Below are 72,089 nucleotides of genomic sequence, written 5' to 3' on the forward strand. Positions count from 1 at the left end.
TGAGTGGCCTAGAAAGGGGTGGTTCCTGGATTTACTGCACATGTTGTTACAACCATTTGAGACCCATGTGAACCACATTTATTCAGATTTCAAGGATTTAGAATAGTATATTGTGGAATTTGATAGCATGGTTTCAGAAATCAGTCATTATGTAGACTTGAGTCTACTATGTTTGTGTATAGACACATTGAAAGAGGTAAAGAAAGGCCCTGCAATGGCTGCTTAAAAGCTTTCTGCAATTTCTGATAAAAACAGTTCCCTGCTTGATGTCTTCATGTTGCGTTTTGGAGCTTCTTCTGTGGTGGGCCATAAGCCTGGCCAAAAGGGTATGGTTTGTATGGGGAGAAGAGTGGGATCATGTATGTTATGAATCCCAGCAGATTTTGGCTCCGTATTTCACATAAATGTGAGGCAGATGTGTGTTTTTAGTCATAGTATGAGGTTTCCAGGGCAATATGGGAAAGAACAAGGTAGTGGTATCCATGCAAGTCGCACAACCCTGGATTCTATTGGCTACCTAGTGTTCAACAATGTCTAGCTTTGGCACGTGTCCCTGGGAAGAGGTGATGTGTCCATGTTGTGTTTTGGGGCCTTTCCTATTGCGAGCAATAGATCTTGCCGCACAAGTGAGGTACTGTTTTTATTGTGAGACGTTTAGAGATATGGAATATGAGAGCATTTGATACCAGTTGGTTTTGTCTTCATTGTTGACTTCCAAATCTATGCCAGTATGAAAGAGACATTTTGTAAAATGTCCCCTGAGTCGCATCGTAGTATGGGTAACCCCAAATTTAGAGTTGTAAAAATACCCTGTGTTAGACCTGGCATTCTTGGCGTGATTTTCCCTATCTTTTTGCCTGTGTGCTAGACTTCTTTTTTGCTGGTTTTTGGTACTCTGTGCATTTACCACTGCTGACCAGTGCCAAAGTGCAGGTGCTCCCTGTGTAAATTATGTTCATGATTGGTTCCCCCGATTGGCATATTTGATTTACTAGTTAGTCCCTAATAAAGTGCACTAGAGGTGCCCAGCCCATGTAAATCAAATGCTACTGGTGGGCCCGCAGCACTGATTGTGCTACCCACATTAGTAGCCCTTTAAACATGTCTCAGACGTGTCACTGCAGTGTCTGTGTGTGCAGGTTTGCACTGCCAATTTTACCTGCAAGTGTACCCACTTGCCAGGCCCAAACCTTCCCTTTTACTTACATGTTAGTCACCCCTAAGGTAGGCCCTAGGTAGCCCAATGGGCAGGTTGCAGTGTATTTAAGAGGTAGGACATGTACTAGTATGTTTGACATGTCCTGATCGTGAAATACTGCCAAATTCGTTTTTCACTATTGCAAGGCTTATCTCTCCCATAGAATAACATGGGGATTTCCTTAAAATATCTTTTAAGTGTAATTTCCTATTGGGAGAAGATATAGATGTGGAGGTTGGGGTCTCTGAACTTACACTTTAAACTTCACACTTGTATAGCGCACTACTCACCCAGGCATCCAAGCGCTGTCAGGGCCATTGTGGAGATTAAGCAAGCTATTGCCGGGAGTTACAGAGTGGGACCCATTAATTAGATTAGGCACCAAGGCGAGAATTATCTGGTCCAAGGGAATTGAGCCCAAGACCCGCCGAGGCAGGAATTGAACCCTGGTCCTGGGCCAGATCTCTGCATCAGGGTCTGCCGCTCTAACCATTGTGCCACACTTCTCCACACTTTAAAAATGCATCTTTTGGTAAAGTTGTTTTTTTAGATCGTCTGTTTGAAAATGCCACTTTTAGAAACTGGGCATTTTCTTGCTTATCCATTCTGTGCCTCTTCCTGCCTGTGGAATCCAGGTCTGGGTCAGACTGGCAGTTGAGCTGTATGTGAATTTTCTCTAGACAGTGACACAAAGGGAGCTGAGGTGTATCCTGCATATCCTGATGGGTCTTCCGTGGCTAGAGTGGGAAGGAGTAACTGACACCTGCACCTGAAAGGGCTGTGCCTGTCCTTACACAGTGTAGTCTCCAACTCCCTAGAGTGTGTCTGGAGCCAGGCCTGGGCAAGGCAGTATCTTGTGAACAACAGAGATTTTCCTTTGAAGTTTGTCTTCTTCAAAGGCAGAAATGGGTATAAGTAGTGGGCCCAAAACCCCAGCCTTAGAACACTTGTGGATCAAGAGGAACCTCTGCCAAGGAGAAGAGCTGGAGGAGGAGTGCTTTGCTATTTGTGCTTTGCTGGGTTGGCCTGCAGTTGCTGCTTCTGCCTTAAAGAGGACAAAGACTGGACTTTGCTGTGTATCCTGCTAGTGAAGTTTCTCCAAGGGATTGGGCAGAGATTGCCTCCTGTTAATAAGTCTCAGGGACATTAAAGACTTCACCTACCAGCCTTTGGGTTAGTTTGCTGTGGACCTTAACTTGCCAGGTGGTACCTATCCCAGTTTCTGGGCCCTTGGGAGTGAAAGCTGGCCTAAAAACAAGAAGAACCAGGTGCACTGACTTCATGACTCCACCTGCACCCAAAGTTGTGGTCCTAGCTGGAGTGCAATGAGCGCGACTGACACTGCAGGCCCGATGACATCCTGCGACTCCGTGAGTCCCATATCACGGATGTCCGTGACACCTGACTCCGCCGTGGCGCCTGTAGCCCTGTGGCATGACTGCGACCCCTAGAAGGTTGCCCAACACGTCTTGACCCACTGGATTCATCGACCCAGCCAGATCATCAGGAACAGACACCTCGCACCAATGTGGCATCACCTCCCCTGCTCTGCAGTAAGGAACCAACGCTGCCCTGGATCCAGCTACTCCTCACTGCCCGACTCTGTGCACTGGCTTGTTTCCTCGTTACCAAAAGTACTGTACCTGGGGGTCCACGCGACTTTGTGACCGGCGCCACCCTCTTCGTGAGTGGCCTTGAATTGCGATAGCCCAAGATTGTGATAGCACAAGTTGGAGCTATTGTGTTTCTTAGCGCTTATATTGAAATTTAGTCTTAGAAAATTAATGTCTTTGCTTGTGTATGTTGGATTTTTGTCATTCTGGTCTTGTTTTCCTCAGATAATTTTTCTAAACTAGTGATGAGTGTTTTTGTATTGTTTTCACTGTGTTACTGTGTGTTTGTACAAATACTTTGTGCATTGCCTCTGAGATAAGCCTGACTGCTTGTGTCAAGCTACCAAGGGGGTTAGCAGTTGTTATCATAGGTGTGTACCGCGCTTACCCGGACTACAGTGAGGGTCCATGCTTGAACAGAGTGCCAGTATTCCTAAACTCAGAATATTGTGCATGTTTCAAAATAGTGTGCTCCACATTTCTGTCAGTATATTTTATCACATGAATTGCAGCATGGTCAGTACAGAATGAAAAATCCTTATCAGTTTTTGGCTTTTGTATTGTTTTTTTTTTTTTTTAAGAAGTGTCTAAAGGCAGTCTTCAATTGTAAATGTTAACCTCTCTTCAGGAGCTCAACCTGGCACTTTCAAAAATATGGATCCCCTTTTGATCTTAATCACAAAGCTGTATTGCAGAATTGGTCTTTGAAAGGAGCCTTTTGTAGGGGTTTAGGTTGTTTGCCTCTTATGTTCGCATTCCTGAGCTCTTCTGGCTCTGAAAACTTGGCCAAGTACAAAAATTTTTGTGCTTGACTATTAGCAAGGGTGTCTGTCTAAGGAAAGTAATGTGCATGTCCAACGAAACAGATGCCCAGCCTTGTCATCTTTCCGAGGAAATAAATACTTTAATTACACAACTGCACATAATAGTATACCTTTGCATCTATCCTGCTCTCCATCTGCAGTGCCCAACTCCCACCCTCACCATGTTCTGGGATCCCGCTCTAAGAGCTTCCGAGATATGTATGATTTTAAGGCTTGGGTGCAGAACAATCACCCATAATGTGTATATGTGCTTTGTCCTGAGCCTTTTCCTCCTCCAAGGGATGAGCAAGGCCTCTCCGTGCCATCCTGTACTACTATAGCACTTGTGAGAGCAGTGGCACACTGGCAGCCTTCAGTGAAGTATGCTTGACAACCTTCACTTTGTGGCCATCAGGTGGTTCGCCATGTCCTGTGTTACCTAAAGATGGGCTGTCCTGAGATGAAGTGGTTGCTGCTAGACCATTGGTAGGTGCAGTCCCACGGGGAAGCCTTTCAATAGCAAATGTTACCTTCACCTGAGCCTACTGGCCTGCAGATATAGCCCTGGGCTGGGCCTTCAGCACTCCAGAATATGCAGCCCTGCATGGGCTGTAGATAGAAACTCTATCACAGCCAACATAGGGCCTTTTGCACACGTTATCATTGAATTGTGGTTGTTGCCAGAAACTGACAGGAGAGTCTTGGTGAAGGGTTGCTGTGGCACCAGAAATCTCGCAGACTACTCTTGATTAGTCTGCTTTTTCTGGGTGCCTCACAGCCACTGAGGATGTACTGGACCCTGATCCTTCATGGACAGTTTCTTCCTGCAGGGCCAGGCAGGCTTTAGGTAATTTAGGATAGGTGCACAGCCCCTCTGGCAAGTGGTCGAGCTCTCTGGTGATGTCCCCTTTTCTCAGAGTGGCTGGCTGTCAGTCAGACACCACCCCTAGTTGCAGAGCAGCTTTATGAGCACTATCCAGCGCTCTCCCTTCCTTTGTAATAGATGTTGTGCAATTCGAACAAAGGGGGAGTTGGGAATCACAATTTAATGTACAGCTGGAATACTGGCTATGCGAAAGCACTGTCTAAAACTGTAGGACATTGTGTGGATGTTCTGATAGACTTTTAGCTGCAGATTCCTAACCTTTGAATTATTTCCAGGTTCCAGACTGAATCTGGAAATATTCAAGCAGTACCCCTGCATGCCGGTAGGTGGCATTGTTCGGCTCTGCGTTTGCATTGTCTGCGGAAGAAGTGAACGCCAGATGTGCTGATCCATAAACAACTACCCAAGTAACTTTTTTACTTGCTTTTTTTTTTTTTTTTTTTTTTTACATTTTATCAACTTTTTGAGAAAATCCTCTTCTTCAGGTGTAACAGGGCTGTCTCACAAGAAACCTGTTGGTTTCAAACCATGTTGCACATGTCACAGACATATGTCTTGACAGACCCCCACTTGGCCTGTTTGTGGTCGCTTGAGGAGGGCCATGACTTGAAGGCCTGTGTGGATTGCCGCTCCATCCACCCAAAGTTGCAGAGGGAGCGCTCAAATTCCTCTCTGCCTGATGTTGGATGTCCCTGCAACAATCAAGATTCCTGTCACGTGGAAGGGCCTGGCCCGCTCGTGAAGCCACACCCGATGGTTGTCATCCCGGTCACAGTCATCGTTGGGCAAGTTGTACAGCAAAAAGATTGAAAAAGTTGAAGAGGTCTTCGACTTCTCTGCATCCGTCAAAATCTTTGAATGAGACGAGTGTGTCAGCACTTCAGGCCCTGTGCCTCCGCAGAACCACAACCAGGGCCGGCTCCGTGCTTCTATGATTGAGCCAGAGCTGCTCCCAGCCAACTACGTGAGTACTATGAGGCCATGCACCTCATTTTGTTTAGCAGTCTGACCCCTCTGGAGTGCCTTTGAGCCCCATGGGTTAGGGAAGGGCTCAGAGGATGAAAGGGAGGGATATGATGACTGGTGAATGATGCCACCCATTGGATGGTAAATAGGACATCTGTTATGAGAACCTGGCAGATGCCATTATGTTAGACTCCTCATCGGACACTGACTTGGTCACCCCTCATATTTTGGTTACGGAGGAGGGGCCTTTCTTCGCTATGGTGGTGCGCAGGCCAACTAAGGTCTTGAACCTTCAGCAGTACTCAGTGGCAGTGAAGACTAACATCTTGATGGAGGTGCTTCAATTGGGGACAGCGCCCGCCAACCCCTTGCTCCCCTTTTATGAGGCCCTCACCCACATCCTCCTCTGGGCCTAGTACAAGCTCTGCTCAGGGGTTCCTATGCACATATAACTGTGGCTGACATCCACATGTGTACTATAGAAACTTCAAAGACCTGTGTCATGGTACTATTGGCTTTGGAGTTACCACTGCTGTGACAGACTGCTTTTACGGGGAAGAGAGAGCAGAAGAGTGGGTACTTCAAAAGAAGCAGACCCACCAACATAAAACTTCAAAGACTTGGACACCAAATGACGTTTAGTGTCTGGAAATGAACTATAAGAAGGGAGGTTTGAAACCCCAAAAAGTGGCATCTGGCAAGCAGCCAGACTGACTGTGTGAGGTGGGAAAGCTCTGAAAGACCTCTGCCTGTGACCAGGACTGGAATCAAGGTCTGCTATTCTCCCTTCTGGGTGAGGGGATGTTATCCAGGGTTTCGAAGACCACCTTTTCTGGACTTAAACCAAAAATAGGAAAGCTAAGACTTAAGGCACTGCACCACCAGTAAAAACCCTTACATAAGTCACATCAACTCAGGAACACAATAATGTGGACCAGCACTAATGGGGACCACATCCCCTAACGGACCCTGTGCTTGGAGGTGCTGACATTCGACCAGAAAGGGGAGGTGCCAATACCCTCTAACGCTCTCTTAAGTGCTGCCACACTTCGCAATGTGCGGGAACATGATATTTTGGGCCTGCACAACTGGGGATTACAGCCACCAAAGGACCCTGTGCTTGGAGGTACCGACATTTGACCAGGAAGGGGGAGGCACCATTAATCCCTAAAGTGCTTTTAAGCACTGTCACACTTCCCGCTGCATGGGAGGTGCCGTGGCAGAGCCTGGGCCAAGAGGATGTATTATGCTCAACTAAACCTAAACAACCAGGCATAACGTCAGACTTGATCAACCCACGGTCCAGTGTGAGAAAAACTCAGAACCTGAAGTGTCTGCTTTTAACAACACTTATGGGATACCTCCCACTACACGGTTGGTCAATGCAGATAAACTATCTCCTGGAACTAGGCGAGGTGATAGTCAATCAATCCAATGGCTAATGGAGAGTGTATAAATAGGTTTTCAGCCGTGCCCCCACAAGAAGACCTCACCCCTACTAGTGACCCACTCCTAAGTGTCCAAAGCCTATACACAAATCAACCCTTAGCCGCTGTCTCTATTGAGGCGAAGCTGCTGTCACTAAAGGTGGAGATATGTGAGCTAAGAAAAGCATCACCTTCTTTACACAGACCCTGACAGAACATTTAGCTAAATTAGCTATACTGTTGGGTAATCTGAATGATGAGTGGAAGTTAGGATCAGCTAGAAGCACTAAAATTGCGAAATCCCATCTAAATCTGCCTCGTATCACGAACCCTTTAGCAAGAACTTCTAACAATGCTCTTCCTCTCCCCCCCTCCATTACTCCAGCCGGTCACTTCTAACACTGATTGGGTAGACAACCCTCACCATATAACAATCTCTCCCTGTCTGGAAGGAGAATATAGGAGCAAGAGTAAGAACGCACAGCAAAGACATGTATTAAGATGCACAATGGGCTAGGGTCCCCCGCTGGCCAACTCATTGAGAAAAGATGATTGGGTTTCAGCCACAAAGGATAAGCGAGGAAATCCAGTGGCTCCATTTACAAAATGGGAGAAGGGTTCGTTCAAGTTTGGGTGAAGAAATCTTCCTGACTAATGTCCCTATACTGGGCCCATGGTCTCATGAAACCAAAGAAGCTTTAGTTAATAAGACATCCACTGGTTGCGCAAAGAATGCAATTGCAGATCGATAATTGGGCACGACATTGTAGCAGCCAGACAGTGCACTGGTAAGTCCGATAGTCCTGATCATTTTGGCATGTTTTATCAATAGTAAAATTAATGATGGCTTGATCGCTCAGGAACAGAGAGCCCCCCTACTCAACACAAAGATATGCATTACGTTAAAAGCACCGTTGTATGCTCCTCTTGAAACTGGTAAGGTTTTAGCACCATCACAAAAATTGGGACGCAAGCAGGGGGTGGGAAGCTCAGCCATTTCGGTTACATCACACATTGTTTGACTCCCCCAAAATTCTACCCAAGCTGGCACTAGTACTAGTGGCACGTCTGACACAGTATTTGACCTGGGAAGGAAGACTGGGCAGGATGACTGGGCAGGATGACCTTTGGTCAATGACTTCCTTGAGGAAAGGCCTCAAAATGGCTATAAATGTTCAAGCGAATTGTTCGATGTTCTCTCACTTTATTCCTCGGTTACTCGTCCACCTCAGGTTCCTTTAGCTGCGGATGCCGGGTATGGTGCGGTATCCAAATTAATCTCATGTAGCAGGATTACAAGCTAAACAAATTGATCTTGAGTGGGCAGAATTTTTTGATACTCACCAAATAACTTTACTCCAGGAAACATGGGCCATTGAACCACTGTACAGGCCCAGATGTTTATTTTTTTTTGCTAGTGCCATCGCAGCTAGATAGGGTAGAACCTCTGGAGGCCTACTGATTTGACTTACAAACACAAATAATTTAACCCCTTCGCTGCCAGGCCTTTTCCCCCTCCTGTGCCAAGCCTTTTTTTGGCTATTTGGGGCAGTTCGCGCTTAGGCCCTCATAACTTTTTGTTCACATAAGCTACCCTCGCCAAATTTGCGTCCTTTTTTTCCAACATCCTAGGGATTCTAGAGGTACCCAGACTGTAGGTTCCCCTGAAGGAGACCAAGAAATTAGCCAAAATACAGGGAACATTTTGTTTTTTTCAAAAAAATTGAAAAAAAGGGCTGAAGAAGGCAGCTTGTGGTTTTTCCCCTGAAAATGGCATCAACAAAGGGTTTGCGGTGGCAAGATCACCATCTTCCCAGCTTTCAGGAACAGGCAGACTTGAATTGGAAAACCCCATTTTTCAATACAATTTTGACATTTTACTGGGACATACCCCATTTTTACTATTTTTTGTGCTTTCAGCCTCCTTCCAGTTAGTGACCAAAATGGGTGAGAAACCAATGCTGGATCCCAGAAAGCTAAACAATTCTGAATTCAGCAAGGGGTCATTTGTGTAGATTCTACAAGTGTTTCCTACAGAAAATAACAGCTGAAATAAACAAATATAGAAATTGAGGTGAAAAAAACTGCCATTTTTCTCCCCGTTTTACTCTGAAACTTTTTCCTGTGATGTCAGATTTTTTAAAGCAATATACCGTTACGTCAGCTGGACTCGTCTGGTTGCGGGTATATATAGGGCTTGTAGGTTCATCAAGAACTCTAGGTACCCACAGCCAATAAATGAGCTGCACCTTGCAGTGGGTTTTTATTCCATACTGGGTATACAGCAATTCATTTGCTGAAATATAAAGAGTGAAAAATAGGTATCAAGAAAACCTTTATATTTTCGAAATGGCGACAAGATAAGGTGTTGAGAAGCAGTGGTTATTTGAACATCTCTGAATTCCGGGTGCCCATACTAGCATGTGAATTACAGGGCATTTCTCAACTAGACGTCTTTTTTACACACTGCCTTACATTTGGAAGGAGAAAATGTAGAGAAAGACAAGGGGCAATAACACTTGTTTTGCTATTTTGTGTCCCCCCAAGTCTCCCGATAAAAATGGTACCTCACTTGTGTGGGTAGGCCTAGCGCCCAAGAAAGGAAATGGCCCAAAACACAACGTGGACACATCACATTTTTTCACAGAAAACAGGTGTTTTTTACAAAGTGCCTACCTGTGGATTTTGGCCTCTAGCTCAGCCGGCACCTGGTGAAACCTAGCAAACCAGCACATTTTTTAAAACTAGACACCTAGGGGAATCCAAGATGGGGTGACTTGTGGGGCTCTCACCAGGTTCTATTACCCAGAATCCTTTGCAAACCTCAAAATGTGACCAAATAAACACCTTTTCCTCATTTCAGTGACACAAAGTTCTGGAATCTGAGAGGAGCCACAATTTTCCTTCCACCCACCGTTCCCCCAAGTCTTCTGATAAAAATGGTACCTCACTTGTGTGGGTAGGCCTAGTGCCCACGAAAGGAAATGGCCCAAAACACAACGTGGACACATCACATTTTTTCACAGAAAACAGAGGTGTTTTTTACAAAGTGCCTACCTGTGGATTTTGGCCTCTAGCTCAGCTGGCACCTGGGGAAATCTAGCAGACCAGCACATTTTTGAAAACTAGACACCCAGGGGAATCCAAGATGGGGTGACTTGTGGGGCTCTGACCAGGTTCAGTTACCCAGAATCCTTTGCAAACCTCAAAATTTGGCCAAAAACCACTTTTTCCTCTCATTTCGGTGACAGAAAGTTCTGGAATCAGAGAGGAGGCACAAATTTCCTTCCACCCAGCGTTCCCCTAAGTCTCCCGATAAAAATGGTACCTCACTTGTGTGGGTAAGCCTAGCGCCCACGAAAGGAAATGGCTCAAAACACAACGTGGACACATCAACATTTTCAAATACAAAACGACCTGTTTTTGCAGGGGGGTACCTGCGTTTTTGGTTCTGGGCTCAGCAGCCTTATAGAAGGAAACCTATCAAACCCAGACATTTCTGAAAACTAGACACCCGAGGGAGTCCAGTGAGGTGTGACTTGCGTGGATCCCCCAATGTTTTCTTTTTTTTATAAAGATTTGAATTTTAATTTTGAAGAAAAACAAAAGGAAAAAACACAACGATAATACATTGTAACAATAATTGAAATATACAGATATCAATACCATAGCACCCTCTTCACGATGTAACATCTGCCACTTCCGTCTTACTCGTCCTGTGGGTCCCGGGGTCCTAATAGGCCCCGTGGCCTCCATATAGACTGGAGTAAGTTTTGGTTTTTTAGAGTTTTTGAGTTTTGGCCCCGCCATTATAGTACTAGAGTAAAGTGGTGACCCTTATTAATGCCACGTCTGAGGGATATCGGCCTGCTCTCCACCTCGTGTGGCCTTAGGTCGGCCCCTCTCACACCCAGAGCGAGGGTTGTCGTTGTTATTGCCCCATAGTCCCTGGGTTACTTTTGTTTTGGGGGAGCCGCATGGAATTTCTGCTATCCTAGGTTAATCAATCGGCCAGCAGACACACCCAACTCCCCCATACTCTATTATATTTTTCAGGGCAACCTCTCGCTTCGTATACCATTTTTTCACATCCTGCACACCAATCCACTCCTCGTCTCCATTTGTTAAGGGACGGCGCTTTTACGGCCTTCCATTCCGACATAATGTCTCTTTTTGCCACTAAGCAGGCCACTCCCAGGAATGTACGACTCGATCTGTTTAGCCCTGTCTCGCCCATTGCCCCCAGTAAAAGTGGTGTCAGGGATATCTCCACTGTTGACTGCAGTACTTCGGAGACCTCCCCCGTAACTGACCTCCAATATGACTCAATAACCGGGCAGGCCCAGACCATGTGGAAGAAGTCTGCCCCCGTTTGAGAGCACCGGGGGCACTCGTCCGTGGGCCGTAGACCCGCCCGGTTGAGTCTCTTAGGGGTAAGGTAGGCTGCGTGTAGGTAGAGGGTCTGTAGCAACTGAAACCGTGTGGATATGGCCAATGTTAGGGGAGCCATTAGAGCCTCTCTCCAGTCTAAGTCCTCCATGGGGCCAACCAAGCCCTCCCATTTCCGGCGAGGTTCCTCAAGGGGAGGGGATGTGTTGGTGAGGATGGAGCGGTATATTTGAGAAATTCCCCCTTTGTTTAGGTGCCCCATCATAATTTTCGCTTCTAGCGGACTATATTCTGGGATGTTGTCCCCAGGCCGTACGTGTACCAGTAGAGCATGCCTGAGCTGTAGATATTTGTGAAACTGGGTGTTATTTAAAGAGTATGTTTTCTGAAGCTCCTCAAAGGGCCGAATGTGTGTGTCGTCCCAGATGTCACCAAGCATAGTTATCCCAATAATGTCCCACTTCCGAAAGCCCTCCAGCGTGGAGACTTCCTTTAGCCATTTCCCCTGTCAGAGAGGTGTCTGAGTTAGACAAGACCACCACCCCGTGGCCCTCTGTGCTGCTCTCCATCCCGTAAAAACCAGTCTGGTCACCTCCGGGATGGACTGCGGGATCACACCGCCATACAGGGCATTGAAAACCCCGTTGTAGCCCATCTCCTGAAGTTCCAGTCTGTACGCGGGGTCAGTCCATCCTCCCGATAGCCAGTCGTTGATCACCACTAGGCGCATGGCTAGGTAGTAAAAATGAATGTTAGACATTCCCAGTCCCCCTTCGTAGATGTGTCTTTGACATGTGACAAGGGCTAGCTTGGGGCGGGAACCGTGCCACAGAAATTGGTGTGTCATAGTCTCGACTTCGTTAAACCATTTCCGGGGGATGAGGTGTGGAAAGTTTTGCAGTTGGTATAGGAATCTGGGGAGCACCATCATTTTGTATAGGGCTATTCTCCCCAGTGTGTTGAGTGGTAGATTCCGCCAGCGTTGAAGGTCTTTTTTGGAGTTCTTAAGGAGCGGTGTAATATTTAGTTCCCACGCAAGCTCGGGGAGTAGAGTTATGTGAACCCCCAGATATTTAAAACTATTGCGGTGGATTGGGATGTTTTTCTGCCAGCTTACACAGTCTCTCGAGGGATGTAGTGGGATCAATAGGGATTTGCTAGAGTTCAGGGTAAGCCCCGAGGCTTGTGAGAAGAGCTCCAGAAGCTCTAGGACTCGCGGGCCACTCATTGCCGGGTTAGAGAGGTAAAGGAGGAGGTCGTCAGCATACAGTGCTACCCGGTCCTCCGGCCCCACGGACCATACCCAGCCTGTTATTAGTGGGTCTTCTCTCAGCAGCTTTGCCAGTGGCTCAGTTGCCAGGGCAAAGAGTAACGGCGATAGCGGGCATCCCTGTCGGGTCCCGCGTCGGATGGGGAATGGATTGGATGTCACCCCGTTTACCTGAATACGAGCTGTCGGATTGGAGTAGAGCAGTTTTACTAGGCTTCTGAATTTGGTTCCGAATCCGCTCTTCCTTAGAACTTGCTCTAGGTACGACCAATCCACAGTATCAAAGGCTTTTTCAAAGTCTATTAGAAGGAGGGCAAGAGAGGACCCGGTCAAGGTGCCACGGCGAGCCAGAGCATTATGCAGTCTCCTAATGCAGTGTCTGGTGCTACGTGAGGGCATGAAGCCACATTGGTCTGGGTGTACCAGCGAGGGAAGCACTACCTTCAGCCTGGCAGCAAGTAATGTTGAGAGCACTTTAATCTCAAAGTTCAACAGGGAGATGGGTCTATAGGCTGAGCGGTCACGCAATGGCGGGCGGGACTTCGGAATCACCACTATTGTGGCTTGATCTATTCCGGTGGGGAAGCGGCCTATCTTCATTGCTTCGTTAAACATATTGAGCAGATGGGGGCTTAGAATGTCCCCACATCTGCCGTAGAGCTCAGATGGGAAGCCGTCCGGTCCAGGTGTTTTGCCTGATGGTAGTGCGGATATGGCCGTTGTTATTTCGGCCAGGGTTATGGTTTCCTCCAGGGTCTCCCTGGTCGCCTGTGAGATTTTAGGAAGGATTATGTCATCCAGAAGGGGGGATTCCCTTTCAATTCGTAGGCGGGGGCGCACAGCGTATAGCTGAGCGTAGTATGATGCAAAACTCGTAGCAATTTCACTGGGGGTCTGCGCGATTGAGCCTGTTTCGTCCGCAACCTCCAGGATAACTCTGTCGGCTAGGGGGTTCGAGGCCAACCAATGCAGGAGTTTGCCATTTTCATCACCCCATCCATACACACGAGCCGCCGACGCTCTCCATGTGTGCTTTGCAGCCTCAAACACTAACTGTCTTATTTCCTCTCTAATCACTGTCAGATGCCTCAAAGCTGATGCTGATGCCGCGGGAGTCTCAGACTGCTCCAGGGCCAGGGCTTTGGCTTCGAGGGTTGTCACCTGTAAGTCTTGTGCCCGTTCACGGGCGCGCACACGGTACCTGGCATAGCCTCTGAGTGTGGCTTTACATGCCGCCCAGAGTGTGCCCGGGGATTGTACGGATCCCAGATATCAAGAGTGAAATCATTATTTTGTAGGTACCATGCGTTCATGCGCCACATGGGACGTTGATTTGGGGCTATGTCTCCTACCCGGATACGCACCGGGGAATGGTCCGAGACTCCTCTGGGTAATATCTCAGTGCCAGTGACTCTAGGGATGTCTAAGGCGGGCATGAGCACAAGGTCAATTCTTGCTTGGGAGTTATGGGCCGCTGAGGTGTGTGTGTGTATTGCCGCGTTCTGGGGTGCCATGTCCTCCATACCTCACACAGGCCTAAGCTTGCTGTCCAACCATTTAATTTGGTTGCTCTCCCAACTCGGTGGGTGAAATAGGTCCGGATACATCTATTTTAGGGTCTAGGACCGAGTTAAAGTCACCTCCAATAAGGGTGAGTCCCTGCGGGAGGCCTATAATCATCCGGCGGAGAGTTAGTAAGAAGGTATCAAAGCCAGCTGGGGGAGCATACACGCGTACGAAATTAATCGGCGACCCGTGTAGTATGCCGGTCACCGTAACAAATCTACCCTGTGGGTCTGACTGTGTGGCTGTAACCACTATGGGCAGTGAGCGATGAAACAAGATGGCCACCCCCCTGGAGCCCCTCGAGAAGCCCGCGTGGAAAGCTTTGTCAAAGCCTCCCCGTGCTAGGATAGGGCAGTTGGTTCCAGGTAGGTGGGTCTCCTGCAGGAGGACCACTGAGGGGGCGTACCTGCGCAGGGTGTTAAACACTGCGGTTCTTTTAATTTTATCTAGGAGACCGTTGAAATTCCATGAGAGAATCTGTGTCAGTGCGGGGCTGTATGTGCCATGATTGCGTTACGGTAACTCGGGGACCTGACCGGGGGCTCAGAGACAGGCCTATTGATTGGAAGGGATCTGTACGGCAGGTGTAGGTATTGCTATGGTAACTTGCCACAAACACTTCACTAAGCCCTAACGTGAGCTTTAAACTCCCCAACTTCCCCCCACCCCATACTTCTACCTCTGAAGCATCTGTCACCCTAATGCCCAACGGGGGCAGCACAGCTGTGTAGACTGCCATCGAGTGGAATGGTGGACCCCTCCTGTGTGTCGGATCAGTTGCAGTTAATTAACGAAAAAAACCCTACCCATAGTAAAGTCTTTGGGTTGCTCGGGTGGTGCCGTCGTGGGTGCGCCCCTGCACCAGTCACATGAAATGCCATTTGGTTCCGCCGGTGCAGTCCAGTGTACAGGAGCTCAGTACATGTAGGACCAGTGTCAACCAAGTTCGGGGGACTGGCTCAAACGGTCTACTCCTCGCTCTTCTTTCGAGGTCCGGTCTCCGGAGTGAGCCACCGGCACCTCCCCCGACGGGGGTACCAGGACCGAATGGGCGTCCTCGTCTGTTTGGGCATTGGAGTGCCTCGGCCTTCCCCTCCTGGATCTGGTGCGTTTTCGACCTCTCCGCATGGTTGCTTGTGTGCCTGGGTGTGATTCCCGGGGTCCCCCAGACGGATCGGCTGGACCCTTTCGGTTTCCGATACCTTCCTCCGTCAGCTAATCCCACGCCTCATTGGGTGATTAAAAGAAGTGCGCCTTGCCAGCAAGGATTACCTTCAGGCGCGCTGGGAAGAGGAGATTTTTATGAAAGTTGCATCAGTTTCTGTTTCATCTGTTCATACGATCGGCGCTTGGTTTGGACTTCTCGAGTGTAGTCTGGGAAAACCAATATTTTCTGATTGTCCCAAAGGAGGTCAGGGGAGTGCCTGGCTTCTCTGAGGATCGCATCATGGTCTTTAAAATTGAAGAAGCGCGCTATCATGGGTCTTCGGGGGCCGCCGGAGGGGGGCGGCGCGGGGCCAGGGCTCTATGCTCTCGTTCTTTCGCGAACCATGGTGAAAGAGAGTTCTCCGGCATCCAGGATTTAATCCAGTTCTCTAGGAATTCGGTAGCTTTGCCATCTTCTGCTCCCTCAGGGACACCAACGAATCGTAGGTTGTTGCGTCTGGAGTGGTTCTCCGCGTCTTCTGCCCTGCGGTGGAGTTCGCCGGTCCGTGTTTGTAGCTGAGCCACCTTGGCTCTGAGGTCGGTCAAGTCGTCCTCTGTCTGCGAAACACGGTTCTCCACCTCCGTAATACGGCCCACTGCATTTCTGAGATCCTGTCTTACGAGGCCCATCTCTTCTCTCACCTCTCCAATCTTTGTTTCCACTGCCCGTTGCGAGGTTTGAATTGCAAGAAGGATAGTAATGACCCCGTCTGCGGCCTGTTCTTTAGGCAGAGCGTCGCATCCGGTTTGGGGGACCGTTGGCGTGGTAAATTGGTCAATCCTCTGCTGGGATGGCTGCGCCTGTCTGGAGCCTCTGTCTTTACCCATGTTGTCCGATGGGTCAAGTAAGTGCAGATATGGTCTATTGGGAACAGTGCATATCCATGACAAGGGTCCTGCGTCTCTTGTCCGGGTGGGCCTGATTCAGGGTATTCACCCCGGGTTGGGGGCTCCAGTCAGGGGGCGATCAGAGGTTATGCAACGCCCAGAGGTGAGGGAACTAGGTCCTTCACCAGATCCGTAGGGGAGGGGGGGCCCTTCCCCTTCACGATAAGCCCCAGGATTAGGTCAGTAGAGAAAGGGACTCGCCCCTCGACAGGTCCGGGGCATGGAAGCGTCCGGTCGTCGGGTTCCTCTGGGGCGGTGGTCCTCCATCGGGCGAACTGACTGTTGCCCTGGCGTCCCCCGGCGTGCCCGTGGCATTCGCTGCCCCCCGGCGAGGATCACCGGAGCTCCGAGGCCTATCTCCTCTGGGGGCCTGCGTCTCCGCGGTCCCCGGCCGAAGGGGGGGTACTTTGGCTCCTACTGTGTTCCCCACAGAGTTGTTGTGCCAGTTATTGGGCCGATTTCCCCCTCCGGGCACAGAATTTGGGATTTCAGTATGGTGGTCCACGTGGGCCAGGGCCCTCGTCGCTCCTCCTCGTCACCCCTGCCTTGCTCCTCCGTTCACGCTCCCCGCGCCGGAGCAGGCGTGGTTTCGGCGCTCCCCAGCCCCAGGGCGCAGCCGGTGGATGGTCCTCCGAAGTGGGGGTCCGCCCCCGGTCCGCGGTTAAGGCCCGGCAGGACCCCGGGGCCCGGACCCCAGGCCCAATCGCCCACTATGTGGCAGCGCGTAGTGCTGTCTCCCGGGGCTTCAGAGGGCGCAGATTTCCAGCGCGCGACTCTCTGTGCCTCCTACCTTCTGGGGTCGCGCTGCCTCCTGTTGGCGAACAGAAAGTCGGGCTCCCGGTGTCCAGTCCTGCAGGTCACGGGGCCTCAATCAATTTTGGAGCCCGTCAGCTCCGGAGCCGTCCACTCTGCCCGCTGACTTCTCGTGCGGTCGTCTGCCAGGCTTCCTCCCGGGCACAGCAGAAGGATGCGGCACTTCCGGGTGTGGCCCTGGCCAGTCCCCGCCGGTCGGGATTGATTCGCTGCTTGCTTGCTCGACGGCACTGGCCACAGGGCGGTCCCCGCCTCGGGCGCGGTCCGTTCCTCGGGTCGGCGCCACCCCTCGACGGCTACAGGCACCTCCAAGCTCCGGATTTCGAGCTACAGGCGTCAGAGGGCACCGAGGCACCCCGAGTCCTGGTTGGGACAGAAGCAGGATCGTATGCGGTAGTGGATTTCGACGGATGACGGTGGGGTCCGGAGCACTCTTAGAGTGCGACCGCCATCTTGACGCCCGTGGCCACGCCCACTCACCCCCCAATGTTTTCTTACCCAGAATCCTCAGAAAACCTAAAATTTAGCTAAAACAAATCAAATTTTTCCCACATTTCTATGTGGGATCACCGCACTGGGACACATTTCATACCACCCAATGTTCCCCTCAGTCTCCCGGTAAAAATGATACCTCATTTGTGTAGGTGGGCCAAGTGCTTGTGAAAGGGAAGAGCCAAAAACATGTCGATATTGAGGGGGACACAGGGGGTCCAAAAGGGCAGTTTGCATTTTTAGGCTGACAAGTGCAGCAGAATTTTTATCGGTATAGATGAGACAATGCTGGGTGGTAGGAATTTTGTGGATTCCTGCAGATTCCGGAAGGTTCCATCACAAAAACGTGGGAAAAATGTGTGATTTCCACCAAAGTTGGAGGTTTGCAGGGGATTGTGGGTACAAAAATGGTGCGGGTGCATGTGAAACACACCACCCTGGAATCACCCAGATGTTTAGTTTTCAGTTGTGTCTAGGTCTTGTGGATTTTTCTACATTGCAGCGTCCCAAAGTCCATAAAGTGCAGCCCTCACCATTCCAAGTGGCACGATTTTGAGAGTAAGCCAAGTTCTCATGGCCCAAATATAAAACTAAAACCCAAAATAATCAAATGTCTTCTTGCTTGCTGTGGGATAAGACGTTTTTGAGTGCGGGGAAGAACTGAAAGACTGTGACCCCCTTCAGTTGAGGTGGGGGCGTAACCAGGGGTATACTGGTTTTCAATTCCCTGGCATCTAGTAGACTTTCTGCCCCCCCCGGGTGTGGATCAGGGGTAATTGCCCCATCTGCCCACTAGTGGGCAGAACAACTTTGGCCCATTTATTTGGGGTGGGGGTATGGCCATACCCCCACCCTCTTATTTTTTGGGGAAAAAAACTTCCCTGGCCTCTGGTGGGCTTTCTGCCCCCCCTTGGGGCAGATGGGCCTTCCAAAAATAGGCCCATCTGCCCCCAATGGGGACAGATATGGCCAACAGTAATGTGCTCCCATGGGGAGTGACCCTTAACCAAGGGGCTGCCTCCCTAAAGAAAACACATGCATACACACACACCAATCCCTGGTGCCTAAGTGGTTTCTGCCCCAATGGGGGCAGATTGGCCTAACAAAAATTGGCCGAGGGGGGCAGAAATGGTCTAAATACAATTTGCCCCCAGGGGAGCGACCCTTGCCTAATGGGTCGCTCCCCATCTCTAAAAAAAACAAACAAACAAAACAAAAACACAAAAATAATTAGCCCTGCCATCTAGAGGTTTCTGCCTCCCCTGGGGGCAGATCGGTCTGATAACAATAGGCCGATCTGCCCCCAAATGGCCTCAAATAAATTTGCCCCACTGCTACCCCCCACCCCCCTTGGGAGTGACCCTTGCCTACGGGCCGCTCCCCTTGCGTGACATTGGCGCAAAAAAAGAGATCCCCGGGGTCTAGTTGTTTCAGATTGACCTAAAATCGGCCGATCTGCCCCCAAGGGGGGCAGAAATGGTCTAAATACAATTTGCCCCCCAGGGGAGCGACCCTTGCCTAAGGGGTCGCTCCCCTTGCGTGAAATTCACGAAGGAAGAAAAAAAACTCCCTGGTGTCTAGTGGTTTCTGTCCCCCTTGGGGGCAGATTGGCCTCATAAAAATAGGCCAATTTGCCCCCAAATGGGGCAGAAATGGCCTAAATATCATTTCCTCCCTAGGGGAGCAACCCTTGCCTAAGGGGTCGCTCCCCACCTCTAAAAAAAAAAAAGATCCCTGGTGCCTTGAAGTTTCTGCCCCCGGGGGGGCAGAAAAGGCCTTTAAAAAAAATGCCCTCCCTGGGAGCGACCCTTGCCCAAGGGGTCGCTCCCTCATGCCAATTTCCTAATAAAAAGTAAATCCCTCATGTCTAGTGGGCGTTTTAGCAGCCGGATTGCTCGCAATCCGGCTGCTAAAACGCTCAGAAAGACTTCAAAGGGAAGGAAATGAATTTCCTTCCCTTTGAAGCCTCTCCGGCCTCCTCCACGTGATCGGAAGAGAAATGCTTTGCATTTCTCTTCTGATCGCGATGGAAGCTGAGGTTCCAGCGCGATGGGAGGAGGCCTTGTGATTGTCAGCGCGCGATCGCGCGCTGACGTCACAGGGGTGGTGTCGGGGTCTCGTCCAACGCACCCAACCGGTTAAAGGTGAAAGTCTTAGCTACAGGATCTAAAGACATCCAAGGGATCCCTTTGACATTTCAAAGACCAGCTTCTGTAAAGCACATAGTTGTGTTTAACACCTATGTACGGTCAGTTCAGGACAGTGTAGAATCCTCGACCATGCACGGCCTTCAAACTTTACTAGAGAACAGTGTTCAACATTCCTGGCCCATTATTATAGCTGATGACTATAATACCAATTTTGAACCCTTGGAACCTCTTTCTGCCCCTATGCCAGATGAGGGTAAGGAATGGGAGATTACTACTCTTGCCAGTACACCAGCCAAGAAATGGCCAGAAGAAGCAAGTCGAATACTTGCCCTTTGCCTAGATGACAGCTTAAGACCTATAAACGGACACTCTATAGCTGACTATCAACCCCACCCTACCTTTAAAACAGTCTTGCATACTGGCCGTGTAGACTATGTCCTGTTCGATTTGAGGCTGTGGTGTTATATGGTTGACATGGAAGTTGGCACTCCTGCTGATATTGACCATAATCCCCTTGTTGCTGATTTCAGCATAGTCTTATTTTTCAAGCTCTGTGAGCAAGCCACTGATATTTTTTCCAATGCCGTTAGCGCTTACAGACAACTGCAGAAACATAAAGTGGGTGAACATTAATAATGACACATGTTGAGTAAGATGTTCCAAACACTAGTGGATCATGTTTATGATTTGTTTAGTTAAATTTTAGTTAGGTTTAGTTTTAAAAACACTGAATTATTTGAAGCTCTTAAACAGTACTTTAGGAAACAAGACAAAATAAAACACAGGCTAACGCTACGCGGTCCACTTGGTTCACCAAAAAATGCAGGGCTGCAAAAGGGAGCTTAATTATGGCTATCAAGGAGGGTTCAAAACCAGGCATATTGCAAATTAGGAAGTCTTACAAGGCAATATTGACCAAATCTAAGGGGCACTGGGAGGAGGAACAGAGGGCTACATTACTAGAGGTACTCTGGAAACGAGATCACAGAGCTTTTTGGAAAATTATCGCTGCTGACAACTGTGCTCCAACTGCTTCGTGTATTTTTGTCCCTGTTGATCAGTGGATTGACCACTTCGAGGCACTATACAGGGACATTCCCAGTATAAAACTTGGCTCCCAGGAGCATGCTAGGATGGTTTATCCCCTGACGACTCCTGATCTATTGAGTGAATTCTCAGTTGTATTTACCCTAGAGGAAACCAGGGTGGCTCTATCACATATGAAATGAAAAAGCCTCTGGTCCTGCCAGCATAGCAGTGGATTGATTTCATTCTGAACCAGACACCTGGATCTCCTATTTGAATACTGTAAGTGATCCCATAGCAAGCAGGGACGAGATTCCAGAGCCATTGAAGGGTGCCATTATTGTCCCTGTCAACAAGAAGGATCCAAAAGACACTCCTGCAAATTATAGGCCAATCAGTCTTAATTACAATACCCAGAATCTTTTTTCTCTAGGCACCTTTTGCTTCGCTAAAGTATTGGATGAAAAGACATCAGGTCTTCGGGCAGGCTTCCGTGAGAGAATTGGCATGACTGACCAGACCTTCTGCTTCATGATCATCTGCTGGAAGTATATGAACATAAAAAAACTAATGTATGTAGCCTTCATGGATATTGTTTAAAATGGGGTCTCTGGCAGTTAGTTTGCATTCTGTCCAAGCAGGAACCCTCACTCTAGTTAGGGCACTGGAGATACACACTTAGATAACCCCTGCTCACCCTCTTGGTAGCTTGACAAAAGCAGTCAGGCTTATCGCAAAGGCAATGTGTAAAGTATTTGTACCAAAACACACCACACTAGTTTAGCAAAATAGCCAATATTCATCTAGTTATTAATTTTTAAAATAAAACGTCTTACTCTATAGTAAGCAATGGAAACTTAGTAGTTACACAGAGTATCTTGTTTGCGGTAAAAATAGGGCAGCACAGGTGATTGTGTGTCAGAAAAGTCAGTGATGCATCGATTCCTTACTAGCAAGTGAGGCCATGTGTCATTTCTTCTCCGGACGGGTACGCAGTGTCGTTTTTCTCTCCCGCAAAAGAGCGGTGCATCGATTTCCGGATGGGGCACATCAGATCCACGCAGCTATACGATGATTATGACGCCCAGCGACAATGCGTGTGAAATAAGGCTGCATGGTGATGGAAAAACCACGCTGCAGGGCGTTGTCATTTTTACAGCCGCGTTGCAGGTGGTATATTGAAATTTTCCCTCATGGAATCCTGTGCGTGGATTTCAGCCTTTTTCTACCAGCTTCACCTTTCAAGGGACTAAATAGGGCACCACTTGGCAGGGCAGGAGTCTCAGCAGAGAGTCAAAGTGCTGGCAACCGAAGTCTTTGATGGCCCTAAGACTTCAAAACCAGAGGAAAGCTCAGTCCAAGCCCTTGGATATTCTTCACAAGCAGGAATATACCAGAAAGACCAGTCTTTGTCCTCTTTCAGGCAGAAGTGGCAACTGCAGGCCAACCCAGCAAAGCACAGTAACAGGCAATGGGGCAGTACTCCTCTTCCAGCTCTTTGGCTCTTCTCCTTGGCAGAGGTTCCTCTTGGTTCCAAAAGTAATGTGAAAATCTGGGATTTTGGATCCACTACTTATACCCCTTCCTGCCTTTGAAGTAGGCAAACTTCTCAGGAAAGTCTCTGTTGTTCACAAAATCCTGCCTTGCTCAGGCCTGGCTCCAGAGTCACTCCAGAGGGCTAGAGACTGCATTGTGTGCGGGCAGGCACAGCCCATTCAGGTGTAAGTGACCACTCCTCCCTCCATTCCAGCCCAGATAGCCCATCAGGATTTGCAGCCTAAACCCCAGCTACCTTTGTGTCCACTGTCTAGTGGAGATTCACGAACAGCCCAACTGTCAGTCTGGCCCAGACAGGGAATGCACAAGCAGTCAGAGTCACAAAATGGTTTAAGCAGGAAAATGCCCACTTTCTAAAAGTGGTATTTTCAATCTGACAATTTAAAAAACAACTTTACCAAAAGATGTCTTTTTAAATTGTGAGTTCAGAGACCCCAGACTCAGATCTCTATCTGCTCCCAAAGGGAAACTGCACTTAAAAGTTATTTAAAGGCAGCCCCCCTGTTAACATATGAAAGAAATAGGCCTTGCAACAGTGAAAAACGAATTTGGCAGTATTTCACTGTTATAACATGTAAAACCCTTCAGTACATGTCCCACCCTTAACATACACTGCTCCCTGCTCATGGGGCTACCTAGGGCCTACTTCAGGGGTGCCTTACCTGTACAGAAAGGGAAGGTTTGGGCCTGACAAGTGGGTACACTTGCCAGGTCAAATTGGCAGTTTAAAACTGCACACACAGACAACTGCAGTGGCAGGTCTGAGCCACGTTTCACAGGTCTACAACCAGTGTTGCAGGCCCACTTGTAGCATTTGATTTACAGGCCCAAGGCACCTCTAATGCACTTTACTAGGGTCTTGCTAGTAAATCAAATATGCCAATCATGGAAAAGCCAATTACACATACAGTTTACATACAGTTTACACAGGGAGAACTTGCACTTTAGTACTGGTCAGCAGTGGTAAAGTGCCCAGAGTAACAAAACCAGCACACAGTCAAAACATGGGAAGCAGAGGCAAAAAAGACAGGGGAGACCACATCAAGGATGCCAGGTCTAACCAATATGATGGCTGCATTTGATCTGGTACTGAGAAATACTCACTGGAAGGTATTGGCCCAAATGAGAATCCCGCATGACCGTTTCCATCTTCTTTTAGGCTAGACACAGATACATATGCCCAGGTCAGAAGGAATGACAAGGGTGACTTGTCTCCCAGGATTCTCATCCAGCGTGGAGTGAGGCAGGGGTGTGTACTGGCTTCCACTTGTTCTCTCTGTTTATGAACGGCGTGGTTGAAGCACTGAATAAGTGCCAGCCTGATGCCCCCTAAATAGCTGGTACCTGTATTCTTGTTATGCCTTTTGTCGATTATACTTTGATGCTCTCTTGTACACCTATGGGCCTACAGCAAAGGGTTTTAGTAGGAGCTTGGGGTCTAGATATCAGCGCTGGGAAATCTAAGTACATGACTATTAACCCCCATCACACCTTTAGGAGTAAAATGACAGTGGAGGGTGCGCCTAAAGATCAAGTCAGGAGATCCGAGTACTTGGAAGTTAAGCTTACAATTAAACTCTCCTGAAACCTATACCTGCAAAAAAGCAATTCTATACTAATACATAGGTCAATTGCCATAGTGAGGAAGCACAAAACTTTGACGCATAGCGCAGTGTTCCCTGCCCTTGGGGTGGCCACATATGGTGGTTTATATGGGCAGAAACCTGGAATTCGAGTGATAACTTCACAGTTGTCACAGAAAATTTCTTAGATCTATCCTGAACGGCCCAGCAAGCACACCACTTATGCCCCCTAAAATGGGAGATGAACTTCAAAACCTTGAATTACTGGGTCAGATTTTGGACAACCTGGAAGCTGGCCCACATTAGAGCTTCCCTACAGGAATTAATAATGCTAGACAAGCGCTGTACCACACTCTTGTTACAAAACTGGTAAAACCTTGTGCATTGAGCTAAAGCTTGAGGGTTTGTGGCAAGAGTCCAGTAAGATGAGGAGTAATTCAGCTCTGTAGGTCAATGGAATTTACTGGGAACACGCTGCCCAGAAGGTATGGCCGGACGTGAGTCCATGGATAGAATTACACCCCCATGGCAAAGTCCTTGAATATTCGTTTCAGAGTTGGTGTTTTACCCCTCAGGGCTTTTATCTCGAAGTGGGGTAAAGAGGGAGAAGAGACAGGGGGCTGCCTTTTTCTGTCCTAACACAGCAGAAATACTTCCTGCTATTGTGTCACAAATACAGAGCCCAGAGGTCCAGGTGGATTCTCCCATTATGTTGCAATTTAGGAGTAAGGCACTGTATGTTGGCCTTGCACATACTCAGATCTGACACATCAGAGGAAGTTGTTTTTGCTCTTTTAAGATTCTCACAGTGGGCATGGTCTCTTAGAGCAACGGTGGTACAGGCCTGCATTAGAGGCGCTATAATGGTATAATTGCTCTCCCTTAGGTTTGTCAAGAGTTTGCGTTTCCCGTCTTCAATTTGACCAACTTATGAGATGGGCACTAATTTTCCCTTCACTGTAAATAATTCCATTTTGTGAAGAAGATTAAGTGCGTGGAGTTACAAGTAATCCTGCCCTGGGCTGGTTAGATGCTGCATAGTCAGCAGTATGTCATTTTTGTAGACCTACTATCTTTATGCTTGGGCCTGGTGCTACCAGGAATGATGTTTTTTATCTGTTTAAAAGGAGTGTATTTAATACTTATGCATGAAGCAACTTTCTTGTTACTTTGCAGGGGCTGTTGCCAGCTTAATTTGTTAGAAATTGTGCCTACAATTGCATAACAACTTTTTCTTTGTGTATGCTTTTATTATTGCACCTCTGTAATTGCCAAAGAGTATTGCCCATTGAGATTTGGCGATTTCTTCTACGAAAAGTTATATAATGTATGCCATCATCTTCTTGCCTTCTATTTGCACCACTTAAAGATCATTGCCCAGCAATATTTAATTGTGTACATTTATTTACTGGTATGCCCTAGTCCATTACGTAAATAGGTATTGTTTCTGCTGCTAAGTAACTTGGAACAAATGTGTGTTGCAAAAAATTTATCGTTCCTAAAGGTAAAGATAATTTCTCACTGTCACTTGGTTTTATATTTTGTATTTTCTCTTTTTTTCAATCAAACAGTACTTCTTATATCAAGTTTTAGATTTGTCATGGAGTTCCATCTGTCTGATATTGCATTGACTTCCATGAGCTGCTTTGAACCTATGTATACTGCCATCATTTATCTACTGCACTTTCTAAATAGTATTGTCATGAGTTTTGGAATCATTTTTATATCCTATTTTAATTGCCTTACATGAGTTTTATGAGATTATTTTAAATGTGATGTATTGTACCTTTTACGGTTATTTGAACCCGAAATAAAGGATATTGGTAAAGACCCATCAATTCATACTCCACCTTCCTGGGTTAGCTGTCCAGCAGCCCAGATTTGAAACCATACAATTAAACAGAGAGGCAGCAGCAATATATGTCCAATTTTGTGTCCTGTTGATTTTACAGAAGCCTAAACATTAGTGTTTCAAGATGCTTTCATCCAAAGTCATTTAAAAAATACTTTATTAATTTGTTCATTCTTATTAAGAAGACACACCACAAACAGCCAACGTGTTTTGCTCATATGAGAGCTTCTTTGGGGCTGTAATGTAACAAATAATAAAACCTTAACATTTATTATTAAAAACAGCAAATATATATTAATCTATCACTACAATGCCACATACAACAATTTGACATGAAAAATGTTGGCAGAAAGAATAGAGGTAATCCAGTAAAGTCAGAATACATTGCAAAGATGTCTTAAACAAAGAAACATACAAGATTCTATAGTTGCAGAGCAATCTTAATAGATTCAAAACAGGGAGGAAACACACAATAATACTGCAATTCAAATCATTGAAGGTCAGTGAGTGGTTTGAGGAAACAGCTGCTGCACCAATTGGGTTCTTTCATGTGTGCAGGAAAGAGTTGGTGACTCATGTATGCCAGGAGAGGACCACCGTGAATTGAGACGTATGCTGAGCTGTGTCGATCAAGCCGGAGTCCCTGTGTAGTGCTGAGTCGAAGTCCCCATATGTCAGAGGGTTGCACTGTGAAAAAAAAACTGCTGTAAGGCTAGGGCTGTAGCCTTGTGTGGTAGCAGGTAGCAACTACAGATGCCAGGATGCTACTGGGAAAGACTGCCATGCAGTAAGGGCTGTAGCCTTATGTGGTAGTGGTCAGTGACCACTTCCCCGCCCCGTATACCAGGAGGAACCACTGTGAAGGATTTCACCATGCCCATCGGGCAGGAGCCTATGTGTTGTGAGATTCGGTGACCATGTGTGCTGGAAAAGGGGTCACTGGGAGTATCAAGAACTGCAACCTGATCTGGTACCTCTCACTGGAGAACTGAGGATGTTTTGGGAACACCTGCCCACTATCACCCAGGTAAAGGACCCAAGACACAACATCACAGCCACCTTCCCCCTAGAGAAGAACCAGACACTTACCTAGCAAAATAGCTGCAGAGAGCCTCCAGTCACTTGGGGAGCACAAGTGCAAGAGAGAAACTGCATCTGTTGAGTGTTACTGCCTGAGCAGCATGTGGCTGAATTACCTGAACTCGGCTACAGTCACTGTGTGCACCCGCGGATGGGGACGCACTCAAGAACTCCAGATGCTTCATGCATGCCAGTGTAGGTGAGACTGGTTTAAGGCCTATCTGCTCCGGGGGAACGTGTTGCTAAGGTAGCGCAGGGGCACTGGAACACTATTGACTAATAAATTAAAGTCAAAGTGGACTCTTCAGACTCTTAGTGGGGCATAACCTAGATGTTACCAGTAGTGAATTCGGAATAACCTCTATCACATACGCGGGGAGGGAGTGGGACAGGGCTTTGCCACTGAAACACTAGAGTTCCGATCTCAAGGGGTGGGGTTACTGTACAATTGTGTATGTCATATCTCTCCCTTGTGCTGGTAAAATACTTATCTTTTTTCATAAGTGAGTATGGACTTGGACAATGCTTTCTTCCTGCTGTGTGCATTTTGACTTGTGAGCCTATGATCACTCAAGTGTATCTACACCTCCACCCCAAGGGAGTGTTGGACAGTTCAGACCGCGCTAACTCTGAGAGTCAAGTGCTGAAGGGGTACTTGGCCCAGTTACCCGTAAACCATAGTAAGTTGGGTCCCAGGACATCCACATTTGGGCCCATTAGCCTTTTAGCTCCCCCTTGCCCTCTGAAAAGAGTTCTGACATTTATTAAATTCAACAGATCATCCAAAACATTTCTGATGCACACTTCTAATGACAGATTCCTCACCTTGCAATACTGCCCAGGCTGGATCTGGAAATGTTTCTTCAGTAGTTTATCCATGCATTAGTAGGTGATGCAATGCATCTCTGCATTGGATCTATACTGCCACAAAAGTGATGGAGCAGAGATGCTTATAAGTGCCACCCTTGCACACTGTCACCCCTTTTGAAATGTGAGTCTGGCAGGCATCACATTGGCCAGCAGGCCATCAGTCCTCCCATTCCTTACCCCCTGCTGCAACGGTGATTGGACCATTTTAGTTTACCGGAGGGGTGGATATCCATCCGGTGTGGGGCAGATCCATCATTTCCTCCAGTGGTGGCGATTCAACACGTCTGACAGATGGGCCTTACAAATCATTTAACATGGCTATGCCTGGCCTTTTCTTTTTAACCGCCAAATATTTCCCCTGCATTACAGCGAATTTCAAAAGAGCACCTGTCCGTTCTGCAAGAGATGTGGTAGTTACTCCATTGTGACACCAAGGGTACTATCAAGAGGGTACCTGACTCAGGAAGTGCAGATGGTTGTTAATCTCAGTATTTTCTTGTGCCGAAGGAGGACGGACGAGTCAGGTCTGTTTTGGACCTTCAACTTCTGATTTCGTTTCTGCAGCAGGACAATCTCAGGATGCTCACATTGGCCGAGCTCCTGTCTGCCCTGGTCCTGAGCAATTGACTGGTGTCCCTGGACTTACAGGCTAGGTATTTTCATGCGCGTCTTGCAGTCTGACAGTTGTTACCTGCAGTTAAAGGTAGTCCAGGAGCATTTTCAGTTATACATGCTTCCCTTTGGCCTCACTAGCTCCCTCTGGGTGTTCACGAAATTGATGGCTGTGGCCATAGCTCATCTTTGACGGTCAGGAGGTCCTATGTTCCTGTACCTCCACGACTGGCTGTTGAAGGCGGGCCCACCACAGAGGGCTCACTACAGTAAGTTGTAGACCATCTCTAGATGACAGCGAACTGCCTGACATTATTATGGGTCGGTGTCAATGAGCCATATTCACTCTAGACTTCTTAACAGAGTCTCCCATTCGTTGGAGTTATGCTGGGCACTGTGCAGATCAGGGCCTTTTTTCCACCAGGATATTTGGGCTGTGATCCTGATGTTTGAGCCTTGGCTTGGCATATCGATGAGAGCATTTCTGAAGCTACTTGGCCCCTTAGCCTCCTGTACCCTCCTTGTCACCCACACTAGGTGGCAATAGCGGGCTCTGCAATGAAATCTGAAGATCCCTGTGTCCAGCATCAAGGAAATCTAACAGTTGTTATCCCAATCTCTGAGGACTCTGCACATGATCTGTTGTGGTGGCTGCTCAAACGCGGCAGGCCCCGCTCCGTTACTCACCTGGAGCTGATGTTGAATGGATGCCCACTGAACTGGTTATGTGGAGATTAAAGGACTCCGGTCAACGATGGAAGTCTGCTCCACATCAATCTATGTCAGTTGCAAGCCATTCATCTGGCCTCTGAAGGCCTTTTTGCTCTCCATCAATGGGAGGCTGGTGTAAGTTCTCCTGGACAACTCTACCACAAAAACCAATTGCAAGAAGCGGGTGAGATGGGTCCTGTGCTAGTAGGCTCTAAGTCTCTGGGATTGTTTGGAGTGTCAGGGCATTTCCATGATCATGAATCACCTGGCAGGTGGAGTGTAGCACTTTACGAGTGGCATCTACATTAAAAGTGGCGCAAGGCATTTTCCGACAGTGGGAAGAACCCTGGCTAGATATTTTTGCATACATCGAAAGGGCAATGTCAAACAACATTTCTGCATGTTGGGGTGGAGTATCCACAAGAACACTTATTAGGACATGGATTCTGACTGAAATGGAACACAGGATTACTGGACGCTTTCCTGTACTGCCCTGAGTTCATAAGATTATCAAGAAGACCCAGCCCAAGTGGTTCCAAATTGGAATAGAAGAAAGTGGTATTAGTAATTTTGGGGCAAGAACATTGATCCTCTGTTCTGGCTGCCACTTTGGGAGGATCTTCTGTTGCAGCGACAGGTCAATGTTCTTTACTTGAGTTTACACATTCTGCACATACACATGTGGAGATGGAGTGGTGGCACCTGACTGTATTTGATCTGCCACCTGAGGTAATGAATTTCCTCCTTCCTGCCAGGAACCCTTCTACAAAATCCATTTTTGCTGGGCGCTAAGACAGATTTGTCACCTGGTGTGTTGCTTGTAAGATAGATCCTTCACAAGCAAAGATGTCATGTTTTTTTGTTCGCTTTGTCTTTGGCCCAGAAAGGCCTTGTAATGGGCACTGATAAAGGTTATTTGTTGGCCATTTCAGCATTTCCATGTTTACTAGACCAACCTTCCTTTTTTTTTTTAAGCGTCTGTTGTGATTGGATTTATCAAAAGATTGACAGATGTTCCCTCCCAAGCTGTTTGTGATGTCTCAGTGGGACTTTAACTTGGTCTTTACTTTTCTCATGTGTGCACCCTTCGAGCCGATGTATAGTGGCTCTCTGCGTCTCCTGACTTTGAAGACTATTTTCCTCATCACGGTTACGTTAGCTTGTCTCATAAGTAAACTCCAGGCACTTTCAATACATTTGCCATATAAACCACCTTTTTCCTGGACCACTTTGTGCAGAACCAAAGTTGAGTCACACACCACCACCTAGTGACGTGCCGGAGCACTGATTACAGATCTATTCTAACATCTGTGGAGTATTCACAGGTGAGGAATCTGAGGTTACATTGAGTGCCCTCCAGAAAGAGCATTAACAAAGTTAAGTAACTAGGTCAACTCTTTTATGCATCCTAGAATATGTAAACCCCTAGCCTAGTAAAGGGTCCTTTTAACTATCCTTGATGTTAAAGCCTGACATGCCTATTTGAAAATCCGCTTTTTCCTCATTTTTAAAAAATGTTAGGCAACAGTTTGTGTTACAGGTGTGAGTTATTAAATTTGATTGTGGCCAGGCTCCCAATTAATAAAGTATCCGAATAACACCACAAACGTTTGGTTAGCTTCGGGTTACAGGATGTTACACACAGCAAAATCAATAAAGTCATCATCCAGGATCTTGCCGCCAGAAGGTTCTGTCTGCACGACTCCACACACAACTGTGATGCCCCTACCTTTTGTGGGGGTAACCTTTGAGAGGGTGGGAATTGATATAGTTGGTCTACCGCTTGCCACCCCCAGACTAATAGTTTGGTGGAATGCTTCAATAAGACTCTAAAGAGCATGGTGGGGACTCTGTTGGAACCCCTCAAGAGGAAGTGGGATCTCCTCTTGCCTTGTCTGTTGTTTGCTTACAAGGAGATACCACAGAAGGGAGTAGGCTTCAGTCCCTTTGAGCTTCTTTTGGGCATTGTGAGAAAGTAGCCTCTTTCTAACCTTGTTACCCCCACTTTTGGCCTGTTTGTGAGTATATGTCAGGGTGTTTTCACTGTCTCACTGGGATCCTGCTAGCCAGGGCCCAGTGCTCATAGTGAAAACCATATGTTTTCAGTATATTTGTTATGTGTCACTGGGACCCTGCTAGCCAGGACCCCAGTGCTCATAAGTTTGTGACCTATATGTATGTGTTCCCTGTGTGATGCCTAACTGTCTCACTGAGGCTCTGCTAACCAGAACCTCAGTGGTTATGCTCTCTCTTTGCAAATTGTCACTAACAGGCTAGTGACCAATTTCACCAATTCACATTGGCATACTGAAACACCCTTATAATTCCCTAGTATATGGTACTGAGGTACCCAGGGTATTGGGGTTCCAGGAGATCCCTATGGGCTGCAGCATTTCTTTTGTCACCCATAGGGATCTCTGACAATTCTTACACAGGCCTGCCACTGCAGCCAGAGTGAAATAACGTCCACGTTATTTCACAGCCATTTACCACTGCACTTAAGTAACTTATAAATCACCTATATGTCTAACCTTTACCTGGTAAAGGTTGGGTGCTAAGTTACTTAGTGTGTGGGCACCCTGGCACTAGCCAAGGTGCCCCCACATCGTTCAGGGCAGATTCCCTGGACTTTGTGAGTGCGGGGACACCATTTCACGTGTGCACTATACATAGGTCACTACCTATGTATAGTGTCACAATGGTAACTCCGAACATGGCCATGTAACATGTCTAAGATCATGGAATTGTCACCCCAATGCCATTCTGGCATTGGGGAGACAATTCCATGATCCCCCGAGTCTCTAGCACAGACCCAGGTACTGCCAAACTGCCTTTCCCGGGGTTTCACTGCAGCTGCAGCTGCTGCTGCTGCCAACCCCTCAGACAGGTTTCTGCCTTCCTGGGGTCCAGCCAGGCTTGGCCCAGGAAGGCAGAACAAAGGACTTCCTCAGAGAGAGGGTGTTACACCCTCTCCCTTTGGAAAAAGGTGTCAGGGCTGGGGAGGAGTAGCCTCCCCCAGCCTCTGGAAATGCTTTGATGGGCACAGATGGTGCCCATCTCTGCATAAGCCAGTCTACACCGGTTCAGGGACCCCCCAGCCCTGCTCTGGCACGAAACTGGACAAAGGAAAGGGGAGTGACCACTCCCCTGACCAGCACCTCCCACGGGAGGTGCCCAGCGCTCCTCCAGTGTTCTCCAGACCTCTCCCATCTTGGAAACAGAGGTGCTGCTGGCACACTGGACTGCTCTGAGTGGCCAGTGCCAGCAGGTGACGTCAGAGACTCCTTCTGATAGGCTCTTACCTGTGTTGCTAGCCTATCCTCCTTCCTAGGTAGCCAAACCTCCTTTTCTGGCTATTTAGGGTCTCTGCTTTGGGGAATTCTTTAGATAACGAATGCAAGAGCTCATCAGAGTTCCTCTGCATCTCTCTCTTCACCTTCTGCCAAAGGATCGACCGCTGACTGCTCAGGACGCCTGCAAAACCGCAACAAAGTAGCAAAGACGACTACTGCAACCTTGTATCGCTGATTCTGCCGCCTTCTCGACTGTTTTCCTGGTGGTGCATGCTGTGGGGGTAGTCTGCCTCCTCTCTGCACTAGGAGCTCTGAAGAAATCTCCTGTGGGACGATGGAATCCGCCCCCTGCAACCGCAGGCAACAAAAGACTGCATCACCGGTCCTCTGGGTCCCCTCTCAGCACGACGAGCGTGGTCCCTGGAACTCAGCAACTCTGTCCAAGTGACTCCCACAGTCCAGTGACTCTTAAGTCCAAGTTTGGGGGAGGTAAGTCCTTGCCTCCCCAAGCTAGACTGCATTGCTGGGTACCGCGTGATTTGCAGCTGCTCCGGCTCCTGTGCACTCTTCCAGGATTTCCTTTGTGCACAGCCAAGCCTGGGACCCCGACACTCTAACCTGCAGTGCACAACCTTCTGAGTTGTCCTCCGGCATCGTGGGACTCCCTTTTGTGTCTTCGGGTGAGCTCCGGTTCACTCCTCTTCGTAGTGCCTGTTCCGGCACTTCTGCGGGTGCTGCCTGCATCTGTGAGGGCTCCCTGACTTGCTGGGCGCCCCCTCTGTCTCCTCATCCAAGTGGCGACATCCTGGTCCCTCCTGGGCCACAGCAGCATCCAAAAACCCTAACCGCGACCCTTGCAGCTAGCAAGGCTTGTTTGCAGTCTTTCTGCGTGGGAACACCTCTGCAAGCTTCTTCACGATGTAGAAAAGGGGACGTTTCTAGCCCTCTTCGTTCTTGCAGAATCCACAGCTTCTACCATCCGGTGGCTGTTTCTTTGCACCCTCAGCTGGCATTTCCTGGGCATCTGCCCAATCTCGACTTTGTCGCGACTCTTGGACTTGGTCCCCTTGTTCCACAGGTACTCTCGCCCGGAAATCCACTTTGGTTGCATTGCTGGTGTTGGTCTTCCTTGCAGAATTCCCCTATCACGACTTCTGTGCTCTCTGGTGAATATAGGTGCACTTTACACCTACTTTTCAGGGTCTTGGGGTGGGCTATTTTTCTAACCCTCACTGTTTTCTTACAGTCCCAGCGACCCTCTACAAGCTCACATAGGTTTGGGGTCCATTCGTGGTTCGCATTCCACTTTTGGAGTATATGGTTTGTGTTGCCCCTATACCTATGTGCTCCTATTGCAATCTATTGTGACTATACATTGCTTGCATTACTTCCTTTTGCTATTACTGCATATTTTTGGTATTGTGTACATATATCTTGTGTATATTTGGCATCCTCATACTGAGGGTACTCACTGAGATACTTTTGGCATATTGTCATAAAAATAAAGTACCTTTATTTTTAGCATATCTGTTTATTGTGTTTTCTTATGATGTTGTGCATATGACACCAGTGGTATAGTAGGAGCTTTGCATGTCTCCTAGTTCAGCCTAAGCTGCTCTGCTATAGCTACCTTCTATCAGCCTAAGCTGCTAGAAACACCTCTTCTACAGTAATAAGGGATAACTGGACCTGGTACAGAGTGTAAGTACCCCTTAGTACCCACTACAAGCCAGGCCAGCCTCCTACAGGCATCCTGTCTGAGGTTCCCGGACTTTGGTCAAGGAGGGCTGGAAGGGCAACCCTAAGTCTCCTACCCATGATGTGTTAGACCATGGGTACTCGCAAACATTTTCCCAGGGGCCAAAATGTTTGGTCTGTGACGTGCCTGGGGGCCGCATTGATGTCAGGGCAGTGGCAACTGGGTGGGGTGGCTGGAGGGATTGGTGGCAAGGTAGGTGTAGGAGAAGCAAATTATATACATCTAGTGGCTGAAAAAACTATGGGAAACCAGAAAACCTGGAATTAATCCTGGCTTACCCATGTGTGATCCTAGGCAATTATTTAGTCTCACTTTCCCTCCTTTTTCGGCATTATCACATTTAAGATTACCTCGAAATACATGATTCATGGTGTGCTCTGCACAAAACCTACTTCTATGTTTGATTTATTAAACTGTATTAATTTTCATGTATGATAGGAACCCACCCCACCCATAAAGGGCACATAGCAAGTGACTTGCCTCTTTAATTTACTATTGGTGGTGTTCGCAGGGTAAGGGAAAGAATTTATGTTTCCAAATTTATGTTTGAAAACTATCACTTTTAAATGAATACATGTCAATGCACTGATAAAATAAAGTGTACTAAGGCGAAAAGGTTCTGAATGTTAACTAAATACACTTTTTTAATTTTGAAGAGACTGTCTTAGTTTTACACTTGTGCTGCAAGATGTCTTTAGAAATGAAGGCGTTTCTAAAGTTAAGTGCAGGAGTCCCTAGTTACTTCCTTTCTTTAACACCAAATAAGTTTGAAATAAATGATTCTGTGTGTATTTAATATTTTTATTGTTAGTGCGGAGTCGAGCAAACAGCTGCCCAGTGCTGCTGTTGCTCAAGGGGCCGCATTTAAAGGCCAGAGGGGCCGTATGAGGCCCGCAGGCCGCACTTTGAGTATCCATGTGACTATGTGCTGGGCCTCTGTAGGCTGATTGCCAGACTAATGAGTAAAGCAAAGGACAATGTTCAAGCCAGTCAGGAGCTGATGAAGTAGTGGTATGACCAGAAGGCTATGCTGACTGGGTACCAGGAAGACCAGGAAGTGTGGGTCCTGAAGCCGATTTGTCCCCGGGTGCTGGAGGACAAGTGGTGTGGCTACTACAAAGTTGTTAGGAAGATATCTGATGTCAACTGTTTAGTTGACACAGGTGGCGCACATGAGCCCCACAGGGTGTTCCATGTTAATCGCCTGAAGCCGTGTCTTCGCAGGAATTACACAGTTTCTTTACTTGCAATGGCTGAGGAGGTGTAAGAGGAGAGTGAGCCGCTCCCTGACTTATTGCAGGTGATGAGAAGGATGGATCAGTTAAGCTTACCTCTGAACTGACACCTGAACAGCAGGTAGAGTATAAAGAGCTGCTAGGGAGATTTTCCCATCTCTTTTCACCTACCCCAGGGCTGACGCCCATCTGTGTCCTTGACATAGACACAGGGGACACCCTGCCTGTTAAGAGCAAAACGTACAGGATGTTAGACTGGGTCCAAGAGTGCATCAAGACTGAAGTGGCCAACATGCTGGAACTGGATGTTGTTGGGCTAGAGCAGTGATATTATCGCCTAAGCAAGGGTCAGTTGACCTGCGCTTCTGTGTGGACTATTGCGGTCTAAATACTGTGACAAAAACGGATGCCAATTCTGTTCCCGGAGCTGGTGGATAGGTTGGGTGCCGCAAAGTACCTTAGTATTTTTGATCTACCCAGTGGTTATTGGCAGATTGCCTTAACCCCTGGTGCCAAGGAGAAAACAACATTTTCAACCCCATAGGGCCTCTATCAATTTAAAGTTATGCCTTTTGGATTGAAGAATGCTTCAGACACTTTCTAGCGCCTAGTTAACCATGTGTTTTCAGGCCTGGAAGAGTTCTGTGTGACGTATCTGGATGACATTGATGTGTTCAGAAACTCATGGGATGATCACATGAAACACCAAGTGTCATGTTGGCCAGTCCTCTGTTGTTTATCTTGGGCATCAGGTGGGTAAGGAAAGACTCGCTCCCTTGAGGATAAAGTCCAGGTGGTGCTGGACCGGAAGGTTCCCACTACCCAGACCCAGGTACGGGGCTTTTTGGGTCTTTCTGGTTATTACTGGAACTTTGTAACAAACTATGTGACTATAGTTGCTCCTTTAACGGCCCTAACCTCTAATAAGCAGCCCAGGAAGGTGATCTGGACTGAAGAGTGTCAGAAGGCATTTGATGAATTGAAGACAGCACTATGCACCTGTTTTGAAGGTCCCTGATTATAGTCAGACCCTCATTGTGCTGACAGATGCTCCAGACAAAGGAGTTGTGGCAGTTTTTGCTCAGCTCAATGAGGAGGGAAGGGAGCATCTGGTGGCTTTTATCAGCCGCCAACTATTCCCAAGGGAGCAGAACTGGTCTGCTGTTGACAAAGAATGCTTTGCCATAGTGTGGGCCCTTCGAAAATTCAGGCCTTACTTGTTTAGTGTGAAGTTTGTGGTACATACAGATTACAAACTCCTCAAGTGGCTCATGGCAGTGAGGGGGGAGAACCCAAAGTTGTTCAGGTGGTCAATATCTGCAGGGACTAGCTTTTACTGTGGAATATAAAGCAGGCTTACAGCATGGCAATGCAGAAGGCCTTTCCTGCCGGTTTACCCAATCAGATGACAGGGCTTCTCCCACTGGGGAGTAAGCACCAGCCATTTTGATCTTGGGGGGGTGAGGAGGGCATATCTTGGGATGGTAAATCTTCTGCATGTCTCTGGAGAGTGTGCTTGCTCTGCCTTATGGTGATTTACAGGCAAGTCACTAAAAAGTTACTATATGGTTTCTGGACCCCTATCTCAGTGAACATAAAAAACATGTATGTCCACTGAGGATCTCCCTGTTTACATGGCCTGAGACCCTAGAGCTTATCTCTGAGGTTGAGGGGAGCATGCATAGTGCACCCCTATTTCACAGAGAGCAGCTACTTCCCTCTAAAAAGGCAGTGGTAGACTGACAGTAGTGGCAGCAATAAATCTATGGTCAGGGATATCTATATCCTTGTACCTTTGGTGGGGGGGGGACTACTAGCCACCCTCCTGATCAAGTCAGTGCAGTCTTCTTTGCCTGTGGTCCTATTGCCTTTGTCTACCTGGGATGTGTGTTTGGGAGCCAGTAGGTTCCCTAGGGGAGAATGGTGAGGTGAGCCATTGTGTTTAATATGAGCCGAGCTAATCTGATTGACATTCCAGCTTCCCCGTACCCCTCTCTATTCCTTGTAGAAGCTTGGTGGGCTGGGGTAGTCACTTGCTCTTATCTGTGTTTAGCTGCCCTAACTCTGCTAGGAGGGACAATGGTCAGTGCCTCCTGGTCTGGAATAATTAAAATTCCTCTCTGGCGAGTAGCCCAGGCAGATACCAAGAGCCTGTCCTGAAGCCCAGTAACTTATCCTATACATGTCTTATACATGCAGTGACCATGAGACACAGATAGGTCTCATGATTGGAGGGGCACCCAGGATTCAAAACTATCAGACCCTCTGACTGGATCAGCCTATAAATCAGAAGTGATAAAAGTCTGGCCTCAGTGGTTGTTCAAAGCTGGTCTTCGGTTCTAACAGGCATCTACAGAAGCCAGCTGAGAGTCCTCGGTGTAAAGGCAAGGAAGCTTGCTCACCATGTCTGAACTTGAGAGTTTTTTCTGTGATGGATGGGATTTGCCTGCTTTAAAAGAGCAAAAGGATCAATCAGCAACCTGAATGCAGATGCAGAGGACCAGCTGTTTGTGGGGCTTGTCAAATTGGCTTGGAAGACAAGGAAATTGCAAACAGCTGTTCAAGATAAGGACACTTGCAGCACATCAACAGAGGGAGACTGGGAAGATTGATTCCACCAAGCCTTTGAAGGTGAGGTCACTTCTGCCCAGACCTCTCCCCTATGCCATTGGAGCCTAGGATACATACATTTACAATCTGTAGCTGTGGATGAGTGTCCTGTGGTACAGGCCCCCTACCTTTCTCTTTGTGATACATGGGGGTACCAGGGTGTACTGGCACTCTGGTCAGCTAATACCCTCCTACAGCTAGCCAGTGGCTACTGGTCTAGTGGGACTCCAGTAAACTGCGCCACGACATCAGGCACCTGTGACCAGATACCTAATGCCACCAGAGCGGTGTCCTTCCTAAGGATGTGAGGGCACTTCTGTTCTTTGGGTGGTGGGTTCTGGGGCTGATCTGGAATATCTGACTTCACATCATATGCTGAAACTACACCATTGCCACTCAAGGAATGGTATTATGGCTCTAGCAAATTAGAGCAACCCTGTGCAACATGGTCTGTAATAAGCAGTGCAAATTGTGTGTCTACATGCTACCTGTGTTTTTGTAGTCCTTAGTGTCTAGGTGGTATAATACTGTTTGGGGTCAGAAATCTAGCCAAGAGGGTTGTAGAGATGTCTGATTTTCACTGTTTTAACCTAGTTTTGTGTGTAGTATATTTCTCTTATGTGTATTAAAGTACTTTTCTTTTTAAAAAGTAAAGCACTGACTGGACATTGATCTTATTAGTTGGTAGTACAGTGTACACTGTATTGTGAATGTCTAAACCCACCTCACCTCCTTGAGTAAGCGTTGGGCCGCTCTGCGTGCTAACCTGAGAGAGTCAAGTGCTGGAGAGGAGTGCTTGGTTATCCAGTTTTGAGTCCACTAATATTGAGGCCCCGGGACGCCAGTGGGAGACACTCCAGTTGATAGGATAGGATTGGAGTGGGGTTGCCCCCGGGTCTAACACGCCTTAACACCCGCACGCTCACCAACATGCCATGGAAATATGAGACTTACTGCACGACTATACTCAGGTGTCTATCTCACAGAAACCTGACTAAAACCATCCTTGGCACGGGACATTGCTACAGCCATCCCCATCAACTACAAGATCTTAAGGCAATATCATCAGCACAAGCTCAGAGGTGTAGATTCCATCATATTCAAAGATACTATCAGTTGCACCCCCTAAATGGACACCCCAAAAACTCCATGGAACACCTCACATTCAAGATATGCATCCCAGCTAACGTCTTCCTGTCAGGAACCCTCATATAGAGACCACCAGGATGCCTACACCAATTTTCCCAGCAACATCCTGACTTTGTCGAACCCCTCATGAAGGCCAGCGCCTTCATCCTCCTCTTAGACCTTGCCTTTCAACAAGAGGACCACACTAACCCAAACTCTACAGCCCTTCTATAAATCCTTGTAAACCTTGGCCTCACCAGCATGTTACCAAACCCACCCACACCATCAGACACCTGTTGAACTCGATGTTCTTATCAATCAGCAACATCAAAGTCGACAAGCCAGTTCTTTTTACCTGGACAGTTTGCACCTTCATCAGTTTCAGGAAGCCCATCCAGCACCCTCACAGATCTGCCACCATCGGAAGGCCTGCTGCAGCTGGGAAAACATCTCAGAAAAGGAGTTGACTTTAGCCCTTTCCAAACGCCCACCTGAGCCCACCTACAGCTTGCTGAAAGCCATAAAAAACTCAACACCGGAATCACTGCATTTGGTGAAATCCTGGCCCCCGTCAAGTTCAACCCAATGGCAAGAGCTGACTCATAGGCCAGCTGGTACACAGAATAATTAAATTACAAGCAACTGGAGTGCAAGGGGAGAACAAGTCAAGACCACAAAGATAAAGACATCTTCAAATCAGCCCTACGCCACTATAACTAGCAAATATAGAACACTAAGTGGACAGCTCTTGCAGCTTGCATCAATGGCAGCACTAACAGCAACAAGGAAATCTTCACCTTCATCAGAGATTTCACCCCACCTCCTGATGCCTCCAGCAAAACCCCAACCTCACAAGAGTCTTGCAAAAGGGTCTTGAAAGCCTTCTGTAACAACGTCATTCCATATACAGCAACTTTGACCATCACCTGGCCCTGTAACTGTCATAACTTAACTTCCCGTCATCACCGATGAATGAACCCTGACCGTGTGGCCTGCCGTCACCACTGTTGAAATCGCTGCTACCATGAAGACCATCTACTCGGGAGCTCCATGTGACCCTTGCCCCCACCATGCCTTCACCAAAGGACTGCTACCTAACAGTGAAGCACTAACACCCATCCTCAACACCGCCATTGACTCGGTCATATTTCCAGAGACTTTGAAACATGCCACCATGATGCCCCTGCTTAAAAAAAACAAATCTGCTGACCTAGTAATGCTTTACAACTATACACCTTACATTGCTCCTAAAGTGTGGAATGACCTCTCACTCCACATCAGAGCCTTCTTATCTCTTCTTGAATTCTGCAAGAATCAGAAGCCCTTGCTTTTCAATCAACAAATCTACCACAGGCAGGGCTAGGCACACACCTGCTGAGCGCCAGGATCCTTCATGGGTGATAGTACGCTTTGCAAATACACATAACATAACAGGAATCACATTGCCCAAAAAACTAATTTATTTCCACTGCATGCCGGATTGCCACACAGATAATATATTTCCCTAAGCAGCATCCATTCGGTTTCCACAAATAGCTGCTGGAGATGATCTTTAGTAGTGAGAGGGAAGCTAACACCAAATAGTCTTCCATCTTTTCCCAATGTTTTTGTGCCTGCATTATCCTACCAGCAGTACAGTTGAGTGTCCATGTAGTACCTTTGGTATTTTTCCAACTAATGTGCTCGACAAAAGTTCCACTTCCTTTTATTTCTTGTATGCAATATATTTCTATGGGTCTTGAATTCATTACGATCAGTAGACACAACTCTGTAATATTGGTGCTGGTCCACAAATGTCCATTCATCCAAGCAAAGGTTTCTGTTCCTTGTCTTATGTCATGGTATTCCTATAGTTGGCAATCCTTCTCCTTCGCTCATGGCAATATAAATGTACAAGCAACAGCCAGTAGCATTTTTCTGCTATCAGTATTCGCACAACGTCCACAAAAAGGTATTACTAGACCATGATAACTTCTATTCGACAGGCACAATTTTCTCGAGCTAATAAACAGGATCAGATTTGCCATGAAGCAAAACTAGGCTAGTTGTATCGGCCTTTCCTGTTCAATTTCCCCTTGCAGATGGTCTTTTTCACTCCCAGGGCAGAACATGCGCATTCTGTAATGGGCTGAACGTGGATAAAGTGTACCTCACCTGTCAGTGTCTAGCTATCTAATTGTGCATCCTGCAGTGTTAGGTTTAGCAATGGTACGTACCATGCCCCAGTATGTTTTCCCCACGTCACCATGGTCCCCTGGTATTATTATCCACCCTTCCTGTTGAAGACTTTGAGTTCAACTAATATTGGGTCTCAGTCCATCTGAGAATATACCCCAAATTCCTTAATTATTCTTTATATCGAACTAGCAAAGACCCCCCGTCTTTGGGTATGAACTGTCTCCAATCAACTTCTTTATCAATTGCTTGGGTACATTCTGATACCTTCATTTCAATCGATCAATGGTTGTGGTGTGTGGCAGTGAGTGGTGTTTAGCAGTAGTAGTGTCTACACCAATATTCGGACCCATCCCTCTAAACCTCTCCCTCGTCAACTTCTTTATTTGATTTTTCAACAACCCATTCATTTGTTTGACCAGGCCTGCTGACTGTGAGTGATGACGGACATGTAATGTCCATTTTACTACTATTCCTTTTGTCCAGATTTGCACTTCATCTTCAGTGAAGTGGGTGCCGTTGTTACTCTGGGTTTCTTCTGGTACCTCGTATGCATTCACTAAGTGCTACAAAATCTTCATTGAGGCAGACCGGTTCACTTGTTAGGATGGAATAGCTTGAATGGTTCTGGAGTATGTGTCCACTGCCACCATGCAGTATTGCAGTACCCCTTCCCCAATCCTGGGCTCGAGGTAATTGAATGAAGTCAATCTGCCAGATTGTTCCGGATCGCCCTTCCCTCCGGAGCAGACCAGTGCTGTGTTTATCGATCAGCCAGTTCCGGATCTGAACACGTTGTTCACCTCCATGTTTTGCAGGCTTTGCCATCAGATGGGTAATTGCCATTTCGTATTGTTGAGCCAATTTATATGTGCCTTTCTCTCCCAAATTTCCACTCTTTTCATGAGTCCAGTTTGCCAGCCTCTGCAACACAGACATACAGGTTCCCTTGCTGTTGTGGTAGTACCAGCATCAATTTGGACCATTAAATCTACTACATCAATTGATAATTTCCTGGGGCATTAATATGTGCATTCACATGCCCCACCTACGTTTTTTCTTGTGATGCTGCTTCCTATTTTTTGTTCCATAATCTTCTCCCCAGATTGACCAGCAATGAATTTGACCTCGCCTCCAAGTGCCTTGTAGCACACTCAGCTGTGTGTGAGTTTGTGTATAATAATATATATTTATACATACAGTGCATATCTTGTATAACATTGTACATTGCCATAAATTCAGTCAGCAGAGTTGAGCCTCCAACTCCTTATTTTGAGAGTTCCACTTCAGTAGCTGGATTATATGCCATTTGTTTCCGTTTCTGACCATTTGTGGATTATGATTGTTGAACCATCAGTGAACAAGGTGTTATCTCACTGCTGCGATCTTCATACTGCAGTGATTCTTGTACCAGTGATAGTTCTAGTACCACAAGATGCGTTATGTCTTCAGTGTCCAAGTCGAGAATCTACTATTCCTGCCATATTCTGTGTCATCTCAGGAATTTACTGTAGTAACTCCTCTTAGTTCCTGCAGGTACCATTTGCATTTCATCATCGTTTCACTCTGGGCTACTGTAGTCTGTGATGGCAACTGTTCAGCCCTTACACACCTGGCAATGGGTAGGTTGTTCGTGACAGTTCTAGTACCACAAGATGCGTTATGTCTTCAGTGTCCAAGTCGAGAATCTACTATTCCTGCCATCTTCTGTGTCATCTCAGGAATTTACTGTAGTAACTTGTGGTCTTCCTCTGTCACCGTTGCCAGAAGTATCTTTTGTTCAGCCTGGTATGTTGCAGTGCTCCTGTGAATTGCTTAGACCAGAATCCAATAGGTGTGACCCATCCTTCCTGCCTGGGTTTATTTTAATACTGAACCCAAGAAATGGCATTTTCATTCTAAACCATCTAGAACAAAAGCCTGCGGGGGATCTACTTCTGCTGGTGCTCCACTATTGCTCCACTATTGCTTGTTTTGCCACTATGTTGCTCTGGACCACACTAGAAGTCATTCTTCTTCCGAATGATCTGCTAGACTGGATGTAGAATTATCCCAAGATGGGGTATGTAGGCTCCCCAAAACCCCATTGCCTCAACAAAGGAGAAAGGTTATTACACTGTTCTACATTTGAGGATCTGTTGAATGCTAAGTAGAACATGTTCTGTCCTCTTCTTTTGAGGCCCGCTCCATATCAAACCCTAGAACTGTGCCTCTGATGCAGACCTGTGCACCTGTGCTGGGTTCACAATCTATTCCTGGTCTGTCAAATGCTTGATCAGCTGATTCAGCTCTGCGATAACATAATCTTTGCTTCCAGTGACCATTGTATCATCAATGTAGTGGAACTGGATTACTGGGGTCTCAAATTTGGCCAGATTCGTAGCCATTAGACTATAGTAGATGGTGAGAGAGTGCAAATACCCTTTGGGCAACACTTGAAATGTGTACTTCCTTCTTTCCCACAAAACTACAAATTGGTCCTCGGACTCCAAAGAAATGGGTATTGGAAATAAAGCATGGGCCAGATGGGTCACTGTATGCCACTCTCCAGCCCTTTCCCTATCTGCTCAGCAATGGTCACCATGTCAGGTACAGCTGCTCCCAGAGGATGATACCTTTCACTCAATGCTTGGTAATCTAGTCATCTTCCAACTTCTATCTGTTTTCTCCAGAGGCCACACAGAGGAGAGCAAAGGACTTAACTGCTGTTTGAATTACTCCAGCTTCCAGAAGGGCCCCCATTGTCTCCTATCTGTTTTTGTGTCTCCACAGGTAAGCAATATTTTTTGAATGCCACTGGCTGTGGCTGACTTAGTATCTTCATTGGTGTCCAGTGAGCCTGCCCAGTGACTATGGACTTCACTTGTAATTTCTGCTTGTCTACTAATATCGAAGTCTGCTGCTCCCTCTCCCTGTTCTTCCACCCAATGCTGATTCACACATAGTGCCACCAATCCCCTGCTGACAAAGTGCATATTTTTACCACTAGAGGGGACCCACCTTCACGCCATAATGCAGATCGGACCTTCCAACCCTGTTCTTCCTTCCAGAAAATTAGGTTTGGTTATAATTGAGGACTATCTTTTCCCAAGGCATCTACTTCTTGGTGTTCCCCACTCAAGTTATTTTCCTTACTATCTGTTTTATAAATCTGTGCAACTCACTCCCCTCCATCTTTCCTCTGGTTAGCTTTTCCTCTGCCTTCTTTTGCTACCTTAGCTATCACTTCCATTCATTTTCTCTGCAATTGCTCCATAGGTAATCCATCTACATCCTTCTTATCCACCCGTGCCTTTAATAGATCTGTCTACATCTGCCTTTGAGCAATATTTCCTTTTACCTACCCATCCGGGCCCCTGTCATGTAGTTCCACACTTCTTGACTTTTTGTCTCTATGTCCTCAAGTTCAGCCATCAACTCTGTTACCTCAAGGGTTTTATCAAATATGTTCATACCCACCAAGATGGGCAATAGCAGGCTTTCTAATACCAGGGGTGCTGATGCTATTAGTTTAGAGCTCCTAGCGGATGTAAAGGAAGTTGTATCTGGTCACTCCCACTAGATCCCTCTCAGCCTTTGTTTTGCTGACATGGTTTTCAACCTCTCTATGCCCTCGGTAATGTTCCTTCACTCTGAGGTAGGAAGCAAGTCAGCTGAATGTTTGTACGCAGTAGTTATGCCATCCTGTATTATATCTATCCTAGAAAACTGTTCTTTAATTTTATAATGCTGCACCTTTGCATGCCTGGTCTTATTTTGGAGTCATTGGGCAGGGCTAGAGTGCTGCTACCTCATGAGGAGTGAGAAAAAGACAATATGGACTCCTTCCTCCCAATACCACACCATCCACGCTACAATATTATTTCTCACCTTTTGTTTGTGCGGTGTTATCTCGTATCTCCTAATGCTGTCTCTCTAGTAACGTTATATTATGAAGCCCTGGGTGTCGCAATAAATGTGTCGGTTTCTATGAAACTATTTAAAACTATAGGTCAAGAGCATGCCACTGTGCCCCCCCCCCCCCCACATACCAGCATCAATGTCCTCTTCCCACTCGCTGCCCGAGTGTTCCCTTACAGTGATTACTGGTTGTATACACACACCTTTCTTTTGTCTTGCCTTCCACAGACGACACTATGATGGGACTCCAGTGATCTCAATCTCCCCTCAACTTGCCTTCAGTGGTGGCCGGTGACCTGTGAAAGTGGTGGCGCGTAAAACTCGCGAGTGAGGCTAACTATCATAAGGCAGGAATCGTTGCTTTATTATATCAGTAGAACTGCATGATTTGAAAATGTGGGGGCCATTTCAATGGAAAGGATGCGGGCTGTGAATGACAGTGCGGTCCTGCACCATCCTTTTTATAATATATTTGCGACAGTGTACCACAAAGTGCACCACCACCAGTTACATACTAACCCCTTACCAAGTGCCTCTTGAACGGATGCATCTAATTTGTGACAGTTGTACTTTGTGCTACCTTTGCATTTTTCACAAGCCCTATGAGTTTGGTGATACAACAACGATGGCAGTACCCCACTCCGAAAATTGTTCCAGCACACCTGCAGCGTTTAAATATGGCACTCCAGATCCACAGACCTTGACCCGATGCACTTCCATTGTGGGCCTGAGGATGCTGATGGTAAATGCTGCACTTTTTTAACACCATCCTCAGGCCCAGAATGGAAGCTGCACATCTGCTGTTCACTTAAGTGGGAGAATTCAATTTCACAGCAGAGTTCTTCTCATTGTCCCAGTGTTGTCGCAGCTGCAGTGTGCATGAGGTGCATCATGCATGTTGAAAAAGAGCACATTTTGAAAACTTTCTTAGCACCCAGGGCAGCTTGTACTTCTGAGCACAGGGGGTGCATTTTGAATGCAGGGCCCCTTCAAGGCAGGAAATATGATCTGGACGTCACCAGTTAAGCTAACATTTTGGTGCCAGGTTTAGCATTCCTTCTGCAACTTGCAAGCAATTATAGAACGCCTTATACAAATAGAACATACATTCTATTTGTTTAATGTGTTCAATTATTGCTTGCAATTTTTAGAAGGAATGCTGAACCTGCCATCACTAGGACTGCTGCACTGGCAGTGCTAGAACCAAATACAGGTTGTTGGCAATGCGATGCAATCCCATGCAACCGTTTGAGTTATACAAAAGATGGTTGGGATTTCTGTGGTGCAAATAAAGACACACTGCATAGCTGCTAAACCTCAGGTAAGCATCACAATATCAGAGTGCGCATCAAAGGTAAGGCTGGGATTTTCTTCCCCCAAATTTACAGACCATAGCCTGAGCCCATCATGATTATCACCAGTATATCTATGTATCCCATCAAACGCAGTCAACCATCATCTATTTCCAGGCCCCTCTTTATGTCTTGACAAATGGTTTTTATTGCCCTCATTTCGAGTGCCTGCTTTCAGCAAACCACAGTGTTTTATTTACGCTGTAAAACCCATTTTTCAGAACATAAAGAGACCATAAACACGGGGCTGTAAAGTTCAGTGAAGAAAATCCCACCCTTGCTGTACCTCTGATGAGCTTGTAACCACAAGGGTCCGAGAGAGTTCACAAAACCTTTGTAGAAATCTTAAAGTGACAAACTCAGCCCTGCACGAACAGCGCTTTATTGTTAATGTAAATTGATATACTGTATGGCTTCATTAGGTCCAGTGAGTGCACTGAAGAGAGGCTCAAGACACAGACCCGACAGTCTGCTGTCTGCTGAATTTTACATCTGTGCTTTGAATCGCTGGCTTTTAAGCGCTACCGTAATGTGGAAGTGGTCTGATTCCACAGGAAATAAACAGTCCTACACACATCTGCTTCCAAGGCTTTCTCTCCGTAGGGTTGCCTACGATGATGTGTGCTGGAATGTACAATAGCTTACAGGATCACCTGAGTTCAATATATAGAAGGGCCATAAAAACGTGCAAGCGGATATTACACCTCCTTTATCAATACAGAGACAAGCGCTCTGTAAAATGTACTTTCATTTCCATCCAATGAAAAGCAAGTTAGAAGCAACCACTATAAAATTCGACTATTCAAAAAAATGTGCCACCATACAGCGCACTAAAATATAATATCATGACCATAGTTGCTCCAGTGTAAAAATGTAAAATGTTGCAGAGTCCATTAGCAGCTCTGCCTCTCCCTGCGCTGTGGTCTCCCCTGCTCCTCACATACAGGGAGTGCAGAATTATTAGGAAAATTAGTATTTTGACCACATCATCCTCTTTATGCATGTTGTCTTACTCCAAGCTGTATAGGCTCGAAAGCCTACTACCAATTAAGCATATTAGGTGATGTGCATCTCTGTAATGAGAAGGGGTGTGGTCTAATGACATCAACACCCTATATCAGGTGTGCATAATTATTAGGCAACTTCCTTTCCTGTGGCAAAATGGGTCAAAAGAAGGACTTGACAGGCTCAGAAAAGTCAAAAATAGTGAGATATCTTGCAGAGGGATGCAGCACTCTTAAAATTGCAAAGCTTCTGAAGCGTGATCATCGAACAATCAAGCGTTTCATTCAAAATAGTCAACAGGGTCGCAAGAAGCGTGTGGAAAAACCAAGGCGCAAAATAACTGCCCATGAACTGAGAAAAGTCAAGCGTGCAGCTGCCACGATGCCACTTGCCACCAGTTTGGCCATATTTCAGAGCTGCAACATCACTGGAGTGCCCAAAAGCACAAGGTGTGCAATACTCAGAGACATGGCCAAGGTAAGAAAGGCTGAAAGACGACCACCACTGAACAAGACACACAAGCTGAAACGTCAAGACTGGGCCAAGAAATATCTCAAGACTGATTTTTCTAAGGTTTTATGGACTGATGAAATGAGAGTGAGTCTTGATGGGCCAGATGGATGGGCCCGTGGCTGGATTGGTAAAGGGCAGAGAGCTCCAGTCCGACTCAGACGCCAGCAAGGTGGAGGTGGAGTACTGGTTTGGGCTGGTATCATCAAAGATGAGCTTGTGGGGCCTTTTCGGGTTGAGGATGGGGTCAAGCTCAACTCCCAGTCCTACTGCCAGTTCCTGGAAGACACCTTCTTCAAGCAGTGGTACAGGAAGAAGTCTGCATCCTTCAAGAAAAACATGATTTTCATGCAGGACAATGCTCCATCACACGTGTCCAAGTACTCCACAGCGTGGCTGGCAAGAAAGGGTATAAAAGAAGGAAATCTAATGACATGGCCTCCTTGTTCACCTGATCTGAACCCCATTGAGAACCTGTGGTCCATCATCAAATGTGAGATTTACAAGGAGGGAAAACAGTACACCTCTCTGAACAGTGTCTGGGAGGCTGTGGTTGCTGCTGCACGCAATGTTGATGGTGAACAGATCAAAACACTGACAGAATCCATGGATGGCAGGCTTTTGAGTGTCCTTGCAAAGAAAGGTGGCTATATTGGTCACTGATTTGTTTTTGTTTTGTTTTTGAATGTCAGAAATGTATATTTGTGAATGTTGAGATGTTATATTGGTTTCACTGGTAATTATAAATAATTGAAATGGGTATATATTTTTTTTTGTTAAGTTGCCTAATAATTATGCACAGTAATAGTCACCTGCACACACAGATATCCCCCTAACATAGCTAAAACTAAAAACAAACTAAAAACTACTTCCAAAAATATTCAGCTTTGATATTAATGAGTTTTTTGGGTTCATTGAGAACATGGTTGTTGTTCAATAATAAAATTAATCCTCAAAAATACAACTTGCCTAATAATTCTGCACTCCCTGTACACCTAAATCTTTTTCTTCACGCATTCTGGTAACAGGCTGTGGTAGGTAGTGACACTCTGGTGATCCCTACCTGCCCAATGGAAAACACTGTGTAAGCTACTTTATCTAGCTCATCACCCTCTGCTAATGAAATGGTGGTCTCTGGAGTGGAGTGATTTTCGGCTTTTTGATTAATTTCTTTTCCATGCCACAAGCACCCCAGTTTTTGCACCTTACGAGGCAGCAATCAATAATAACTGTTGATGCAACCAGTGGTTAATTTGTAAATAAAAACGTGCTGGTACCAAAGCTCCTCTGTGAAACACGCCGCTGCTGCAATTAAATGTGCGAGCACCGAATACTAAGGCAGCGTAATACTAAAGTCATCTTGGGCCCCTTTAATCCAAGCCCCTTTAGCTCACTTATGCAGCTTTCTGCTTCTCCCTTTTTCTCTTCCTTGTCTTTCCCATATGTGTCTTTTGCTCACAGAAATGCCTGATGCACAAAAATAAGTGCCAGTGCCACCACTGGCTCAAATTAAGTACTGGGTGCAACCACTGTCCTCCTGTTGACCCCTGGATGCTTTCAAGAGAAAAATCTATTCTATGTCAGAACCGGCGAACTACATTTCCCATGAAACCCAGTAGTTTAAGTCCACCAATCATAGGAAACCCGTCCATATATCAGTCCATTTCAACACAGTCCTTCCTCTCTTTCTTTGCTGCTGCAGCCAGAGATAAGTCTTTTTCTTGATTCACTGTGTTCTTTATACATATGTATGTTTGTTATTTAACTAGACACAGCGTGGGGCGGGAGCGGGCTCTACACGCTTCGCGGTGTCTGTTTCTCGCAGCACGCTCTTGCTTAAAGCATTTTATTGCCCTTTTTCCGTTTATTGAAGGGCCCAGCGTTCGGCTGGTGGGCGGGGCTGAGTTTCAGCTTTGGAGTCCTTCCGACTCCTAGACCGCGACGCGTTTTAGAGGACAAGTCTGCTTTCTATTTTTAGGAACGAGCTTGCGTCCACCTCGCTTTCTCTTTTTCCTTAGAGAACGAGGTGTTTGCAGCGTGCGGGTGCAGAGAGAAAGCTATTTTTAGCTCGTCTCTCCTCCGCTTGTTGATCTGAGCCCTGGAACGCCCGACGGGGCGATTATATGTTAAAAGACTTTACTGAGGGGAATTGTGTAGGGGCTCCCTCCACATTTAAGTCATTGGGCTGTGTAATAAACAAATATAGAAATATATTAATTTGGACATTCCCTGCTGGGGAGTATTGTTCCCCGTGATGTCATCCATAAATCCTCTGCTACTATGGCATACTACGCTGGAGAGGATGATTTTTATCAGGACCACCCTGACACTATGGATGACCTTATGGAGGAAAGACTAGTGGAAGCGCTGGGCTACCATGTCCAGGATTCCGTGAATCAGGCTCTTATTAATGCATTAAAACCTTTTGCTCAGCCCTTGAGGCGTTTTGGGCAGTGTGAATTGAGGGGTCGCCCCTTACTTGATGCTGGTTCGCACCCCGACCAGCTTTCTGATCTGGGTATGGCCCAGGGAGCCTTAAAAAGACCCTTATCCTCTGCTGATGTATTACCAAATATGGCTGCATCTGTGATGTAGGATCATGGCTATGATGTTTATTCCTCATTGGACACGTCTGAGGCAGGCAGAGAGGCCTCTACTAGGCCGGAGGGTCTTTCATCCTCTTCTCATTCCTCTGGCTCGGACCAGGATCAGGAGAATCCCAAACCAGTGGGGAAGTGTAAACGCAAATCCCATAATACTCAGGAGCGCAGCTCTTCTTACTGCAACCTTTCCCTTGACCCTGAAAGTATAATTCACCCCAGGTCTTCAGAGTGGTTTCCTTGTGAGGAGGTTGCCCAATACGTTCAAGATCACATCCGTAAGGGGTTTGACCGTGATGTATGGAACACTCTGCATTCAGAATGTCCATGTCCCTCCCTGCTAGGGAAAGTAGCAGAGACCCCGGTTTTAGACCCGAATATGGCGACTTTCAAGCAAAAGTTTTCCAAGGTTCCTAAAAAAGGACTGGATCGCACCTGGAAGAATTGTCAGTAGAGGCTGCTGGATATTTCTGGACCTATCATAACGATTCTGGAATTAGCCGTCCAAGCTAAAGAGTCTGATTCTTCTTTGGATCCTCAGACGGTTCTAGAGTGGGCTCAACGAGCTATATGTCTGCTGGGCAATGTGAACTGTATGTCTACTGAACGTAGACGTTCCTTCCTCATGAGAATTGACCCCAAGTTAGCAGAACTGGCTCCCAATGATGCAGGTCCTGTAGCTAATGGTTTACTTTTTGGCGACAAATTTGTCAAAGATTTGGGAAAGTATGTTGCCACCTTTTCTGCCTTGGATAAGGCTCAGTCCTCTATGAGAAAGATGTTTAATAGAGGCCTTTTTGCCAGGGCCGGACGCTTTAGAGGCCGAGCGCCGGGCCGTGGTTTCAATCAGGCCTCCGGAAACTACAGTCAACAAGGACAAGGATATTATTCCAGATTAGGATTCTATCCCTCCTGAGCCCGCAGAGGTAGAGGCCGCGCCTACCGTAACAGAGGCAGCTCCAACTCCACTGAAGGGGCCTCCACGTGAGAATTATTCCATTTTCAGACGTTTTTCTATGAAGGAGATTGAGAGATCATGTAGTAGCATGGGAACGGGTGTATTAAGACCCGTGGATCCTCCAGACAGTTCGAGGGTACAAGATAGAGTTTTATTCTCCTCCAAGTCAAACGAATTTTCCTTGGCCCCACCTTTTTTCCCAGACAGAAGGTTCTTTCATAGACGACGAAATAGCTCGTCTGCTTAAGAAACATGCCATTTGCCGTTCCGACCCACACCCAAATGGGTTTGTAAGCTCAATCTTTCTGGTTCAGAAAAAAGGAGGTGGGTCTCGATTAGTCCTCAATCTGAAGGAATTCAATTCTTGGGTGGTTGACCGTCATTTCAAGATGGAGGGCATCCATCTATTAAGAGACCTTCTTTTAGAAGGAGATTTTTTAGTGCGGTTAGACCTAAAGGATGCTTATCTTACGGTTCCCATCTTCGAGCCTCATCAACGGTTCCTCCAATTCTGTTGGCGGGAGATTTGGTTCCGAATTCTCTGTCCTTCCTTTCGGTCTGTCGTCTGCTCCTTGGTGCTTTACCAAACTTTTAAGGCCAGTAGTTCAACTTCTCAGAGAAAGGGGGGTTTGCCTCATTATTTATTTAGACGACATCCTGATTATGGCTCAATCAGAAGAGTCAGTCCTTCTTCACCTCTCTTGGACGATCCAACTTCTGCAGGATCTAGGATTCCTGATCAACCTAGACAAATCAGTGATAACTCCGTCCAGGGTTTTACAATTCTTAGGATTTTAGGTGGATTCCATCAAGGCGCAATTATTGTTACCTCTGGCAAAGAGGAGATCCATCAAGAAAGAATTGAGGAGAGCCCTTGCCTCTCAGACTATACCATTGAAGACCCTTGCTTGTCTAGTGGGCCTGTTAGCTTCGTCAATCCAAGCAATATTTCCAGGGCCTCTTCATTATCGTTCCTTACAACGCCTGAAGATTCTTCATCTTCGCAAGGGCTTTTTGTATGCAGAACAGATTGTTCTGTCGGACGAAGCCAGGTCAGAGACCAATTGGCGGTTAGCGCACATGGATGCCTGGAACGGCAGAGACATTTTTGCCTCAACACTCAACTGACTCGTTTCTTCAGCTGGAGACCGGACCCTTTGGCGTTCGGGACGGATGCGTTTCTCCAGTCTTGGGAATCGGGAATGCTTTATGCGTTTCCCCCTTTCATCATGATACAGAGAGTACTTTCTCAGGTGAGGAGACAGAAGGCGGAATTAATTTTAGTGACGCCCATATGGAAAGCTCAACCTTGGTTCCCATTGGCGATGTTGATGTCATGCGCTCCCCCTATTGCGATTCCGCAGGACCTTCTTCTGTTGGTAGATCCTGTGGGACAGTTGTCCCTCATGGCGTGGAGAATTTCAGGAGACGCTGGCAAGTGCCTGGAGTTTCGAGCAACGCAATGTTTTTCTTGTCTCAATCATGGGCTCCTTCCACTCACAAACGATATCAAACTTCCTGGAAAAGATGGGTGTGTTGGTGCGATAAACAAGGTGTTGATCCCTTGGGGTCCTCCATTGTTATGATTGTCAATTTTCTTTCTGAGCTAGCATCTCAGGGTCTAGCTTATAAAACTATTAAAAACTTTAGATCAGCAATTTCAGTGGGTCATCCCCATATAGAAGGGAACCCGTTAGTTTGTGAGTTACTTTGTGGAATTCGCATGGTCTCACCTCCTCAGCCTAAATATTCTTCTCTTTGGGATGTAGATATTGTTTTAAAGTTTCTGAAATCATGGCTGTGCAACGAGGATCTTTCTCGTAAGCAACTTTCAGCGAAGTTGACCATTTTATTGTGTCTGTTGTCCTGTCGCAGAGTGTCGGATATACGTGCACTGGATTTGGCAGGTGGAGTATCTACTCCTTCGGGAGTTTCCTTTACTATTTCCAAACGTACAAAAACGTCCTCCAGATGTGTTTCTTATTCAGCTTTTCCTCATCATCAAAAATGATGTATGGTAAAATGCTTAAAAGCTTATGAGGAATGTACTAGAGAAGTACGCAATAATTTTCTAGGTCAATTGTTGATTTCCTTACAAAAACCTTTTGGTCCTGTTTCTGCAGCAACTTTGGCATGTTGGGTTCGCTGGATCCTACAAGAAGCTTGTATAGATATTTCTAGGTTTGGAGCACATTCAGTTAGAGGTGTGATGGCTTCTAAGTAGTTCTCGATTGGTTCTCGTTTGGAGGATATTATGAGAGCGGCTGATTGGTCATCAGACTCTACATTTAAAGTTTTCTATTATAAACCTATCGTTGACGTAGTGTCAACTGTTGTGAATCAGCTTTGAACTAGCATAATCCGAAGCCTCTGGTCCTGACATAGAATACATTTTTTTTTCTAGCTTTCGCATCAAGAATTTTCAATTCTATTAAGGACACGGAGGCGAGGATTATCCCTCCCATTGGAAAGACTGTAATATATGTTTATGAAATAAAATATATATTAAAACATTGTTATTACAGCTTGACATGCCCTCCCTTGTGAAGTATATGGACCTACTGAGTTCTGAGAATATTATTATGGCTTATTTTTGTTTTGTTCCTAGGTTTGGAAAACAAGGGAGTTTGATCGCCTTTGGAACTTTAAGATCCAGTTCTGTTTGGAATTTTCAGAATCCTGATATGTCCGTGGACGGTCTTCGAGATGCAGCTCAGTTCTAGGCTGTGCGATTTGGGAGAAGGTTACGGAGTGTCCAGTTTTGGATTCAAGTACTCTTATGTTTTATTGCAAAGAAAGAGCAAGGACTGTGTTGAAATGGACTGATATATGGAGGGGTTCCCTTTGATTGGTGGACTTAAACTACTGGGTTTCATGGGAAATGTAGTTCTTTTGTTTTGTTAAAGTTTATTGGCTGCTGAGTTTTTGCAGTAAAGACAGAGAAAGCGTAATCCTCGCCTCTATGTCCTTAATAGAGATGAAAATTATTGACGCGATAGCTAGAATGTTTTTTATTCTACGTGTGAGGCTCTGAAGGTGGCATATGAAGCTGTTAGCTGTGAGGCCTGCTGGTTATCAGGGCAAGCAGGGCTCTTTAAACTGTAAAAATGGGAAGCAAGTGAAAATGAAAAGAATCACCTTCCAGGGCACAGAATGAATATCTCACTTGCCAACATTGAAATCATCTGGCAGAAGAAGTGTGTTCACAGACGTTGTCAAGATTTAATTACATTGCTATTGTTGCGGAGCGGCACTTTAAAGAAGTTGGCTGTGCAGTGCATGCTAAGTGTATCCAGTTGTCGGAAAAGAGCAACTGGTGCTGAATAGAGGCACAACCAATAACAGCACAGCAGGAGAATATAACCACAGGGACAAGCTGCCACTGGAACGTTCCATTGACACATTGCGCACACTCAAATGAATGGTCTGTGATAGAAAACTGTAGTCCATTAACTGAGGGTGAGCAGTTTCTTTATCTGCACATTGCAGATGTTATTAGCATTGTTTCATCACGAAAGGCCTTGCTGAAAATGCAGAATTATATGCTTTAAGAGAAATGATAGGCATGTGGTATCCCTGTGTTATTGCTGAATCACGATACATCCTGTTTTTATTCAAATAAAGCACTCAGAAGTTTGATGATTTGTTTTTTAAACCTATTTTATCCATTCTTTTCTCACGCACACGCAACACCGTGGTGGGAATCTGATTCCAACATCGTGTTATTATTTATTTTAAACATTTATAGAGTGTTACTCCCCCAAAAAAGTCTCAAAACATTTTCCCGCGCACTTGTCCCTAGTCAATAGAAATCAGTGAGAGGCTGCACTCAGATATAAACACCACACAAAGTGTGGACGAGGGTGTTGGCTCTATGCCTGGAAGCTCGATGTTTGCCACAACTTCCTAAACGTGTGATTGGCAATGCTTATTAATGAAGAGGCTGGGGAGTTTAACCCCTGCCTGGCCTTTTCCCCCTCCTGTGCCAAGCTATTCTTTTGGCTATTTGGGGTAGTTCGCCCTTAGGCACTCATAACCTTTTGTCCACATAAGCTAACAATGCCAAATTTACGTCCTTTTTTTCCAACATCCTAGGGATTCTAAAGGTACCCAGAGTTTGTGAGTTCCCCTGGAGGAGACCAAGAAGTTAGCCAAAATACAGCTAAAACTTTGGGCCAGATGTATGAAAACTGGGGTCTGCGAATCGCAAAATGCGAATTTTAAGAAATTACAATTTCCGAGTCGCAATTGGCCATGTAACAAAATTGCGATTCGGAATTAGCGATTTCTTAAAAATCGCTATTTGTGGTCTGCGAGGCCCATTTTCCGAATCGCAATTTGCATTCCCGCAATTTGCGATTTTTTTTGCGATTCGGTAAAAAATCGCAAAATGCGAGAAGGTTCGAGAATGCACACCTGGAGGAGCCTGATGACTCATCAGCAGGAAATGAGTCATCCCAGGCAGGTACAAGAGCCACACACAAGCCAGCATCCAGAGTGAGAGCAGCCCAGCCACTGTGAGGAGCACTGTGAAGGAGCAGCATCATCTGAGCCACAATGGATCCCCAAGGTCCAGGATCTGAGAAGCAGGAGAGGAAGTGCAAGCTCAAGTTCAGTGAGCAGGAGCTGGAGATCTTAACAGAGGAGGTGGTGAGGAGCCATGACCGCCTGTTTGGCAAATCATCCCTCCAGGTGCCAGAGAGTGAGGAGAGGAGACTCTGGCTGGAGATCCAAAGCAAGATTTGCACCATTGGAGTGGCCCAGCGCTCCATTGATGAAATCAAGAAGCGCTGGTATGACCTGCGGTCCCGGGCAAAGGAGAGGGTGGCACGGTGACTTGCAGAGGCCAGGAGCACAGGAGGTGGACCACCAACCGAGCCACCTGCAACACCACTGGAGGACCTGGTGGAATCAACCCTCCTACCGGAAGCAGTGACAGGGGTCACTGACATAGACACCTCGGCCCAACCAAGTACCAGCCAAGGTAAGTGCAAATTTTGTTGTGTGAACACTGTATGTGCATGCATAAAAGCCCCTTAGGAATTAGCATGTAATGTGAAGTAGTGTGTTAAGTAGTCCACTCCACATCTCAGTAGCAGCACAAAAATGCATTATGGGAGTCGTGGTCCACAAACTAGTACAGACAGTGGCATGATAATGTAAGCAAGCATAGTGACACCCAAGGTAACACAACACACACTACACCATGTACAGCAGTATCTATAGTTATTGCCATTTCTGGACAGATAATGTAACATACAGAACTGACATGCTGCATATTGTTGTTGCAGGTGGGCCTGGCACAGCAGCCACAGCAATGACGGGTGTAGGGGACACAGACACACAGCTGCCCTCTGACAACAACACCAGTGGGTCCAGCAATCTCCCAACTGTGCGCCGCAGGCCTTGGCCATTGCCACTACCAGACCTCAGTGTTGACTGATGTGCAGCAGGAGAGTTCAGGCACACCATCTGCATCCGGGATATGCAGCCAGGTACCGGAGGATAGGGGTCCTGCAGCGCATCGTCCAAGTGCCCCAGTGTCACTACAGCAACTGCAGGAGGCAGCTGTGGGTACATCCCTGTTTGGTGGACTTGAGGCTGCTATGTTGCAGCAACAGCGCCTGCAAAATAGAAGGATCCAAAGTTTGGACAGGAGCCTTAGAGTCCACAATAGGAATACAGTTGGACTGCATCTGAGACTGGACACCCTGAATGATAACATCAACCAGCTGCGTGAGGGACAGGTACAGGCCTCCCAGGACACTAGGGAGCTGACCACTGCAGTGCGTGACCTGTGCGAGGAGCTGAGACAAGAAAGACTGAGTAGAAGCAGACATGAGCACCGTTTTCGCACCATGTTTGCGACATACTGCAGGTCCTCCAATTGCATGGCCAACTCCACCGCCCTCATCGCCCATCGTGCTGTGGCGGCCCAGGTAGAGGCTGCACACACCAGTAGGGATGTGGTCCAGGCCCTTGTCCAGATCACCACTGTGATCGAACAAGTAATGGGACAGAGGTCGGCCACTCCCAGTGAGGTTGCCTTGGGGGACACGGAGGACACCTCATGCCTCAGCAGTGTGCACGTACCAGCTCCAGACCACAGACGGCGCAGTGCCAGGTGCAGCACTGCCACAGAGCCTGACATTCAGGGTGCCAGTGATTCAACTGGGCACCCCAGTGGTGTGCGAGGGAGGAGGAAGTGACTTCTGCCTCATTGACTCCGGTGTCCCCAATATGAAGTAATAGTGTGGGAATCAGTTCATTTCTTTATTTTCGTTTTAACAATCCCCCTTTTACTTTATTCATCACAATTCATAACCTGCCGTAAAGGAATAAATATTTTTTTCTCACTATAGCTACAGTAGTCAGTAGAGTTTGATTGTACATACTCACGTCCGAAATGGTTGTGTGTGATGTCAGAACGCCTTTGCCGTCCCTCTGCTGCACTGGTCCTGTCTGCTGGCTGTAGAGGTGGTATGGGATCGTCATCCTCATCTGATTCAGTGTCACTGATTTCTATTGGTATGCCTCTGGTTGTAGCTATATTGTGCAAGATTGCACAAGTAGCCACTATTCTACATGTGGTTTCTGGACTGTACTGTAGTGCCCCTCCACTCTTGTGGAGGCAACAGAAGCGACTCTTCAGGAGGCCAAATGTGCGCTCCACCACGTTGTGGGTTGCCCTGTGTGCTGCATTGTATCTCCGTTCTGCCGGTGTGGTGGGATTGAGGTAGGGCGTCATCATGTAGGTGCGCACTGCATAGGCACTGTCTCCTGAAAGGAATAGGAGGTTTGTTGGGTACCTCAGCCATCTGACATGGGTTTGTTACCTATGCGCCAGTGTAAAGAGTGACATTACCTAGTAGATATCCTTCACCAAACTCCCCAGCTAGCAGTCTTGTGTGAATGGCGCTGTGACGAAAGATGTATGAATCATGTGTGCTCCCTGGGTACCTGGCCACGAGATCAGTTATGATGTAGGTGGCATTGCATATCACCTGTATATTCATGGAATGTTGGTGTTTACGGTTTCGGTACACATACTCTGTGACTGATGGTGGACATATTGCCACATGTGTGCCATCTATGGCACCTAGGACGTGGGGGATCTGTGCTATCTGATAAAAGTCAATTTTTGTCTGCTGTATTTCCTTTGGGGTGTGGGGGAATCTGATGTACTGTTGGAGTTTGCTTAGCATGGCGTTGATAAATGCATTGAAAAATCTGGAGAGGGTGCTCTGTGTGACCCCCCCAGCCACTGCTATAACCCCTTGATAGCTCCCTGAGGCGAGTAGGTGTAAGGAGCATAATACCTGCACATGGGTGGGTATGCTATGGGTCCTTAGTGTTCTGCGCTGCAGTATGGGTTGTAGCTCACCTATCAGATCAAGAATCATGGCTGAGTTCAACCTATACCTCTCATATATTTCCTCCTCTGTCAGGTCAAACAGTGTAATGCGCACTCTGAAAATGCGCTCCTGTCTCCTCTTCCCTCTCCTCAAACCTGCCAGGATCCTCATCCTCCTCGCCATGACGTAGAGTGCAGCCATTGTGGTAGGGAGTTTGAGGCATTCTGGGCCGCTTTATATAGGTTGCACCTGGTTACCACCTGCTTTCACTTAGTGGTATTTTGCATGTGCAAAATCCCATTCTGCGAAAAATCGCTAATTGCGTTTTTTTTATGCATCTCTTTGTGAATCGGATTTTGCGATTCGCATTTTGCTCCTCGCAATTTCCTACTGGAAATACCGAATCGCAAAATGCAACTCGCAAAACCAGGTCGCAACGTAACCTTGTTTTTGGTCTGCGAATGCCTTTCATGCATCGCAGACCACGTTTTTGCATTCGCAAACGGCTGATTTTTGCGATTCGCACCGTTTGCGAGTGCAAAAACTTTTCATACATCTGGCCCTTTGTTTTAAAAAAAAAAAATGGGAAAAAAGGGCTGCAGAAGAAAGCATGTGTTTTTCCCCCTGAAAATGGCATCAATAAAGGGTTTGCGGTGCTAAAATCACCATCTTCCCAGCTTTCAGGAACAGGCAGACTTGAATCAGAAAACTACATTTTTCAACACAATTCTGGCATGCATTTTACTGGGACATCACATGGACACATCACATTTTCCCAAAGAAAACTGACCTTTTTTTTGCAAAGTGCCCAGCTTTGGATTTTGGCCTCTAGCTCAGCCGGCATCTAAGGAAACCTAGCAACCCTAAACATTTTTGAAAACTAGACACCTAGGGTAATTCAGAACGGGGTGACCTGTGGGGCTCTCACCTGGTTCTGTTACCCAGAATCCTTTGCAAACCTCAACATTTGGCAAACAAAAAATAACTCTTTTTCCTCACATTTCGGTGATAGAAAGTTCTGGAATCTGAGAGGAACCACACATTTCCTTCCACCCACCATTCCCCCAAGTCTCCTGATAAAAATGGTACCTCACTTGTGTGGGTAGGCCTAGTGCCCGTGACAGGAAATGCCCCAAAACGCAACATGGACACATTACATTTTTACTTTGAAAACTGATGTGTTTTTTTGGAAAGTGCCTTGCTGTGGTTTGGTCTCTAGCTCAGCCGGCAGTTAGGAAAACCTACCAAACCGTGCATTTTTGAAAACTGGACACCTAGGGGAACCCAGGGTGGGGTAACTTGTGGCTCTCTCACCAGGTTCTGTTACTCAGAATCCTTTGCAAACCTCAAAATGTGACAAAAAAGCACCTTTTCCTCACATTTCGGTGATAGAAAGTTCTGGAATTTGATGGAAGCCACAAATTTCCTTCCACCCAACATTTCCCCAAGTCTCCCAATAAAAAATGGTACCTCACTTTTATGGGTAGGCCTAGTGCCTGCGACAGGAAATACCCCACAACACAACATGGACACATTTTCCCAAAGAATATTGACCTGTTTTTTTTCTGCAAAGTCCCTAGCTGTGGAGTTTTGCATCTCGCAGCTAGAAAAACCTAGCAAACCTGGACTTTTCTGAGAACTAGACACCTAGGGGAACCCAGGATGGGGTAACTTGTGGCGCTGTCACCAGGTTCTGTTACCCAGAATCCTTAGCAAACCTCAACATTTGGAAAACAAACATTTTTTCCTCACATTTCGGTGCTACAAAGTGCTAGAATCTGAGGGGAGCCACAAACTTCCTTCTACCCTGAATTCCCCCACATCCCCCAATAAAAATGGTACCTCATTTGTGTGGCGAGGCCTAGTGCCCATGACAGGAAATGCCCCAAAACACTACGTGGACACTTTAAAATGATCAATTACAAAACTGCCTGTTTTTACGGGGGCACCTGTGTTTTTGGTCCTGGGCTCAGCAGCCATCTAGGGAAGCCTACGAAACCCGGACATTTCTGAAAACTAGACACCTGAGGGAGTTTAGGGATGTGTGACTTGCGTGGATCCCCAAGTGTTTTCTTACCCAGAATCATCAGCAAATCTCAGATTTAACTAAAGGAATCACATTTTCCCCACATCTCTGTGTGGGATCACCGCACCGGCACAGATTTCCTACCAGCCAACGTTCCCCTCAGTCTCCCGATAAAAATGATACCTTACTAGTGTAGGTGGGTCCAAGTGCTTGTGACAGGGAAGAGCCAAAAACATGTTGAAATTGAGGGGGAACCAAAGCGGGTCCAAAAGGGCAGCTTGAAAAAAAAAAAAACACTTTAGGCTGACAAGTGGGGCAGAATTTTTAAAGGTATAGATGCGACAATGATGGGTGGTAGGAATTTTGTAAATTCCTTCAGATTCTGGAAGGTTCCATCACAAAAATGTGGGCAAAATGTGTGATTTCAAGCAAAGTTGAAGGTTTGCAGGGCATTGTGGGTAAGAAACTGGTGCGGGGTACATGTGAAGCACACCAACCTGGACTCACCCAGACATTTAGTTTTCAGATGTGTCTAGGTCTTGTAAATCTTTCCACATGGCAGCGTCCCAAAGTCCAAAAAGTGCAGCCCTCACCATTCCAAGTGGGACGATTTTGAGAGTTAGCCAGCTCTCATGGCCCAAATGTAAAATCAAAACCCAAAATAATCAAATGTCCTCTTGCTTGCCGTTAGGTTAGGATCGTTTAGTGTGCGGGGGAGAGCTGAAAGACTGTTACCCCCTTCAGTTGGGGTGGGGGCATAACCATGCCCATACTGGTTGGTAGCCACCACCCACTATTATTTGTTTTTATTTTTATTCCCTGGTATCTAATAGGCTTTCTGCCTCCCTCCCCCCCACCGGGAGTGGATCGGGGTAATTGCCCCATCTGCCCACAGGTAGGCAGAACAACTTTGCCCCCATTTATTTGGGGTGGGGGAATGCCCCCTCTTTTTAAAAAAAACAAATCTTCCCTGGTGTCTAGTGGGCTTTCTGCCCCCCTTGGCGGCAGATGGGTCGTACAAAAATAGACTGACCTGCCCCCCAAGGGGGGCAGAAATGGCCTAAAATAAATTTGCCCCCCTAGGGGAGCAACCCTTGCCTAAGGGGTCGCTCCCCATCTGTAAAAAGTGTTTAAATAAATCACTGGTGCCTAGTGGTTTTTGCCCCTCTTGGGGGCAGATCGGCCTAAAATTAATTTGCCACCCCAGGGGAGCGACCTTTGCCTAAGATGTTGCTCCCCTAGTGTGAAATTGTTGCATTAAAAAAAAAAAGAAATCCCTGGTGTCTAGTGGTTTCTGCCCCCCTTGGGGGCAGATTGGCCTAATAAGAATAGGCTGATGGGGCAGAAATGGGCTTATAATAAATTGCCCCCCTTGGTGAGTGGCCCTTGCCCAAGCGGTCACTCCCCTTCTTTGTTTACCTAAGGTAAACAAAATCCATGGTGTCTAGTGGGCATTCCTGCAGCACTACTGCTATGCGATCGTGCTGCAGGAATGCTCAGAGAGATTTGAAAAGGAAAGGAAAAGCCTTTCCTTTCGTTTGTATGCCTCCCTGACCTCCCCTGCCCCCGTACCGAGGAGAAATTAATCAGTTTCTCCTCGGATGATGTCATCAGATCGCTGGTGGGGGTTCAGGGGTGAAAGGGGAAGCAATTCCCCTTCCATCCCTGCCCCAAGGAGGGGGGTGTGAGGCCCAAGGGGGGAGTGCTAGCTAGTAATGGTTACGTCCTCGGCACCCGAGCAGTGCACCCAAGGGGTTAGCTGAAACACAACAGAATATAGAACATAAAAAGCAAAACAAAAATGAATGTACTTACCCAAGTGCTGACACTGTGCCTCTCCTTTTCTGGTCCTCGGCACTGCATTTGCTCGACATTGCAGTCCCTCTGCACTGGTCTCTGCTGCAATTGAATTCTCCACGCCGATCCATGCTGCTCTCATGCTGCTGATAATGTTTAGCAGCATGAGACCAGCAACAGGATTGGCTGGAGTGGGCTTTCTCGACGCTCCTACAGGCACAGGGGCCTGTGCCTGATCTCCACCTAGCTGTCTTAGACAGCTGGGTGGAGAGGTTTACACTGCGCATGTCAGGCTGGTCGTCGCAAGACGGCTGGCCAAAATGACTTGCGCAGTGTAAACTGTGGAGTGAGCATCAGTCCCTTGTTGACAGTCAGTAGCAGTGGCCCTGCCCCCAAACACGGCTCGGCTGGGGAAAGGGAAAAATAAAATGGTATTAAATGCATGATATTTTTCACCTTTGCGGTGCTGGCAGCAGTGGGGCGACGCTCCTCTGCCCTAATAGAGGGGGCGCTGCTGCTTTCCTTGCTTGAAGACATCAAATTCACTTAGTCAATCACTCTATAACCGGAGGGATTTCTAGAGGATCTGTTTGCGTTTCTGGTTGTTTTGATTCTGGCTCAGCCTTTCTTAGTGATTCAGTATCTTTATCCTGTGCATAGAGTGCCTGCAACATTATTCAGCATGCCTCTGCAGCTCCTGTACACCCTCCCTTATCATATCCTTTTAAGACTAATCATGCTAATCCCTTTTCTAAATACTCCCCAGGCCCCTTGCACAGGGGCCTCAGCATTTTTCGCTAACTCCTCTGCTACGTACTGCATTGTCCTTTAGCGAACTCTAGAGTTGGGTATTTGGTTTGGTCTTCCCCGCCCACTGGCTGTTCTTAAACAAAAACATCCACCCACTTTTTTTTTTTTTTACAGAGAATCAGGCGGTCTACGCCAAAATGAATTATTGCATTAGATTTCACCACGTCTCCTGATTAAGAAAGTATACACATATCACCATGAATGGTCTGCAAAGAAATTTCACTTTGCTTCGGGTAACCAGCAGCTTACACACAGCAATAACAACAAAGTTATCATTTTGAACCTGGCAGATGAGTTCTCTGCACGACTTCATCCAGGCCAACACCTCTTCTTTGGTTATGAAGTTGGTCCACCTCACTTAATTACAGTTGTATCAGATAGAGACTTCTAGCTGCGGATTCCTTACCTTAGAATACTCTCCATGCATCAGACTGGATCCAGACATTTTTGAGCAGTCCCCTTTACCCGCTGGTAGGTGGTGTTCTCTTGTCGGTGTAGTCCGTGCTGGAAGTGATGTGTGCAGTGCCTATTTAGACGCCACCCCAGCGGGTTGACCTCAGTTTCTTTTCTTCTAGCCCATCACAACAGATTTGATTAAGGTCCTCTCAGTCATTTTTCAACTGACTTTTTCAACAGTTTTATTTTTACTTTGATTGACCATTGTGCCTCTCTTTTTTCCACTATTTTTTTAGAATGTCTCATAAGAAACTGGCTGGTTTCAAACCTTGTGGAGCATGTCACAGGCAAATGTCTGTGACATAATCCCACTTTGTGTGTCTGTGGTGCATCGAGCTGGACCATAACTCCAAAGCTTGCCTGGTTTGCAGGACCATGAATCCAAAGGCCATCAGTATGTGGGCCATGAAATTTTTGGCCGCTCACCACGCGACTCCGCACCACTCCAAGCCCCAGGATCATACTCTGATTTGCTTGCTCAGTAACAATCTCAGACTTCTTCTGGTATGTCCCATAAGAAGAAGTCCAAGAAGTCAAAGCATTCTTCGACTTCTCCGCCACTATCCCATTCATCACACGAGGTGCTGAAACAACTCCACAAGTCCAAGCCCTGCTCGCAGGCCATCCCCGTGGAGCCTGTGCCTAACCCTGGACCCGCTCTGTGCTTCCACGAGTATCACAGAGAGTCCCCCACCCAACTTTGAGAATTCCATGAGGCTATGGCCTCACTTTTGGGCAGTATGACCCCTTTGGAGTGCCTTCGGGCCCCATGGGTTCATAATGGACTCCCACTGGATTTCCACTGGGAGGTTCACACTCTACTAGTCAGAACCCCAGCTGCGACTTCCCAACCTCCTCTGGGAACCGTTCCAGTGAGGCCATTTCCTGGGGGTCCATCTTCCATTGTGAATCCCGAACTCTGATACAAAGCCAGACCGGCGTCGCACAACATTGCTTCCAACGCCAACCAGGCCCACATGCTCTGAATTGGAGATGGAGCCCTATTTTCCTGAAAGAGTGTCTGAGGAACACGAATGGAGGGGATATGAGGATCCTTATGGCTATTTCAACTCCCCAGGAGAGTCCATGGCCGACGACAAATAGTATGAGGACCAGGCGGATGCAAGTGCTCTGGAAACCTCACCAGACACTGGCCTACTCTTTCCTCCACAGTGGCTTTAGAGGAAGGGGCCTCCTTTGTGATGGTGCCCTGGAGGGCGGCTACGGTCCTGGACCTGACATTTCCCATGGTAGAGATGAAGACCAACATCTTGACAGAGGTGCTTCAACCTGTGGTGTATCCCTGAGAACCCTGACTTCCCTTCAAAGAAACCAACACTGATGTCCTGCTAGGGGCCTGGGCCAAGGCCACTCCTGTGCTCAGGACCATTGCCCATCATCATATCCCTGCACCCGGGGACCCAGCCTTTCTCACCCAGCATCCCACTTCAGAGTTCCTAGTGACCTAGGCCTCCACCTCCAAAATTAATCGTGGAGCGTGCCCTACCACACCACCAAACAGAGAATCCAAGAGGCTGGATACCTTTGAAAATAGTATTTACTCTTTCACCAGCACTGTGACCAGTGAGCACCACATGCTTATTGGGCCCCTATTTCCATACTGTATGGGATACATTTGTGCAAGTGCTGCCCATTGTCTCGGAGGGGGCCAGTGCCATACTCTCCCGAGCTTTTGCTGACTGGAAAGATCCAGCAAAATTCAGTTCACAACAATGTGGATTGGATATGTCGGACTTGCTGGGCAGAGTCATTACTTCCACTGTGGCACTTCAGCGTTATGCTTGGGTGAGGACTACTGGCGTTTCAGGGGATGTCCAGGGATCCCTTATAGCAATGCCCTTTGACAGCGCCTGCCTTTCCGGGGACAAGGCAGATTCAGTTCTTGAACAATTCAAAGACAATAGGACCACTGCATTCCTCGTTCCATGGATATGGTAGGGGCTATCCACTGCCTCCTTTTCTCCCTAGCCACCACAGCCAGCAAGCACCTCAGTCCTTTCATGGCTGCGGATGTGGCTCCCTCAAGGCTTGCGAAAACCAAGGCCAGAGGTCTTTCCAATTCGCCCCCCAGCAGCCCCAGCCTCAAAGCCCCTTTAATATGCCCACACACCATCATGGACACCCAGTTGGTGGTGGATTCATCGCCACCTGTCCCAATAGTGGGAATTAATGTCTGACTATTTGGTGCTTTAGATTGTTCAGCTGGGTTACCCATTACCTTTCCAACAGACCCCAACACCTTTGCCACATCCCCCAATCAGCTGATGGAGGGTCACCTTTCACTCTTGCAACAGGAAGTGATGGCTCTTTTGGCTACAGGAGCCATCAAGAGGGTGGCAGCATCAAGAATAGGTTGTGGTTGCTATTCCTGTTACTTTTCGGTGTTGAAAAGGACTGAGGACCCATCCTATACTAGACCTACGCCCTCTTAATTATTGCTGAAAAAAGGAGAAATTCAAAATGCTCGCTCAGGTTCTGTCTGCTTTCAACCCAGGAGACTGGATGGTAGCGTTGGACTTGCAGGACACATACTTCCATATATCTGTCCTGCCTGCCCACAGGTGTGACTTGTGGTTCACAGTGGGTCACAAGCATTATCATTTCACTGTGCTCCCTTTTGGCCTTACCAGCAGCCCTCGGATGTTCACCAAGGTGATAGCGTGGTTGCAGCACTTCTGCTGAGGTCAGTGGTACCAGTCTTACACTACCTAGGCGACCGGCAATTAAAGGTGGGGTCACCCCAGGCAATCATCTCCCACCTCCAGACTACGGTGGACTTGGGGTTCACTCTAAACATGCTGAAATCACACATGAGTCCCTCTCAGATGCTCCCATTCATCAGAGCTATTCTGGATACAGTGCAGTTTTAGAATACTCTGGAACAGCATGTCCAGGATACTGTGGCTATGAATCCAATGTTTCAGCCTCTGTCATGCATTTCGGTGAGACTAACTCTGAGGCTGCTTGGTCTCATGGTTTCCTGCATCTGGCTAGTAAAACATGCCCTTTGGCACATGCAGGCTTTGCAGTGGGATATGAAGTCCAATTGGAATCTGCATCAGGGGAATGGTGCAAATATCGAAGGGAACTTCAAAAGATCTGCAGTGATGGCCAATTAACCACATTGGTTTGTGGCAGACCCCTATCCCTTCTCCACCCGGAGCTCACAGTGGTGACAGATGCATTACTACTGGGTTGAAATGGCCAGTTGGGAGATGTGAGGAACAGAGGACTCTGGTTTCTGGCAGAATCTCAGCTCCACAAAAACCTGTTGGAACTGAGAGCCATTTACCCTGCATTAAAGCCTTTCTTTCTTCCATCAAGGGAAGCCTGGTTCAGGTTTACATGGACAACACAGCTGCCATGTGGTATTGGAATATGCAGGGTGGGATGAGGTTGTGGACCCTGTGTCAAGAGGCCCTGTGTCTCTGGACATGGCTGGAATGTCAACTCATTTTCCCGGTGGTTCAACATCTGGGGGGCTCTCTGAATGCCAGAGCAGACACACTCATCCATCTATGTTTTGAGGATCAGGAATGGCATTTCCATCTGGAGGTGGTGCAAGGTATATTCAGAGATTGGGGAAAACCTTGATTACTGCTGTGAACTAGCAATATCAGTACTTCTGTGCGCTGGAGTTTCCAAGGTGGCTCTCGGAGTGGTTCGGAGATGCATTTTGCCAGGACTCCTGTACGTCTCGTTGCTGATACCATTCCTGCACTCAGTTCTCAAGCAGATCAGGAATGCCTGGGCCCAAGTCATCTTGGTGGCTCTGGATTGGGCATGAAGAGTTGGGTATCCCCAGCTCCTGAACATGAGCATCTGTCCTCTGATCAGACTGCCCCTTCAGGAGGACCTCCTATTTCAGTCTCTGAATCTGCACAATATTCATCTTCATCTACATATGTGTAGATTGAGCGGCGCCAGATGAATGCATTCGACCTCCCTCTAGAAGTGTGTGATGTCATGTTCTTTGTCAGGTGTCTTGCAACCAAAACGGTATAGCCTGCCAAAGGAACACATTTGTGGTTTGGTGTATTGCCAAGTCCATTGATCCTCTTTCTTCACCTTTGTCTGAAGTCCTTTTATTTGCCTTATCTCTTGCATGGCAAGGCACTGCTTTGAACACAGTTAAAGGGTCTTTTGTGGCCATCTTGGCTTTCTTGTGGATGCTAGATCAACCTTTTCTGTTAATTTCCTGAAAAGTTTCAGCATGTTTTCCCCTACACCTTCCATTATGTTCCAATGAGATCTTAATTTAGTTCTCCCTTTTTTAAAGTGTTCACTTGTTGAACCCATGCACAGATGCCATCTAAGACTGCTTACCATCAGAACAGTCTTCCTTGTGGCCATAACATCTGCCATGATGGTTAGTGATATACAGACACTTTCAGTCAACCCCCATATACTACCTTTTTTCTGGACAAGCTGGTCCTTAGGATCTAGAGCTGTGTGGGCATCACTGCACACCTTTGTAACCATTACTGCCTGGACTTGCAGGTTCACCATGATGGGCTTTTCACTGGTTCGGTCCTCCAAGACATTTTGGTTTAACAGATTTGTAGACCCACCTCCAGAGGAGAGAGATTGCTTTGGTATCTATTCTAAGGTTAGGAATCTGTGGCTAGAAGTCTCTATCAGATGAACACTTTACCTTTGGTAATGCCTTATCTGGTAGAGGAGTGGTTCCCAACCTTTTGACTTCTTTGGACCCCCATTTTATCAATACTGGAGCCCGGGGACCCCCACTGAATCATTATTGGAACACGGGGACCCCAAGGAGTCATTACTGATAGCTGGGACCTAATATTATAAAATTTTCTAAGCAGCCGCGGACCCCCTGAGGAGGCTTCGCGGACCCCCAGGGGTCCCCGGCCCACAGGTTGGGAACCACTGTGGTAGAGAGTCTATCTATCCTCAGATGCCTCACTGATCCTCCCAACATTCCCATTCTGTGAATTGTACATTTCACTTTCAAGATCATTGGCACCATTGTCACACCACTTCAGCATGTCTCTGTGCTCCTGGCACAGAAAAATAGTCAAGAAATGAGGTCAGCATGCTGGGGTGGTGTCTATAAAGACATTGCGCAAACCACTTCTGGCGCAGACGAACTGTTTTTTCACACTGGTTAATAAGTGTACATATTCATTTTTCACAAAGTGATTAAATATATATATATAGCCAAGTGGAGCTGAACAGCGCTACCTACCGACACGCAAGAAGACTGCTCTAAAACGTGTAAATCCAGATTGACGCCTGGGGAATATTCTCAGGTAGGAAATCTACTGTTAGGTAGACAACCATATAAGGCGTTATCGAAGGTATATAACTTGTTTATATATTCTGACAAAAGTCCATGACATGTCCAATGTTTTTATAAAGAAGTAGCCCCATCTCCTTGGTTAAAGTTGAGCACCATGTTCTTGCTACGTTGGTAGTCCCCTTCTTATACAATCACCTGCTCTGTTAGAGTTTAAGTACCATGCCAACTTGTCTTTGTCACATAAGGAAACTTCTTGACATGCCCAAACATTATTCATTAGAAGTTACTCATCACATGATCGGTATCAATAATCCCGGTCATTCCTATATTTCAGTAGTTTGCTATAAAAGATGCTATATTGTAGTTTTGGGGAGGGGGAGTGCTATATTTTTGGACAGCTATGCCTTTGAAAGACGTTTGATGAGACTTCTCCGATTTGACATACTGAACTCTTCACCCTATATGTATGATAGAAAGCAGTAGTTCCTAACCTTTTGACTTAAGTGGACCCCCACTTAGTCATTACTGGAACCTGGGGACCCTTAGTGAATCAGATTTGGGATTCAAGGACCCCCCACTGAGTCATTACTGGAAGCTGGGGACCTCGGCATAAGCATTTTCTATGATTTGAAACTCAAAAAACAAAAAACTACAGAAACAAATATTCATCAAAATATACATAAATAATTAAGGCCCTCATTACAACCCTGGCACTCGGTGATAAAGTGGTGGTAATACTGCCAACAGGCCGGCTGTAACTACAGCCAAATTATGACCATGGCGGAAAGATCTTCGAAAGACAGCCAATGTACCTCACCGACCGACAGGGCGGAAAGAACAGGCACCACGGTGGTCACTACCTACAGCCAGGCGGAAGTCAAAGGTCCGCCCACCATGTTATGACCAGACAATCCACCACCTTTTCCGGGGCGGTACCAACGACAGCAAAAGCCTGGCGGAAACAGAGCTCATAAGTGAAAGGACTCACCATTGGAGACACAGGGAAGAACCACACCGCAATGGAACCGGAACTGCATGTATTTCTGATGATATTCTACGTTCTGCTCCACCAAGAACACCAACGCCGGCGAAGACGACAACGGTGAGTACAGCCGCCAAGCACACAATGGGGGGAGGAAAACGACAGTGACACACACATGCACAACACACACCCCATATGCACACCATACACACAACCAGATGCACAAGAAAACAAGTTAATCCCCCTAAATCGGCTGAATAATGCAAAGACAACACAAATATACTAAAGTGATTGCAATAAGATCAACACAGTATAAAAATAATTTAGCCAATGTTACAGATATCTACAAATGTACAGAAAAAGGGACACTGGCCAGTCCTCAGTTCGCGTGGGCCACATGGCCAAGGCTCCCACTTGTCACCTGCATCAATACGGAGAGAACACTGCCGGGGCATCAGTTGGCAAATAGGCAGGCACCTCAGGGGGAGAGGATACCTCAGCCGGGAGCAGAAACAAGACCACTGGTTCTGGAGAGGGCAACATGCCCTGTGCTTGGTCCTGGTGGTGGTGCTGGTGGTGGTGCTGGTGATGGTGGTGGGAGGCTCATGCACAGCCCCTGCACCCTGGGATGGCTGCACTGTGGTGGTGGTGCTGGGAGGCTCCTGCACAGCCCCTGCACCCTGCATTGGCTGCACACCCATGGTTGGTGGTGGGGGCTCCGTGACAGCTGCTGGTACATGATGCTTGCCCATCTTGCCTGCTAGTGCAGGCTCCTTGCCCCTCTTGCCTGATGGTGCAGGCTCTTTCCCCTTTCGGGTGGCAGGTGCAGACTCCTTCCCCTTCTTGCTTGCTGTTGCAGATTCCTTGCCGTTCTTGCCTGCTGGTTGTCACAGTGTCCTTTCCTCTGGATCTGCACGTCACTGAACAAGAGGCCCACCTTCCGGCGTCACCAACTCTGAAAGCTATTATAGCACAGAGTTATGGTGAAGCCAGTCGGGGGCAGGGAATTAGGATAGGGAACAGCAGGGAGAGAGATTGGAAAAGAAAAAAGGTTAAAACAAATATGCATTTACTCATTCATAGAAATGCAACTTATCAATAGACTCTTGACTAAATATCAGAAAGAGACCCCTTCTGAAATGAGGGCAAAGCCCCTTCTTTGAATCATGGAACACGAGTAAACTACAACCTTAGAAACAAGAGATGGCAAGAGCTTCGGGCTATGATTATACTCAGAATATCAATCCTGTAACATCTCTGAATTCACAACATAAAACTTTGATCATGACCTAGAAAATCTCAAAGAATTAAATATGTTTTTCACATCTTAAGCTTCTCAAAGAACAATGAAAAAATACTTTCACATTCACAACTATAAAGACCGATAAGTTTTACTCATTGAACTTAAAGCGCTTTACTTATAATACCAGGAAGCACTTTTACTCAAGTGGCCTAAAATCACTTTGATTGTTGTGCCAAGAACCTTTTACTCCTGTGAATTGAACCACTTAGATTGTCGTGCCAAGAGCGCTTTACACCTGTGAACTGAAGCCCTTGAATTGTTGTGCCAGGAGCACTTTATGTTTGCGAACTGAAACGCTTGAATTGCCGTGCCAAGAATGCTTTTAATCCATGAACTGAAGCGTTTGAATTGCCCGTGCCAAGAGCGCTTTACATCTGTGAACTTAAGCACCTGAATTGGCTTGCCAAGAGCACTTTACATCTGTGAACCGAAGCGCCTGAACTGCCGTGCCAAGAGCGCTTTACATCTGTGAACTGAAGCGCCTGAATTACCGTGCCAAGAGCGCTTTACATCTGTGAACTGAAGCGCCTGAATCGCCGTGCCAAAAGTGGTTTACATCTGTGAACTGAAGCGCCTGAATTGCTGTGCCA

Source organism: Pleurodeles waltl, chromosome 9, assembly GCF_031143425.1.
Source record: "Pleurodeles waltl isolate 20211129_DDA chromosome 9, aPleWal1.hap1.20221129, whole genome shotgun sequence".
Lineage (NCBI taxonomy): Eukaryota > Metazoa > Chordata > Amphibia > Caudata > Salamandridae > Pleurodeles > Pleurodeles waltl.